This window comes from Apium graveolens, chromosome 6 (genome assembly GCF_009905375.1).
Source record: "Apium graveolens cultivar Ventura chromosome 6, ASM990537v1, whole genome shotgun sequence".
NCBI lineage: Eukaryota > Viridiplantae > Streptophyta > Magnoliopsida > Apiales > Apiaceae > Apium > Apium graveolens.
The window spans coordinates 266,513,873-266,585,961 of record NC_133652.1 but is presented as its reverse complement, the minus strand read 5'-3'; the positions used below and the strand labels follow the sequence as shown (position 1 = coordinate 266,585,961).

At 35.3% G+C, this 72,089-nt stretch overlaps 4 protein-coding genes and 1 pseudogene across 4 annotated transcripts; 3 read left to right on the top strand and 2 right to left on the bottom strand.

Annotated features, from left to right (window-relative positions):
- Window positions 1–19,534: 19,534 nt before the first annotated feature.
- Window positions 19,535–22,327, top strand: LOC141667392 (putative polyol transporter 1). The gene is made up of 3 exons (XM_074473872.1): window positions 19,535–19,739; window positions 20,068–20,430; window positions 21,047–22,327. Exons 1-3 carry the CDS (start codon window positions 19,604–19,606, stop codon window positions 22,102–22,104), a joined length of 1,557 nt encoding a protein of 518 aa, XP_074329973.1. The 5' UTR covers window positions 19,535–19,603; the 3' UTR covers window positions 22,105–22,327.
- A 204-nt stretch (window positions 22,328–22,531) lies between these two features.
- Window positions 22,532–24,965, top strand: LOC141664119 (putative polyol transporter 2; annotated as a pseudogene).
- A 787-nt stretch (window positions 24,966–25,752) lies between these two features.
- LOC141667650 (proline-rich receptor-like protein kinase PERK4) lies at window positions 25,753–29,685 on the top strand. Its single transcript, XM_074474218.1, has 8 exons — window positions 25,753–26,377; window positions 26,756–27,289; window positions 27,412–27,498; window positions 27,576–27,646; window positions 27,889–27,965; window positions 28,073–28,214; window positions 28,480–28,641; window positions 28,800–29,685. The coding sequence occupies exons 1-8, from the start codon at window positions 25,951–25,953 to the stop codon at window positions 28,923–28,925; spliced, it is 1,626 nt and encodes a 541-aa protein (XP_074330319.1). The 5' UTR covers window positions 25,753–25,950; the 3' UTR covers window positions 28,926–29,685.
- A 760-nt stretch (window positions 29,686–30,445) lies between these two features.
- LOC141667763 (guanine nucleotide-binding protein subunit beta) lies at window positions 30,446–36,099 on the bottom strand. The gene is made up of 6 exons (XM_074474375.1): window positions 35,779–36,099; window positions 35,551–35,645; window positions 34,564–34,988; window positions 33,593–33,950; window positions 31,234–31,347; window positions 30,446–30,658 (listed from the first exon to the last, which is right to left on the bottom strand). Exons 1-6 carry the CDS (start codon window positions 35,882–35,884, stop codon window positions 30,623–30,625), a joined length of 1,134 nt encoding a protein of 377 aa, XP_074330476.1. The 5' UTR covers window positions 35,885–36,099; the 3' UTR covers window positions 30,446–30,622.
- Window positions 36,100–37,250: 1,151 nt separating this feature from the next.
- Window positions 37,251–41,668, bottom strand: LOC141667387 (glucan endo-1,3-beta-D-glucosidase-like). Its single transcript, XM_074473862.1, has 6 exons — window positions 41,327–41,668; window positions 40,507–40,881; window positions 39,738–40,027; window positions 38,159–38,482; window positions 37,558–37,858; window positions 37,251–37,456 (listed from the first exon to the last, which is right to left on the bottom strand). The coding sequence occupies exons 1-6, from the start codon at window positions 41,400–41,402 to the stop codon at window positions 37,422–37,424; spliced, it is 1,401 nt and encodes a 466-aa protein (XP_074329963.1). The 5' UTR covers window positions 41,403–41,668; the 3' UTR covers window positions 37,251–37,421.
- Between the last annotated feature and the right edge of the window lie 30,421 nt (window positions 41,669–72,089).

The following is a 72,089-nucleotide window of genomic DNA, read 5'->3' as shown; positions in this document are numbered from 1 at the left end:
TTTTTATTTTTAAAAGAACTTGCCTATTTTAATTGATGAGCCTTCAACGGATGCTCCTTTTCTTCCTTCAACGGATAACTTTCATCATCCGTTGATACCACATCCGTTGACAATCCATCAATTAATTCTAACTCCTTTTTGTTTTTCTTTCAGGCATCCTCACAGAATGATTCAATTCCCTGAACCTTTGCAATCTGAACACTAACATCCCTAGATGTTTTCCAGGCCTTGATTACCTCTTGATAACTTTTTAAGTGTGTAGAAAGAATTTCTACTTTCTTAACAGCTTCTGCTAGTTCACTCTCAACAGTCAAGCATTTAAGTTTTATCTTTTCAAGCTCAATAACCTGATCCTCTAACACATCATTCCTGTCACTTAAAAACACATTATTCTCCTTGATCATAGTGTTTTCTTTTGCTAGTGATTTAAGGGAAACACGCAAATGATATAATTCATTGGTCATATCATTTATGGCTTCATTGCATTCATGTTTAGAAAGCTGAGAGAGATTAGTAGTAATTACCTGGTTGCTTGATGAACTAGTTTCATTTTCATCAGAATTAGCCATCAGGGCTAGGTTGACATATTCCACATCATCATCTTCATTTACCTCATCTGCTGCCCAATCATCTTGAGTGAGAAAAGCTCTTTCCTTTTGTTTGAGCAAATCAAAATACTTCTTTTTGTAATCAACTTGCTCAAATTTCTTTTTCTCAGAATTTGGCTTCCTACACTCACTTGCAAAGTGTCCACTAATGCCACAGTTGTAACATTTGAACTTTGATTTGTCCACCATGTTTTTGTTTAGCTTAGTGAACTTTGTGTTTTTCCTGAACTTCATTTTTGCAAACCTCCTGGACAGAAAGGCCAAATGTTCTTCAATATCATTAGATTCATCCTGACTGGAATTGTCTTCATCCTCAGCAACTTGCTCTTTACCCTTGCTTGATTCTGATTTGCTTGTGCCAATTTTGAGACTTGGCATTGTCTTCTCCTCATTCCTGGCTTCCATCTTCTCACTGTCAGCTACAAGAGCAACTGTTCCTCCTTTTCTCTTTCCCTTTTCCAACAGCTCATCCTGCTCCATTTCAAGTTCATAAGTCTTCAGAATTCCATATAATCTTTCAAGTGTGAAGTTCTTATAATCTTGAGAATTTCTCAAAGAGACAGTCATGGGCTTCCATTCCTTTGGCAGAGACCTAAGAAATTTTAAGTTTGAATCCTTGACTTGGTACACTCTACCATACAGCTTCAATCCATTCAACAGTTTCTGAAACCTGTTGAAGGTATCATTTAATGATTCACCTTCTTCAAAGTGAAAATATTCATACTGTTGAATAAGAAGCTGCATCTTGTTCTCTCTGACCTGCTCAGTACCTTCACAGATGATTTGTACAGTATCCCAAACTTCCTTTGCAGTTTGGCTATTGATGACATTGTCAAACATATCGTGATCTAAGCCATTAAACAAAATGTTCATGGCTCTCTTATCCTTGCGGATTTCTTCCATGTCTTCAATAGTCCATTCTGCTTTTGGCTTGGGAATGGATTGTCCAACAGCAACTGTTGCAGTAGCAGCTGTGGCTACTTTGTGAGGGATGTGAGGACCATTTTCAATACAGTTGATGTAGCTTTCATCTTGAGAATGAAGATGTAAATGCATCTTCACTTTCCAGTGATGATAATTATCTTTTTCCAGGACTGGGATCTTTACACCAATATCCTTCCTACTCATGATGGTAGTAGGAGGATTCTTCTGTGCACTCATGATGTTAGCAGGAGGATTCTTCTTCATCATTTACAGATTTACTATATACGTTATGTCTTCTGCACTATCACTCCGGAGTATACTAGATGCTCACAAGTTGACTGGTCCTAATTTTGCTGACTGGCTTCGAAATTTGAGAATTGTTCTCAGGGTTGAGAAGCTGGAATATGTGCTTGACTCACCTAAGCCTACTGAACCTGATAACGATGCACATAATGATGAACATGTTGTGTATCGTAAGTGGATAGATGATGCAAATGTTGCTCAATGCATCATGCTAGCTTCCATGAACATTGAGATACAGAAGTAGCATGAGCATATGGATGCTCACACTATCCTTATGATCTACAAGAGTTGTATGATGTGGCAGGGAGGACAACTCGATATGAGATATCAAAGGAGTTGTTCGGTTGTAGAATGTCTGAGGGATCATCTGTGAATGACCATGTACTTAAGATGATCAATTTGATTGAACGTCTTGGACAACTTGGTTTTGCCATGGATGGGGAGCTGAGCCAAGACTTGGTCTTGCAATCACTTCCGGGTTCGTTTTCGCAGTTTGTTGTGAACTTTCACATGAATAAGCTGGATGTCAGCCTGGCTGAACTCCGCAACATGTTGAAGACTGCAGAATTGAATTTTCCCCCTAAGAAGAGCTCTGTTCTTCTAATTGGTGAAGGTTCCAATCCTAAGAAAAGGAAGAAGAACCCTTCCAAGAAGAAGAAAGTAGGTGAGAAAAAGCCTGTTCCGCCAAAAGCTGAAGACCCCAAAAGCAAAGCTGTTTGCTTCCACTGCAATAAGGTGGGACACTAGAAGAGGAACTGCAAGGTTTACCTTGCAGAATTGAAGAAGAAGAAGGGTAGTGAGACTACCGCTTATGTTTTAGGTATGTTCATGATTGAAGTGAATATGTCATTACATCAAATTTCTACTTGGGTATTAGATACCGCCCGTGGTTCTTATATTTGTAATTCATTGCAGGGACTAAGGAGAAATAGGACTCTTGAGGAAGAGGAGGTGATTCTACGGATGGGAAATAGAGCAAGAGTTGTTGCTGAAGCTGTAGGATCATTTCATTTACATATGCCTACGGGCAAGACTATTGTTTTAAATAATTGTTATTTTGTTCCCTCGATTGTGAGGAATATTATTTCTATTTCCATGTTAGACTTGGCTGGATTTTCGTTTGTTATTCTGAATAATAAATGTTCAATTCGTAGAGATAACGTTCTTTATGGAAGTGGTATTTTAAATAACGGTCTTTATGTATGTGACGTAGAGCATAATTTACTACAAATTGAACATACTAATAAAAGAAAAAGGGATGATGAAAATCTCACTTTTTTGTGGCACTGCAGACTTGGTCATATTAGTGAAAATAGACTGCGGACATTGCATAAGGAAGGGTTACTTGACCCCTTTGATTTTGAATCATATCCTATATGCGAGTCTTGTCTATTGGGTAAAATGACCAAATCTCCATTTAGTGGACATGGAGAGAGGGCTGCAGATTTGCTAGGATTGGTACACACAGATGTATGTGGACCAATGTCTATGCAAGCTATGGGTGGATTTTCATACTTCATTACTTTAATAGATAATAGATCTAGATTCAGATATGTGTATTTGATGAAACACAAGTCTGAAGCCTTTGAAAAGTTCAAAGAATATAAGCATGAAGTGGAGAAACAAACCAAACATAGTATTATAACTCTTCGATCAGATCGAGGTAGTGAATACTTGAATGGAGAGTTTCTAGATTATCTCAAAGAAAATGGTATAGTCTCCCAGTGGACTCCTCCATATACTCCACAGTTGAATGGGGTATCTGAAAGGAGAAATCGAACTTTGTTAGATATGGTTCGGTCCATGATGAGCTATGTGAATCTTCCAGTATTCCTGTGGGGTTATGCATTGGAAACCTCAGCATATTTACTGAATAAGGTGCCTTCCAAATCTATTCCTCAAACTCTATATGAGATATGGAAAGAAAGGAAACCGAGTCTTAAACACGTTAAGATTTGGGGATGTCCAACTTATGTCAAGAAAGTTAACCCAGATAAGCTGGAATCTCGATCCATAAAATATAGTTTTGTGGGATATCCTAAAGAGACTTTATGGTATTACTTTTACACCGATCATAGGGTGTTTGTCTCCAGACTTCTTGGAAAAGCAATTTATCCTTGAAGGAAACAATGAGAGCAAAATTGAACTTGATGAAGTTCAAGAAGCACAAACTACCACGAATCAAGTGGAAACACCTGTTCAGACTGAACAACCTTCTGTGGAAGAGCCCATTTGTAGGTCAGGGAGAGTGTCTCGCCAACCTGAGAGGTATTATGGCCTTGTCATTGAGAATGACAATGAGTTGTCAATCATTGATGATGACGACCCTATGACCTATAATGAGGCTATGAGTAGTGTTGACTCAGAGAAATGACAAAGTGCCATGAAATCCGAAATGAAATCTATGTATACCAACCAAGTATGGACTTTGGTTGAAGCACCTGAGGGTGTGAATCCTACTAATTGCAAATGGGTATACAAAAGAAAGATTGGAGCATATGGCCAAGTGGAGACCTATAAGGCCAGGCTCGTGGCAAAAGGATTCAGACAAAGGCAAGGAATTGACTTTGATGAAACTTTTTCGCCTGTAGCCCTGTTAAAATCAATTCGGATTTTTCTTGCGATTGCTGCTTACTACGACTATGAGATCTGGAAAATGGACGTGAAAACGGCCTTCCTCAATGGGAAACTTGAAGAGGAAGTGTATATGACACAGCCAGAGGGTTTTCTTTCCAAGGGAAATGAACACCTAGTGTGTAAGCTGCTGCGAACCATATATGGTTTAAAGCAAGCTTCTCCTAGATGGAACATCCGTTTTGATGATACAATCAAAGAGTTTGGTTTTATCAAAAACATAGATGAACCATGTGTCTACAAGAAGGTTAGTGGGAGCACGGTAGCATTTCTTGTATTGTATGTGGATGACATACTTCTTATAGGAAATGATATACCGATGCTACAATCAGTCAAAGTGTGGCTATCGAAGAACTTCACTATGAAGGACTTGGGAGAAGCATCCTACATTCTCGGTATGAAGATCTATAGAGATAGATCTAGAAGAATAATAGGTCTTACCCAGGGTACATACATCCAGAAAGTGCTAAAAGGTTTAGCATGGAAAACTCCAAAAGAGGTCTCATACCGATCAGCCATGGAGTGTCCCTTTCTGAAAAGATGTCTCCTAATACACCTGAGGAAAGGGAGCGTATGAGTAAGATTCCTTATGCTTCAGCAATAGGATCTATCATGTACGCGATGTTATGTACTAGGCCTGATGTTGCTTATTCAATTAGTGTAACGAGCAGATATCAGTCCAATCCAGGTGAAGACCACTGGAAAGCAGTGAAGAACATCCTTAAGGACTAAGGATATTTTTCTTATTTTTGGTGGTGGATCTGAGTTAAAAATAGAGGGTTATACTGACTCTAGTTTTCAATCAGAAAGTGATGATAGCAAATCCATGTCAGGGTACGTGTTTACTCTGAATGGTTGTGCTATTAGTTAGAAGAGTTCCAAACAGTCTACAACGGCTGACTCCACAGCGGAAGCAGAATATATAGCTGCAAGTGAGGCTGCAAAAGAAGCCGTTTGGATGAGGAAATTTGTTTCTGAGTTGGGAGTTGTTCCTAGCATTGAGGAGCCTATTGTGTTGTATTGTGATAACAACGTAGCAATAGCACAAGCCAAGGAACCTAGGTCTCATAAAAATTCCAAACATGTTTTGCGACGCTTTCATTTTATTAGGGAAATTATTGAAAGAGGAGATGTCAAGATTGAGAGAGTTAACACACATAACAACGTAGCAGACCCACTCACAAAGTCATTGTCTCAGATTCACTTTGATCGTCATAAAGAGAAGATGGGTATTAGATACCAGGGTGACTGGCTTTAGTTCAAGTGGGAGATTGAAAGTGTTTGTCCCCAATCATGTATGATGAGTTAGGAAGAACTTTCTTGTATTCCTATTTGATTTCATTTGAATTAATAAAAGACTTGTTATGTTTTTATTATGGGCTTTATCTATTTAAAGTGTTTTAAATAAGATGCTCCATAGTTTAGAGTAAAACTTCTAGAATTATAATGAGATTATAATAGTGAGATCTTGAAGATGACAACTCTAGACTTAAATAGTTCCCGATCATAGGATAACTAATCGGATGTTAGTGGATCTGCAAAGATTGGTACATACTATGCTTGCTCCCTTCAGGAGGATGTCTGTTCTCATAAGCATTTATGTGGTGACACTATAGCTAGTACGTAGGTGCTTATTAGGGAATAAGTTCACTGAACATGACTCGATAAGTTGAACTACTAATGGAGATTACTCACGTGTCAATAGTGGTTCACTGAGTGATAGTTGTACAAGTGTCCTTAGACTTGAGATCGTTAAAGTTATCTTGTATATAATGAACTGTGCTTTGGTTTAGTCCTTTGTCTCAAGGACATCCATTAGGTCTATTATGGGCATATGGGTTTTTGTACAGAGATAATTAACGTCAATAGAGGATCTACCCCTTCCAGTATAGGAAGAGAATATCCTATGTTATTCTTATTATGCGAGTTCTGGAATCTCTGGCCAGAGTGTATGAAATTAGAAAGGAGTTTCTAATTTGCATTAATATGAACTTTGCATTATGAATATGAAATCATATGATTAAATTTGATAGGTCTGACACGAGATCCATGCCTTGTATTTAATCGGGATATTATAAGGGTAGAAGGAATTCATTGTACGGTAACTAGTCACTGACAGGTTCTTGGTATTCTAAGCAGTGAATTCATATTATCCGGATAGTTGCGATATATTGAGAAGCATCACTCACGATGTAGAATAAATATAATTAATCAGTTAATTATATTTAGTGAATTTTAGTATTCATATAAATAATTAATAAAGTTTGTTATTATTTATTTCTACTACCGGAATAATATTGAACCACAGGGTCACACCATAAAAGAATATTTTCTTTGATGAAATAATGAGAGAGAGAATTATTTTCTAAATAGTTTAGAAAAAAAAATAATGATTAAAATAGTTTTTATTATTATTAAAGCATTTTATAAAGATAAAATGTGGGGGGTTAATATATATATATATATAAAGCTATATTTTTTTTAACCCTAGGAGAGCCCTATAAATAGAATGAGATGGCTCATTCTATTCACACAATTTTGGTTTTGTGAAAACCCTAGCCTCCATCTTCTTCCTCTCTCTCTCTCCCAAAAACTCCATTTTTATAAAAGCTCGGTTTTATAAAAAGGTTCATCGAAGAGGATCATTCAAGGTGGATACCGGTAGAGTGCTTCACACGCTGAGGAGCAACTGCTAGCACTCCATTTTTATAAAACTTTGATTCACAAGGTATGGTTACGATTCCTCAGTTTTTCTTTTTATACGTTTTTCTATATGTGCGGTATATGGTTTTTACGGAATAAATGTTATATCACGCTTCTGCTCATCCGTAAATTCCTTTCACATCATATATTGGTGAGTAAGTGTTAATTAAATATAATTAATCAGAGTCTCTGTGAGAACGAACTAGAAATCATTCTATATTACTTGCGGACGCGTATACTTGCATGATTTATTTAGCGCATGCTTTATGCCTAACAAGAAGCTTAGAGTGTATTTTCTGTTTATTAACATATTATTCACTTAATTAAATAATGTGCAAGAGAAGCGGTCTTTGGATCCACCACATGTGTGTTACGTGTGAGCGGAGGTCATACTTGAAAATATAAAAAGCATGATGCATAGACATAAAATAGCCGCATTTGACACATTTGACAAGGAAGCTTAAATTTGTGCATCATCAAATGCACATTACATGTTTTGAGTTATTGTCATTTGCTTTCTGCTTCCTTTCTTTTCTGATCATGTTTATTAACATATGCGGATTTATAGTCTAACTTTTTCGAAGGGCAATTTATTTAGGTACATAATTGCCCTTCGAAAAAGTTACACTATAAATCCACAACTCTTAATAAGCATGATCAGTAGATGGCAAATGACAATAACTCAAAGCACGTAATGTGCATTTGATGACACACAATTTTAAGCTTCCTTGTCAAATGCGGCTATTTAATGTCTATGCATCATGCTTTTTATATTTTCAGATATGACCTCCGCTCACACGTAACACACACACATGTGGTGGATCCAAATACCGCTTCTCTAGCACAATATATAATTAAGTGAATAATATGTTAATAAACAGAAAATACACTCTAAACTTCTCCCGAATAGTAGGTAGTGAATCAGTAATGAATGAATACGTGTGTAAGTCAAGATTTATTCATTGATGAATATGTCATTAAGTCAGAGTTTGAATTTCCCAAAATTTGTTTTGCGATTTTCATAGTCTTTTCTAATTTTTTTTTGTGATATTTAAATACGTAAAAATTATTTCTTCTATCCTACTCTTTTTTTACAATTTTTTACATGCTTCACAAATATTTTCAAATTAATATAAAATATAATTTCATAATTATTTTTGAAATTATATTTTTATAAAAATTGAACTTAATAAGAATCTTAAAATCGTGCCTAGCCTCGTTCGCTCGGATAAAAAATTAAGTGTAACGAAGGGAGTAGTTTTTGAATATCTTAATCCCCAACTTATATAAAAGTGAAATAAAATATTAATAACTTATTATCATTATAACATACCTAACTTTTCGCACTTAATATATATATACAGAGAGAGACAAAACTATACTATATTATAATAATTATAATAATTAGAATGATATATATTTTGTTTCAACAGTTATCCTCTAATTCTAGTTAATTAAATAAATAAACAAGTACTGGTATATATTCGTTAAACTACTACACGCAGTCTACTTATCCCTGCTAAATTACGAACACAACTTATCCAATTATTAAAATGTAATTAAATAGCGTTATATATCCGCTAAACTACTAAATTATTAAATTACTAGACATAATATACTTATCGTACTAAATTACGACCCTATATTATCATATTATTATTATTATTATTATAAATCTATAATTATTTTATATTTATATAAATATTTTAAAATTATAATATGACGAGAATTTAAATATTAACGAGAACTCGTTCATTACACAGGACATAAACTAGTGATCAAATGGAAACCAAACCTAAAATAGAACTAGAAACTAATTTAACTCATTCAATCGATTTAATCTAATCCCCCGAAAATACCAGCAACTAATTTGCATCCCCCACACAGAATCTCAGTTTACTCCCTCTGTTTTTAATTTAATTTTTTTCATTAAATGATAAGTTTTTTAAAAAAAACCGACTTTACTGTATTTTTTTAAATTTAGCAATGATCAATTTACATATCATTTATGTTATATTTCAACGTAATTGAGAAAATATTTTATTTTAATTTATAATTTTCCTTGTAAGGGAGTTTCCATTGAACATGTATCCTAAAATTTTGATAAAAAATTGTTAATGTTGCTGGCTCAGGAACGCGTGTCCAGTGGTAGCCTAAACACGGTATTGAACGTAGTTATATAAAAATGAATTTTTCTTTTTTTACCGGATAAATAAATAGTGGTATATATATGCTAAACTATCAAATTGTTAAATTATTAGATCTATTTTACTTATTCTACTAAATTATGAACTCAACTTATTCTATTATTAAAATGTAATTAAATAGCGTTATATATCCGCTAAAATACTAAATTGTTAAACTACCAGACATAATATACTTATCATACTAAATTACGATCACATGTTATCCTATTATTATAATTTTTATTATTATTATTAGAAACTTATAATTATTTTATATTTATATAAATATTTTAAAATTATAAAATGACGGTAATTTAAATATTAACGAGAACTCTTGCATTGCACGGGACTTAAATCAGTGATCAAATAAAAACCAAACTTAAAATAAAAACTATAAACTAATTTAACGCATTTGATCGATCTAATCTAGTGTCCGTCTAAAAATATCAGAGCCAACTAATTTGCACCCTCCTCAATTTTTTTCCTCTGTTTTTAATTTAATTTTTCCCGTCAAATGATAAGTGTTTTTAAAAACCGACTTAACTGTATTTTTCTATATTTTCCAACGATCAATTTAGATAACATATATGCTATTTAAACATGATTGAGAAAAATATTTTATTTTAATTTGTAATTTTCCTTATAAGGGAGTTTTTATTAAATATTTTTTCCGTCAAACGATAAGCTTTTTTAAAAACTGACTTTATTGTATTTTTTTTAAATTTCTAACGATCAATTTACATAATATATTATTATTATTATTATTATTATTATAAATTTATAATTATTTTATTTATATAAATATTTTAAAATTATAATATGACGGGAATTTAACTATTAACGAGAACCCATATATTGCACGGGACTTAAACTAGTGATCAAATAAAAATCAAATCTAAAATAGAAACTAGATACGAATTTAACCCATTTGATTGATCTAATCTAAAAGGCCTTCTAAAAATACCGGACCCAATTAATTTGCACCCTCGTAAACAGAATCTCAGTTTTTTTTCTCTATTTTTAATTTAATTTTTTCTGTCAAATGATAAGTTTTTTTAAAAAACCGACTCATTGTATTTTTCTAAATTTTCCAACGATCAATTTACATAACATATATGTTATATTTCGGCATGGTTGAGAAAATATTTTATTTTCATTTGCAATTTTCCTCGTAAAGGAGTTTCTATTGAACATATATCCTAAAATTTTGATAAAAATTGCTAATGTTTGCAGTTTGCTTGCTCATGAACGCGGGTCCCGTGGTAGCCTATAGAACGTAGTTATATAAAAATGGATTTTTCTTTTTTTACAGGATAAATAAATAGTAGCATATATTGTTAAACTACTAAATTATTATTAAATTACTAGGTGTAAGTCATATGTCATAGCCTATTTGTATATTCAAGGATTCAACTCAACTCAAATAAGAATGTAATAAGTAAATAGTGGATCGACCGTCAGAGAGATCTCGCAAAGTAATATCTGTCAAAGGATTCAGAAACAAGGTTCATCTACAGACTTGAGGAATTAATTCACTGGAAGAAGTTCAAGAAATTGATCATGCCTCAGTGATATAAATCAAGAGTGTGGATTTAATCAAGTGACAGAGATCTCGTCAGAGTATCATTAATTACAAGGATTTAATCTGAAGAAAATCAAAGTATCAAAGTCAAGACATGAAGAAATGTCACGGAAGTTAGTCACTCATGAACCAGACAGTACATCGAGTGTCAACATTGAAGTGGTGGAATTGATTCATAATTGACTGTGATTATCAGAAGATTTTCAGAAGAATGGTTGCTGCTCAAGATTAGTATTAATTCTCTATTAATTAATTAAGTCATATAATTTAATTAAGAAAATAAATTATATCTGCAAAGATTAATTTATTTATTAATTGAATTAATTGATTAATTAATTCTGAATTAATATTAAGATTTTTCAGAATTGCTTTTTGAATTAAAATCAGTTTAAATCAGCAAGACAATTGAAAATGAACTAGCATGACAATCTGGATTGTCATACCGATTATCATGCCAAGTCATTTCAATTGTCATACCGAAAGTTACACTGGGAGGAGGATTGTCTTGCCAGTTCATTTTGATTGTCTTGCTAGTTCAATCAATAGCCTCACCGAAAGTCTTGCTAGCTCAATGGATTGTCTTGCTGAGCTAAAAGGATTGTCTTGCCAACAAATCAGGTGGTTGTTTTATTATTTAAACAACAGAAGCAACAGAAGTCAATCATCCATCCGAAAACAGTTCAAGAACAAAGAAAAGCAGAAGCTGAAAAATATATCATCTCTTCTCTGCTAAAATCAAGATCACAATTTCTAGCTAGTAAAGTTAAATCCAAACCACTAGAAATCATTATCTTGTTCTTGTGTAACAATCTAGCGGATCAAAATCCCTAGAACTTAATCTCAAATCGTGTTTAGCATTTGATTCTAATTATTGCAAAAATAGAAAAAATTCATGTCGAATTTATTCTAAATTTGTGATAATTAATTTGAGATTAATTCCTTGTAATCGATACAGTTGTTGTAACACCTTTCAAGTTTAATAATATTTTTATTTAACTTGAATTTTGTTTCACATTTTTTATTCCGCATTTAATTCGATTATTCGGTACTGTTTGTATTCAACCCCCCTTCTACAAACACATTGGGACCTAACAATTGGTATCAGAGCCTTCTGATTAACGAACAAATCAAGATCCTAGACTTTTGTGATTTTTCAACTCCTTGAATTTTTTATTCATTCAAAAATTCATAATGACTTCACAAAAAGTTGGAACCGTTAAAATTCCACAATTTGATAAAGAGAATTATATTATGTGGAAGAAGAAGATGCTCTTGTTTTTACAAGTGGCAAATCCCAAATATACAAACTTGTTAAAGAAGGGGATAAGAACTCCGATGGTTATTGAACCGGAGGTGATAGTAGATGATGTTGTGATCACCAAAGCCAGAACCTATCCTAAAGATCCTGAGGATTTTTCTCCTGCTGAAAAAGATGAAGCCTCCTTGGATGCCAGCCTTCAGTTAATTTTAATTGATTCCCTTGATCCCTTGATGAACAGACATGTGATGAACTGTAAAAATTCCAAACACATGTGGAAAACTATTGAGGTGATCAATGAAGGCACAGAGGAAGTTAGGGAGAACAAGTTGGAGATCCTAACCTCTGAGTATGAATATTTTAAATCAAATCCAGGAGAAGGAATTACTGAAGTGTTTGAGAGGTACAATGCGTTGATCAACAACCTGAACATAAATGGGAAATATTATTCAATCAGGGAGGTCAACAAAAAGTTCCTTTTAACACTGCCAACTCATCTTGAACATAGAATCACTGCCATTAGAGAAGCTAGAGATCTGAGTGAGATTTCTTTGGACAGGCTCTATGGAGTGTTAAAAACCTATGAGTTGGAGCAGATTCAACAGAAGGAAGTCTACGGGAAGGATAGAATGGTCAGCACATCTACTGCACTTGTAGCTGAAGGTCAACAACAACAGCAATCTCAACAATTGGAGAGAATGGTACAGTGTTACAAGGCTGAGGAAAATATGTTAGTAGCAGAATATGATCCTCCTACTACAAATCAATCAAGTGTTGATTTTTATTCCTTGGAAGAGCTGGAGCAATTGGAAGACGATTCAATGGCCCAAATTGTCAAGAGATTCTCCCATGTCAGATTCAAGAGGAATCCCAAGCTTAAGTACAAGTCCAACTACAACAAATTCCAGAAAGGTGGATCTTCATCCTCTAACACCAGCAGTGGTGGATACAAAACAGGGATGGTTGATCGGAGCACCATTAGATGCTATAACTGCAATGAGTTGGGACACTTTGCCACAGAATGTAGGAAGCCAAAGCAAGTAAGAAAGAACTAGGAAAGGGCTTATCTGGCAAAGGGAAGAAGCTGGAATGATACTGATAGTGAAGATGAAGATGAAGGAAATCTTGCTCTTATGGCTATTGATGGAAAAGCTTCATCGTCAAGAATAGAGGTAAAACTTTCTGATGCTGAAATGGTTTATCATCTAAGAGGTAACTTAGATTGTGCACGTCGTGATAATGAACTGTTAAGTTTACAGATCACAAACCTTGAGAAAGAGGTCAATGAATTAAGACTTGTGCATATTAATCAAGACAAATTAAAAGAACAAGTATCTTTTATAGAGAATAGAGTTGACTGTTATAGAAAACTCGAAACTATTCTCAAAGACAAGATCACCGGTCTTGAGACTAAGGTTAGAGCCTACTTCAATTCTTGTTCGAAGGCTAAAGAGTTCTACAGTAAGCAATCTGTTAATCAAACATCTGGAATAGGTTATGATTACAATGTTGCTATTGGAGAATTAGGCATAAACTCCCCTCCTCGTGTCTGTGCTAAAGGGAGGGAAGTACCACATGTGCTTAAGGGTGTTGATGAACCCCTCTATAAACCATCAATTGATGAACCATTTGATGCGACCTCTTCTGTTATTCAGGAAGAAATACGTGCTGAAGATCATGCTAATGAGAAGGTTGTTTCCAAGTCAAGTGTGTCGAAAGTTCCAGTCAAAGTTGTGAAAGCAACTGAGACTAACTCAGACACACATGAGTTGGATAACAAAAATGCCATGTCTGCCATGCATAAATTGCCTACTATTAATCAATCTCATAAAGCATGTGGTATTTCTAATTGTATGTCTTGTACTTTTAATATGATGTATGCTTATTTTAATGGTAAGCATGTTTCTAATGATAAGACTACTCCTCGTCAGCATGTGAATAACAAGAAGCATGATAGGTCTAAGACTGCCAGTCCTTCTAAGGCTAGAAAGGAGACATTTGTGCCTAAGCTTAAACAGAAATTTGTTAAGGCTGTTTACAAGGTCAAATGTTCAGTCATTGAGAAAGTTGAGACAATTAAAATTAAAAATGTTGTTTTGCCTGACAAAGGACAGTTCTACAAGTATGTCGGGCCCAACCAAGTTTGGGTTCCGAAGAAGGTCTAATCCATTTGCAGTGCAGGGCATTAAACAGGTGTAACCGGTAGTGTGGATTCTTGATAGTGGATCATCAAGACATATGACCGGAGATAGAGCCCTGCTATCAAATGTGGATTGAGAAAGCTGGCCCGCTGGTTACCTTTGGAGATAACAGCAAAGGTTTATCCGAGGGATATGGCTGTTTGCAAGCTGGGAATGTTATCATTGAAAATTTTGTATAGTGTGCTAGGTTATTATCAGGAAGCATCATCTAACATATAGCACCAGTGACGAGACTTGAGAATATTACGACATATCAGGCACCTGCTGCACATTACACTTGGAATTGGACTCTAGTAAGATGTGTACAAGTGTACTCCTGGTTGGTGAGTCAAAAGAGGAAGTCAATGCACCACGGTTCATGGACTTTGCAGCTGCAGATCTATTGGACTATGCAATCTCTTCTTCACAATCTCACTTCAGGTTGGTATGAACTAGTGTACTACTCAAGCAATCGTCAAGAACATGGTATGACACTCTAACTGAAGTTATTGTTTAATATGAACTAGTAGAGTCGTCATATTTTTAACTCTCTTATCATTAGGCACAATCATATTGTTTTATATGTGCAGTGATATATTGGTAATGCAACATAACAATTAGTATCTAAAGTACTTGACAAGTATCGGTCAATGATATGTTGTTAACATAATGTTGCAGATATTTGTAAGCTTTTGACATGAATGAGAATTACTTAGACTTTACCCGAAGTGATCAATATTTTATCAAAAACTCATTCATATTGAAAAACAAAATCAAACTTCTTTCTACATTAGTGATTTCTTATTTCATGTAAAATCTTTTGAAATCACTATTGTAAATCATTTTCTCTCTATTACCATATGTTCTGTGTTACAGGTTCAGTCTCCAATGACTTTCTTTCATTGACAGTCATGAGGTTGAAAACCCACAACGTCTATCCCAGACTGTAAAGACACACACAAAAACAGAACCAACCAACACTCTCTTACCACTAAATGTAGTATGAATGAGCGTGAGGGAGATAGTGCCTTAGTGCACCACATAAGGAAGGTTCTGTAGTCAACCCAGTAGCTCTGTCTCCTAAATAGATGAGTAGTATTTAAACCGAGACAACTGCTAGCCCCCATACATCTTCTCAAAAAGATGTAATGGCTGAAAAGGCACATAAACAGTTACTAGATTCATTATCTCAACAGGGTGCGTCTATTGAAATTTGCCTGTCGGCCAGGGTATCCAATGTAGTGTCACCACTTCAAACATAAACAATTCTTGATGCACAAGGAGAGGTTACACACACAAAGGATGAGTTGACGGAAACAAGAGTTTCAACCATTTTAAGGTCAGATTCGATTGTTCAAGGTTCGTTAATGGACCAATTGCCTTTATAGGTGTTAGGAGAGGTTACTGATCCATAAGCCATATGTCAGTGGTCAGTGTCTACCTCCCCAGGCTTAAATCCCCTGGATGCATCTGCGGATAGTGGATCTGACATAGGTGCAGATCGGCAACTTGTTGACAATGATTCAGATATTACCTGATGAGTCACAAGGAAGTGTCTTCACAGGCATTAGAAGGGAACTTTGATCTTTATGCTAAATTCTTTGGATCATTGTTTACCTTCCCAGAATTCAAATCTGGAACCCTAAAAGGGAAACTAGCAACTTGTTGATTATGACTCAGATTCATCTGACGAGTTTAACAAGGATGGGGATTTGCGAACTCCCATTGCACCACCTATGACCTCCTTAAGGATGGCTAAGGTGATTTTCCTTGCAGGTACAGCTGGATTATGGAGCTATGAGAGAAGAGTGATACACTTGTGAGAATGAGTGTAAACACGAGTGGAGAGAAGAGTGAAACACATGTGAGGTACACTAAACAGAATCACACACTCACAGTGAGGAAGAAAGAGAAACTACTTGTTATTTCTTTTCCAACCAAGTGAAATATGAGAACTTCTTCAGACGACGGCATACATTCCTTCACTAAGGGGGAGATAAAAGCTTAAGTAATAGTTTGGAGGATTCCTCAACTAAGGGGGAGAAATAGCAGGGAGTAAGAAAAAGATCCTACATGTACACTACACCACACCATTGTTGTTTGTAACTACGGATCCTATTGTACGGGAGAGGTGGTAAACACAAGGTGATTTTCTAGTAAGGGAATAAGCTGTTTTCAAAAGGGGAGTACCATTGGTTTTTATCTGCGGATCCTATTGTACGGGAGAGGTGGTAAACGAAGGTGATCTTCTTTAATCAGTTGATTCTCATAGGGGGAGAAGCAAGAGAGATATGGGCTTCTCAACAGGAAATGTGGTTGTACAAATGAAGATGGAACTACTTGAAGATATGTTCAGTCTAGAGGAACATCTACTTGGAATCTGGAAAATGTTAAATCTAGTCCAGAACTTTTCTACTATTTACTTTGTATTTCTTTTTATATCTTTTTCTTATTTGTTAGTTGAGTTATCCTCTAGGTATTTGTGTGTTATTGTCTAACAAACAAATAGGGGGAGATTGTAAGTCATATGTTATAGCCTATTTGTATATTCGAGGATTCAACTCAACTCAAATAAGAATGTAATAAGTAAATAGTGGATCGACCGTCAGAGAGATCTCGCAAAGTAATATCTGTCAAAGGATTCAGAAACAAGGTTCATCTACAGACTTGAGGAATTAATTCACTGGAAGAAGTTCAAGAAATTGATCATGCCTCAGTGATATAAATCAAGAGTGTGGATTTAATCAAGTGACAGAGATCTCGTTAGAGTATCATTAATTACAAGGATTTAATCTGAAGAAAATCAAAGTATCAAAGTCAAGACATGAAGAAACGTCACGGAAGTTAGTCACTCATGAACCAGACAGTACATCGAGTGTCAACATTGAAGTGGTGGAATTGATTCATAATTGACTGTGATTATCAGAAGATTTTCAGAAGAATGGTTGCTGCTCAAGATTAATATTAATTCTCTATTAATTAATTAAGTCATATAATTTAATTAAGAAAATAAATTATATCTGCAAAGATTAATTTATTTATTAATTGAATTAATTGATTAATTAATTCTGAATTAATATTAAGATTTTTCAGAATTGCTTTTTGAATTAAAATCAGTTTAAATCAGCAAGACAATTGAAAATGAACTAGCATGACAATCTGGATTGTCATACCGATTATCATGCCAAGTCATTTCAATTGTCATACCGAAAATTACACTGGGAGGAGGATTGTCTTGCCAGTTCATTCTGATTGTCTTGCTAGTTCAATCAATAGTCTCACCGAAAGTCTTGCTAGCTCAATGGATTGTCTTGCTGAGCTAAAAGGATTGTCTTGCCAACAAATCAGGTGGTTGTTTTATTATTTAAACAACAGAAGCAACAGAAGTCAATCATCCATCCGAAAACAGTTCAAGAACAAAGAAAAGCAGAAGCTGAAAAATATATCATCTCTTCTCTGCTAAAATCAAGATCACAATTTCTAGCTAGTAAAGTTAAATCCAAACCACTAGAAATCATTATCTTGTTCTTGTGTAACAATCTAGCGGATCAAAATCCCTAGAACTTAATCTCAAATCGCGTTTAGCATTTGATTCTAATTATTGCAAAAATAGAAAAAGTTCATGTCGAATTTATTCTAAATTTGTGATAATTAATTTGAGATTAATTCCTTGTAATCGATACAGTTGTTGTAACACTTTTCAAGTTTAATAATATTTTTATTTAACTTGAATTTTGTTTCATATTTTTTATTCCGCATTTAATTCGATTATTCGGTACTGTTTGTATTCAACCCCGCTTCTACAAACACATTGGGACCTAACACTAGGGATAGTCATTACGAACACAACTTATTTTATTATTAGAATATAATTAAAGCGTTATATATCCGCTTAACTACTAAATTTTTAAACTACTAGACATTGTATACTTATCCTACTAAATTACGACCACATGTTATCCTATTATTATTATTATTATTATTATTATAAATTTATAATTATTTTATATTTATATAAATATTTTAAAATTATAATATAACGGAAATTTAAATATTAAGAAGAACCCATATAATACAAGAGACTTAAACTAGTGATCAAATAAAAATCAAATCTAAAATAAAAATTAGAAACTAATTTAACCCATTTCATCATCTCCCCTCAATGGAACTGAGTTAATTGAACTTACACTACCCTGGCTTTGTTAGTAATAACTTACTACGTTCTTAATTAGTTTTAAGTATACAAGTAGAAAACAATACTAATCGATCTTAATTTTAATTCAATCTTAAATAATCTATAATTTTATTATTAAAATATTACTAGTAATCGATGCTAATATTAATTTTACTATATTACACGTATTAAATTAGCATTACGAGATATCTCAAGTTATAACAATAACTTATTTTTAGGTTTTCAATTCAAGTTGTCACTTAAGATTTTTCGAGAATATATACTCACTTCTAAAATATATAAAAATATATAAAGATGATTATTCAAAGATTATATAATACCCGTATAACTATTATTTTAAATTCTAATTGTTTTCATAAACGTAAAATAAAACATTGTAATCTGAATAAATAAGTCAAATTAATTTAGGAAAAATAAATATATCATATATTTAAAAAAAAGGTCATAAAATGCAACTTTTCCCACTACCAGTAGTGAGAGACTGACAGTTAAAAGAAGAGTTGAAAAAGTGTTTTTGGATCCTAATTTAATGGATCAATTTATCTTGTATTCCTCAGCATTGCAACTGTCTGTTTTTACTGTGACTGTTTAGATAAAGATTCTAGGTAAATTAAAGCAACTGAAGTAATCTCATAGTCCTAACCAAATCTGCTTTGATTTACTTATATCCAATTATTTATTATTTTCTAATCGTAAATTTATAAAAAGGGGAAAAAGATCATTTTTTTATTAAATCAGTCAATAAAAATAAAATTCATAAACATGATTTGATCTTAAATGATATGATTACTATATCTCTAAGATTCCGAATATTTTTACATTTAATTAGAATCATAACAGAATTAAACCTTCATCACCAATTTTATCGTTAAACAAGATGAGTCCGTGTCAACTCGGGATAAAATTTTATCAGTCGGTGTAGTATAGGTTCTCTATATAAGGAGTGCAATGTAGGATATTATTAGCCTCATCTGCAACAAACTCTTTACTAGTATTGCTCTCACTCTCCTTTATTTTCTCTCTTCTAAATATGACCGGAGCTTCTATGATTACCGGCGAAGTTTCCGTCGATTCATATGATACTAACAAGCCTAAACCTAAAAGGAATAAGTATGCTTTTGCTTGTGCTCTTTTAGCTTCCATGAATTCCATCTTACTCGGCTATGGTACGTATCATCTTTTTCTTGTTGATCTTTCTAATCACGTAATGTTTTTTAAAGTTGTATTATTCCGGATCTTTTAGAGTTATGATTTCGTCCATGTATTTTTTTTGTATGGTACTCAGTTTGTTTGATTATCGTTTGTAAATATTGTATTATTCGAAATTTTTTAGAGTTATGATTTCTTCGTAAACTCACATGTACGTCCCTGTAAGGTACTCGTTTTAATTATCGTCTCTAATTTTAAATATTAAATTGAATATTTTAGAATTCTGATTCCGTCTCACTGCCATCTATGTTGTTAGTAATAATTTGTGTTTTATTTTGTTTGAAGACACCGGAGTGTTGAGTGGAGCATCAATATACATAAAGGAAGATCTCCATTTCTCCGACGTTCAAATCGAAATAATCATCGGAATCATCAACATCTACTCTCTTCTTGGTTCGGCCATAGCCGGAAGGACCTCGGACTGGATAGGCAGACGTTACACCATGGTACTAGCTGGTATCATATTTTTTCTAGGAGCCATTTTCATGGGGCTTGCTACAAACTTTGCCTTTCTCATGTTTGGTCGCTTTGTTGCTGGAATTGGTGTCGGTTATGCCATGATGATCGCTCCCGTCTACACTGCCGAGGTTGCTCCGTCGTCTTCCCGTGGTTTCCTCACTTCTTTTCCTGAGGTTTTCATTAATTCTGGTGCGTTTTAGTTACTTGTACCTTTTCTTTTTCCTCGTTCGTTTCCGATATATTAATTGTGAATAAACGGAAAAAATAAAGAGATAAGGATATAAACGGATACGGTTCTTAATGTTTAGCACAACTTTGTTATTGTACTGATCTATCTCACAATCTCTTTTGCCTCACTATATGGCATAGATTTACAATCACTATTCAAGTTTACTTGACATGGTGATACTGCTAGATCAAGAGGTTATCGGTCATATATACAAATTGTAGTGTTTAAGAGATATTTATGTGTGTTTTGATAGGAATTTTGTATGCATATGTGAATCATAGATATGGTGTAAATTCTTAGGACAATTAGAGATGTTTACAAATTTTTATCTCGTTTTTGTGGCCCTGTATCCCATGACTCATACCTTTAATAATGCAGCAGTATAATTGTTTTTTTGTACACGTTTAGAAAGAAGATAGCTATCAGTCCAACTGTTTTATAATATTGGTAAACTTACATATGTTTATATGTTTCATCATTACCTAAGATGAGGGTACCTAGTAAGTAATAATTCATGTATGATGATAATTTTTTATATGTAAACCAAATTTGCTTATGTGTGTGACACTTTATCAGGTGTGTTGCTCGGGTATGTATCCAACTTTGCATTTGCCAAGTGCCCACTTTGGTTAGGCTGGAGAATTATGCTGGGAATTGGAGCATTTCCTTCAGTTGCCTTGGCCATAATTGTGTTATATATGCCAGAGTCCCCACGTTGGCTCGTTATGCAGGGTCGACTTGGTGAAGCGAGGACTGTACTTGAGAAAACTTCTACTTCCAAAGAAGAAGCTCACCAAAGACTGTCTGATATTAAGGAAGCTGCTGGGATTGATAAAGATTGTAATGACGATGTTGTTCAAGTTCCAAAACGTACCAAAGACGAAGCAGTGTGGAAAGAATTGATTCTTCACCCTACAAAACCTGTTCGCCACGCTGCAATTACGGGTATTGGTATTCATTTCTTCCAACAGGCTTGTGGTATTGATGCTGTTGTTTTATACAGCCCTCGAATTTTTGAAAAAGCTGGTATCAAAAGTAATAGTAAAAAGCTCCTTGCGACAATTGCTGTTGGAGTCTGCAAAACAGTCTTTATTCTGATATCAACGTTTCAGCTGGACAAAATTGGACGACGCCCCCTGATGCTAACAAGTATGGGGGGTATGGTTATTGCTCTATTTGTACTGGCAGGCTCATTGACGGTTATTAACAAATCACATCATACTGTTCATTGGGCTGTTGGTTTGGCAATATTTACAGTGTATGCTTTTGTGTCGATATTTTCAAGTGGCATGGGTCCAATTGCTTGGGTCTATAGCTCCGAGGTGTTCCCTTTGAGGCTAAGAGCTCAAGGTTGTAGTATCGGAGTGGCAGTTAACCGTGGCATGAGTGGCATAATTGGAATGACATTTATATCGATGTACAAAGCCATGACTATTGGTGGTGCATTCCTTTTATTTGCTGTGGTTGCATCTATCGGATGGGTCTTTATGTACACAATGTTCCCCGAGACACAAGGTAGAAATCTCGAAGAAATTGAGTTATTGTTTGGCAGCTACTTTGGCTGGAGGAAGACATTGAAGGATTTGAAGGCAAAAGAAGCTGCTGAAGCAAAGAGTCGCGAGAGTGAAGTTTAGCAGTCAGATGAATTTAGGGTTCAAAGATGTTATATTAGCTCTGTGTAGAGGGTAGTTTTAGAGAAGCCCTTAGTATGTGTTGGAGTATGTGTGATTATTAACCATCACACGATAATTTAGAATAAGGGTGTCAAAGAACAATTACCCATTTCTTATGTGGTAATCTATTGAAAAGAATTTGCCCAATGGTATCAATATTTAAATGGTATTTTGCTTTTGCTAATTAATTTTTAGCATATTGTTAAAATTATTGTGGTTTTTATTGATCTATATCCCTCCTACATTTGTGCCTTGAATGATATAATTGTATGTTTGGATGGTAAAAGTATCTTGTTAATTTTGTGGTTCAGAAAAGATGAGATTTTGAAATCTGACAGTTGTATATTTCATAGATTGCATATCTCTAAAATAATGGAGGGGATAAACCTCCATTTTACACCATCGTTACAGATTTTAAGAACCAGAAAACAGATTTCTTGCAAGTGTTTTCTTGAGTTTTATGCATGCCTACTTCTAAATATCGAGCATTGGACTCTTTCTCGAATTCTGATTTTCAATCGAATATGGATGAAAATTCTGGTGGCCGGAAAACAAACAAGTATGCTTTTGCTTGTGCCATTTTAGCTTCCATGAGTTCTGTCTTACTTGGTTATGGTATGTTTTTTTTCTCTTAGCTTATTTCCAATGTGATACTCATAATATTTTTTATGTGAATAATTTTTTTGTTTGATTTGGTTTTCTATTGGAAGATACTGGAGTAATGAGCGGAGCAGCTATGTATATCAGAGAGGATCTGCATTTCACCGACGTACAAGTTGAAGTTATTGTCGGAATAATCAACATTTATTCTCTATTTGGTTCTGCAGCTGCTGGTAAAACATCTGATCTAATTGGCAGGCGTTATACTATGGTATTAGCAGGCCTCATATTCTTTGCGGGTGCTTTACTAATGGGATTTGCTACAAACTTTGCTTTTCTGATGGTTGGGCGGTTTGTCGCTGGAATTGGAGTAGGTTATGCCATGATGATTGCTCCGGTCTACACCACCGAGGTTGCTCCACCATCATACCGTGGTTTTCTCACCTCATTCCCACAAGTTTTCACAAATAGCGGTATGTTAATCCTCACATTTTAAGATAATTTTTGTTGTGATATTTTTCATTGATTATGCATTTTAATGTTGGTGCTAGAGGGCGGCACCTCAACTGTGGATTGAACCTTCAACCTCTTATTACCAAATATGGGAGGGAAGGGGTATCCGCTAAGGGTAAGCCGATGTAATAAATTTGTAATAAATATGACATCATTTATGTTTTTACCAGGTGTGTTACTTGGGTACGTATCAAATTATGTATTTGCCAAGCTACCACTGTGGTTAGGTTGGCGACTGATGCTTGGAATCGGAGCAATTCCTTCTCTTGCATTAGCTGCTGGTGTTCTATACATGCCCGAGTCACCACGTTGGCTCTTCCTGAGAGGTCGGCTTGGGGACGCTAGATGTGTTCTGAAAAAACTTCAGACAGCAAAGAAGAAGGTCTTGAAAGATTACTCGTTATCAAAGCAGCTGCAGGCATCCCTGAAGATTGCAATGAAGATGTTGTCCCTATGTCAAAACAACATTCGCCTGAAGGGATATGGAAAGAATTTCTCATTAATCCTACACCAGCTGTTCGTCACGCTTCTATTACTGGAATTGGTATTCATTTTTTCCAGCAAGCAAGTGGCATAGACGCTGTTGTTTTATATAGTCCGCGAATCTTTGAACAAGCTGGAATAACAAGTTCTGATCAGCAACTACTTTGCACTGTTGCTGTTGGATTTTGCAAAACCATATTTGTTTTGCTTTCAACATTTTTGTTAGACAAGATTGGACGACGCCCATTAATGCTAACAAGTATGGGAGGAATGGTTATTTTTCTAGTGATGTTAGCAACGTCGTTAACTGTCATCAACAACGAGGATCATACCGTTGATTGGGCTGTTGCCTTGGCAATAACAGGGCTGTTAGGTTTCGTATCAATATTTTCTAGTGGAATGGGGCCAATTGCCTGGGTCTATAGCTCGGAGGTGTTCCCACTGAGGTTCAGGGCCATAGGTTGTAGTATCGGAGTGGCTGTTAATCGCGGCATAAGTGGCACAATTGGAATGACATTTATTTCTATGTACAAGGCCATGACAATTGGTGGTACATTCTTTTTATTCGCGGTGATTGCAGCTATTGGGTGGGTGTTTATGTTCACATTATTTCCGGAAACACATGGGAGAAATCTTGAGGACATTGAACAATTGTTTGGGACTTATTTTAATTGGAGACAAACATTGGGGGAAATAAAGCAGAAGGAAGCTCAGGACAAGGAGGCTAGTGAGGGTAGTGAGGCCAGTGATGCTTAACACCGGGTTCCAGGGTGATTTTTTGAAAGAAACAGAAAAGTAAAGGGGAGACGAAAAATTCTGAACTATTCTAACCAACGCGTGTTCTCTGCAATTTTTGCCAGAATATGGAGAGAAAAGTGAAGAAAGTCGGAAAACAAGGCCTCCAACATTTGGCGATGCACAAAGGGGAAAACACACGGGACTCGGGGGTAGACAAGAGAGTAACATCATACTTCCACTTCCCTTTCTTCCTTTCACATTCTTTAAAAGGCTTTTCTTTAGCTTCTTTCAAGTTTCTGGAAAACTATGTAAAGCTTGTTATACTAGACCTGAAAATGTTAATTATTTGTATGTAGAAGGGTAGGTTTAGGAAAAACAGTTTGTCCATAGTTATTAACCATACCATTTGTACGTATAGGAGAAGTAATCTTATGGTTGTGTGAATTTTTGAACATGATCTGTTGTGGTAATGTACAATATGAAGTAAATAGATTTGAGTTATTTGACGTTCGTGGCATTTTCTTAATTGCATTTGATTTTATGTTCGAGTTTAGGTAATGAAATTATACAGTAACTGTAAGATTGTAACATTTGAAGGGTTGAAGCTATCATGATTGCTGGATGAATATCAACATCATGGCGGGAAACAAGGATAAAAGTTACTCATTACTGAATCAGGCTTCCATATCCCCCTTCTTTATTTGGAGGCAATCTCAGTTGTTGGATGTCAAAATTGTCAGATGTTCTCTGTAAGAGGATCAAAAGCCAAACAAAAGAGGGATAACAAGAATGGTATTAGGATATAATGGTTGATACGTATGTTGAAAGAGATAGAATATCAATGGGACATGTTTGCCTTGGGGAAAAGGTCCGGCCTGATTAGCGATTACAAGTAGCGATGGAAGCAGGATCTTTTGTAATATGCGTACCTACATTTTCTAATGAGCGCAGGATCCATTGCAAGCTAATGCTTATCCTGGCTTGGATTTTGAGGCAAATTCTAGAAGTTGATGTTTCACCAAATACAAAGTAGTTGCTTTGGAGAGCTAGTTTAGGTTGTCTTCCTATGTCAGTTCAACTAAAAGAATTGCTAGTGTTAGCGACATGTCCCATGTCAAAAACATGACCAATATTGGCTGTCTACTCCAACATTGTTCCTCATTGCAATAAAGCTACTTCAGAGCATTAAAAGTGCAAAGACTGACATTTGTCTGGTCCTAAACATTTGGCTTGTATTTTGGTGTAAAACTAAATACTGACCATCAATAAGTATGTTTCAAAACAATGAACAAGTTTCACTAACGGATAAGCTTATGAATTTTGAATACCAGTGCTTACTGTTTGGAAGAGAGGCAGGGTCTGCTGCAGACATTTTTTGTGAAGATCATATCCAGACCTCCGTTAGAATGTCTTCAAAATCTTTCCATTGCCATCATATTTGTCAGCATAGGTATTATCCAAACCTTTTCTAAAATGTCTTCAAATTCTCCCCCATCATCATCAGATTCATCAAATCAATCACCACCAACGCCAAGCTCGTCATCAGGATCTCCACCACCCCCACAAGACAGCTCGCCACCTCCCCCTGACAAGGACAACAACAAGAAGTCCCCACCACCACCTTCACCATCCAGTGAAAATTCACATGGTCCACAACCACCTCACAATGGTAGACAACTTCCTCCCCAACATAAGTCAAAGTCGTCCTCCTCAGGTGATTCACAATCAGATGGAGGCACATCTAACGTTCAAAAGAAAGCCATCATAGGTGGAGTTGTTGGAGGGACAGCATTGTTGATCCTTTTTGTGCTAGCATGCTATTGGTCATTCTGTAGAAAGAAGAAGAACAGAAAGCCACATGAACAGATGATCTACTATAGGGAAAATTCTCGTGGAAAGAGTATGAACTTGAGTATTTCCAAAATATTATGAATATAGATGTTGTTTAACCTTCTATGCACACCCAAAAGCATACTACATTACTACCTCAATGTTTTAAATTGTAGTCTTGGTTATACTCATGGAACACTTAATTATGATATTAGCAATATTGAAAATTGCAGTCAGACTGTAATGCACAATATCAATAGAGGAGTTATTTTTAGTCATAAGTGTCTTATCAACATGATTCTTAATGTAAAATAATATTGGTTCAAAGGTTTTCGATAATTAGGTATACCTAAATAATGGCCAGACATGATAACGGATGAAACTACTGAAGTACATTATCCCCCTTTTCCCCCATGTTTCACTTCTGATTTCTACTTGTTGCATGAAGGTAATGCAAACTACAGTAGTGGACAGCCCACAGGTGGAATCGATCCTCCAGCTGAACATCGTGTTAATATACCACAATCAGGGAATACAGGAGTGAGCTCTAAATATGGCTGGGAAGGGCAACCTCCTCCACCACCAATGGCATTTAGTAACAGTGAGGTGAGCTCATCCGGACGCCATCAACCTGCCATGCCACCTCCACATCCAGCCTTAGCCCTTGGCTTCAACAAAAGCAATTTTAGTTATGATGAGCTAGCAGATGCTACCGGAGGATTTGGAAAGGCCAATCTTTTGGGAGAAGGTGGTTTTGGTTTTGTTTATAAAGGATTGTTATCTAATGACAAGGAGATAGCTGTGAAAAGTCTCAAACCTGGTAGTTTCCAGGGTGAACGAGAATTCCAAGCTGAGGTTGACATCATTAGCCGTGTTCATCACCGACACCTAGTGTCTCTGGTTGGTTACTGCATTGCAGATGATAAAAGGATGTTGGTTTATGAATTCGTAAAAAATGATACCCTTGATCATCATCTTCATGGTATGCCTCGTCTTTTATAATTTTCAAACTATTATACTGATTACTGCTGGCTTCATAATCATTTCAATTCTCTAAAGTTTGCTTATAACAATCATTTTATAAATCTAAATTTAACCCTTCAGGAAAAGGTGTTGCAGTGATGGATTGGTCTTTAAGGATTCAAACTGCAGTCGGGGCAGCCAAAGGTTTTGCTTACCTTCATGAAGATTGTAAGTTAATAATTTTCTCCATAACTTTGTCTCCCTCTGTTTAATTTATCTGGAGAACTTATTGTTGTCTTGCACAGGTCATCCTCGCATCATCCACAGGGATATCAAAACTTCAAACATTTTACTTGATGAGAAACATGTAGCCAAGGTATTTTCTTACTTCAGTTAAGATAGATAATTATATGTTGCAACATACGTTTCACACTTATTCTTCACATAAAGGTGAAAATGAGGGGCATGGTTCCCCAGGTAATAAGCATAGAAAGACACACTGCGACAATTTTATGCCAGGAAGCATTGCAGAAATTCTCTGCCAGGATCCGAACCTTTTATATATTATCATAGTGCTTCCGTTAATCATTAAGGTCTCTATATAATCTTGTTTAACAGGTGGCAGATTTTGGATTGGCCAAGCTTTGCTCTGACGACTATACTCATGTGTCAACGCGTATTATGGGAACATTTGGGTGATTCTAACTAAGACCTACATTAAATTGCAAAAGTTAATGATGAACTCAATTAGTAAGCTTATCTGCATTCAAAGGATATAAGCTCTATATGTATGATAATGCAGATATCTAGCACCTGAGTATGCATCAACCGGAAAGCTAACTGAGAAATCTGATGTTTATTCTTTTGGTGTCGTGCTCTTGGAGCTGATATCTGGAAAGCGTCCTATTAATGTGAACTCGCAGGGTGATTCTCTTGCTGACTGGGTATGTAAGATGAATCTCCTACTCTATTCAGTGCTTTCTATGGTTGTTCTTTTGTCAATGGGCATGGTTTCATTATGTTTCTGCAATGCATATACTATCTGGTTCTTTCGTCCAACGCCTTCATTAATCTTTGAAAGTTTCTATTGATGCAATATCTTGTTATAAACAAACATCAAATTGAACAGAAACCAAGATGAAATCAGATTTTTCTAGTTTAAATGTGTGTGATATACCTGTGTGTCCATTTTTTATGATGGATGTGCAGGCTAGGCCTATCCTAATGCGTTCAGTAGAGGGCGAAAGCTACGAGCAGCTAGTCGATCCCAGGTTGGAGGACAACTATGATCCTGAGGAGATGCTACGCATGGTAGCATGTTCTGCTGCCTGTATCAACCGTTCTGCTAGGAGACGCCCAAAAATGAGCCAGGTATGATGAGTTCATTAATTTCATTCTACCCTAATATACATCTATTCTATGAACCAAAATCGAATGTTTAAGGATTGTCTGATTACTACTTATTTCTGAGATGCATATATTACATGTATTGAATGAATAATTTTAGAGTATGTTCCTGTGTAAAACAGCTTGTTAATGCATTGGAAGGCCATGTCACACTTGACCACTTGAGTGACAGACTAGTGCCTGTACAGAGTTCACCGTTTATAAATGACATCTCTGAGGGAGAGAGTTCATACAGTGCAGATATGTAGAAGCTTAATAAACATGTTCAAGGCAGCAATTCAGTAGCAGCAGTAAGCACGGTCACACTCGTAAATTCAGCCATTTAAGTGGTTATGCTCATATTCTTAATCTTCAAAATTTGAGTAGCGCTTATGCTCATTTTCTGAATCCTTAAAATTTGAAAAGGATTGATTATCAGAGACATGTTTTCACAACCATAGTAACATTGTAGCAGCTCTATGTATATGACAATGTTAATGCTACGGACAGGAATTGTCTAATCCTCGACTCTCTAGAGCAACACACGCTCTACGCACTTATGCTACGGGCTAATTCAAACAGATTGAGGTGTCTCAGAGGCGTTTTCTGGGTGAAAGCGAATTAGCTAATCATGCAGGTTACTTGTAACATTTTACAGTGGAAAACCTGTATGGGATCTCTGCGAATATGCTTTCCATGCAGTGGCTTATATATATGTTCCTTTGTTTCCTCAAAGATGTTTTGTTCCTTTAGTCTTGCAGTTGGCAACAATTTGTAAGGAAAGGCAGAACACCAAGAAGATTGGAATATATTGCCTATATGTTTCTAGGTTACATCTGTTGTTGTTGATTCTAGTTACAGATACGTTAAAGTTACACTGTTGTAATATCTAACTTCAATTATTATTCCATTTAACTAGGGGAAAATGTGGATTTCGAGTCTCACATTAACATCTCATTTGAGTATCGAAATGAATAGGTCTTGTTGTGCGAAAGTAAGAAGTTATGCTCAGAGTAAGTTCTCTCGGAGGAGGAGACGTCGTCGTGTATTCAATTACTCAAAAGAACTAAGAGATGGATAAGATGCAATGATCCAAATTTATCGCATGAAATGGAAAATTGCAATATAAAAAAAATGTCCTATAGTACTGAAATGCTAAAGAGGCTTTCAGTTTTCATGGTTTTATAGAGCAACACGCTCGTTTTATATTCAATTTCTCTCTAGTGTTTCATCACATACGTGCGTGCTGGCTGAATAAATTAAGACCGGTTTTGCAAAATGGGGTATAGAGTAGTGCACATGATACACTTCTTTCCGGTAATCCTTCAATAAAACACTATCAGAAGTAATTGGATACACTTCTTCTTTCTGGTGTTCATTTCATAAAGCTCTATCAGTTATAATTCCAAACTGGGCGAGACTGCATTCTTTTCGCAACATCATGGAAGTCGTTTTATCCTAAAGGTGATCGACTGGCACATATGAGAGCACAAATACGCTTCAATGAGACAGTTCTATAGTTGATGCAAATCTATATCCTTTCTCATTTATTTGTTTCTTCTCCTTCACATAGTATACCCCAATTCTGTTGCTTAAACATTATCATTATTGGTTGTTGGTTTATCACAGACTGTTCCACATTAACTTCTACGAGACCATTACTTCTCATTGCAAAATGAATAGTGCTCACTGCTCAGGGCTCAGGAGTTCTCAGAATCTAAACTATTCTCAGAATCACACCTATAATAAATTTAATAGTTGATACTTGATGATAATAATAACAATAATATACTCCAACAAATGGCCTTTATATTTCTAAAACACCATGTTATTCTTATTACACAATACACAAAAATTACATGATGGAAAAGTAAAGGTTAATGGCATTTTACCACAATGGTACTGTGGAGATCTGTTTGGTTCCTGAAGAGTCAAGAGACTAGAAATACAATGTATAACCGGGATTTCATATCACTGTCCTGTGCCCTCCAAAAGCCCAAATCTGCCAGCATAAAATATAATTTTAAAATCTGTAATTGTGTATAAGATCACGCTCTGTAGTAAGCTAGATGAATATCATAATTAGCACACAACTTCAACACGCTAATAAACTGATGCTACACAAGTCACTGTAACCTAAAATTCTGTCAGTTGACTGTTATTTGCTTGCTTGGAGATTTTTTCGAAAAGAATACTTAATACAAATTATATTTAGAAGCAGTGTGCAGGTTATACATGTAGAAAGCAAATAAATTTTCAATTTTTGGGCCGACTGGCTGTGATAATGCAAGCTATAGTATGTATAATTTTGAAATATGGGCTTCAATTAAAATAATCAGTTACCAATACATACCGAAATTTCGAACCAAAAAAGATTTTTTGGAAAACCAAAACAAGTATACATAAGAACTGGTGCAAGGTAACAAGTAGTTCTAAACTTATGTATCCATACTCATACAACAAAAGTAATACTAATACTCTATTATCCAAACTAGTGGTATCGAAGTGACAATGGAAACAACCACGGGGATGTGAAATGCAATTAACCCTACTAATATTCAGAAAAACTTTACTAACCTTTAGGTTTGTATCCCAACTACCTGTACATAGGGCGCTGCCATCAGCTGACAACCCTAGGCAACTAATTCGACCTTCATGTGAATTATGGAGAGACCCCAGGTTCAAAACCATCTATCATGCAAAAAATGAGTAGTGAGAAAGCATCGTAAATCCAGTTCAGTTTCTAACATAGCATATGTGACATGTGTATCGATCTATTTCGAACAATGAGATAAACTGAAAAGGTTTGGGAATTGTAAAATAAAAGGTAAAGTTTGTACGTAGGCTTGTAGGCATATATACTCCATAAAACTTTACGAAGTGTTCCAAAATGCAGATATTCCAAATATGCTACTTAATAATGTAATTGTACTTCGAGTCGTGTGTTTTCCTTTTCCTTCTCAAGTACATATTATTCAACCACTCGAGTGTCAAGGATGAGGATATATTTTGGTGTCTATTGATAATGTTTGAATATTGCCTCGGTAATTGCAAAAGCTGATCTCATGGCATAAATCATTCCAAGAATATATTTCAGCACTGATATTATGCTGAACGCTATCTTTTTTATTTAAATTTGTAGTTCAACTTTGATTTGTAACCTATATAAAGGCCAAATTCTGGAAGAAATTATCAATCTTCAGCTCAGAACTTCTAACTGTTTTTATATGATGCTGTTCTTATAATCTTCAAACCAACAAATTGGTATCAGAGCCACTCTTCTGACTTGTGACTAAGTCAAGAGAACCCTCATACACCTTTCTTCTATATTTTTCTATGGATCTTGAAACAATTCACATCTCTAGCACCACCATCGTTTAGGTGAAAATTACCAACTCTGGGCAGCGAGAATGGAGGCACATCTAGAGGCAAATGATCTCTGGCAACCTGTTGAAGAGGAGTACGAAGTTCCTCGGCAGAAAATCCTCCCACGGCTCAGATTAGGAATCAAAAAGAGAAGATATCAAAGAATTCAAGGGTAAGATGTACGCTACTTGTAGCTGTCTCTGCAGAAATCTTTACAAGGATCATGACAAAAAAAATCCGCAGTCGAGATCTGGAATTTTCTCAAAACTCAATATAAAGGAGATGAATGAATTAAAGGAATGCAAGTTCTGAATTTGGTCAGAGGATTCGAGATTCAGTGAGTGAGTCAAAAACAATAAAGGAGTTTAGTAAAAATTTTAGCTTAGCAAATAAGATAAGGCTCTGATGTTTCTGATTCTACTATAGTACAAAAAATACTTGGTACTCTTCCCGAAAGGTTTGATGCTACTATTTCATCCGCAGGGAGTACTTAAGATCTGTCAACAGTCACATGGGCAGAGCTAAGTAAGGGATGAAGGCTCCTTGGAAGGAGCACTTCAAGTCAAATTACATATCAAACACGGAGAGAACGATAAAAAGAATAAGTTCTAGAAAAAGTATTCAATTTACAAGATTCTACTTCAAATGCAAGCAGCAGCAGCAAAGGGGAAAGAATGAAAGATACAAAAAAATTCCGCCATCCAAACATGGCCGAAGAACAGTCATCCTCCTTTCAAATGTTGGAAAGGTTTGATGTGAAATGTGAGAAGTGCAATAAGATGGCAAGATAAAAAATATGTAGATTCGAGTACTACCTTAAAGAAATGCTCATTTGGAAAACGAGCAGATCAGGAGGAAGAGTAATTGTTCGTTGCATCTTGTTTTGCAAGCAGCAACTCTAGTGACTGTTGGCTAATAGATAGTGGTTGTACTAATCACATGACCAGAGATGAAGAGAACTTTTCAAAGAGTTGGACAGATCACAAGTATCGGAGGTCAAAATTGGCAATGGTGCACATATTGTGGGACAAGTAATTAAAATAAAAGGAAAAAGTTTTTTGCTTGATACGATGGAGGAGCAAGCTGCATATTCAGCTATAACAACTTCTGCAGAATTGTGGCCCATAAGGATGAGCCAGCGCCGGCCCTTGGGTAAGGTGACCAAGGCGAACGCCTAGGTCACCACTCACCAATTTTTTTATATATTATATATGAAGCTTAAAAGGCACCAGAAATATAACATATGATTAATTCAATTTTTTAGTTTTTGCAAAAGCCGATCTCATGGCATAAATCATTCCGAGAAGACTTCAGCACTGATTTTATGCTGAGCATTATTTTTTTCAATTTAATTTTGTATTTCAGTTTTTGATTTGCACCCTATATCTTGCCTGATTCTGGAAGAATTATAGATCAATCTTCAGTCTCATTTTCTTCTGAACTTTTATGTTTTTCTATATGTTGCTAATTGCAGAAAGATATATTATATATCACGTGTATAGGCATTAATTACCAGGCAAGAGTTACTAGATGCACATAAATAGTTTTACATAAATAATTAAATTCGTACCTTTGCCAATAAAGTATCCCAAACATAACAATCACCATTGGCATAGCCTGCAAAAAGGAGCCGACCTGATATGGAAAATGCAATCGAAGTCACAGGAGGTATATCATTATCAGCATGTCGCTGATTATATACTTGGAGCTGATGCCCAGTTCTGATGTCAAATAATCTACTTGATCCATCATCAGAACCAGTTCCAAATCTATTTCCATCTGGGAAGAACTTCACTGAATTGACATCTCCCTCGTGGCCATGAAAGGTCCGAACTGCTCGACTGGCAACACGAGAGTCCCATAGACGCGCAGTTGTATCACAAGATCCAGAGATGAACATTCTTGAGTTTGATCCGTTAATTGAGACACTGAATGAATGACGGTGTATATTTGTGAGATAAGCATGAGACACTGGATGAAAAAAACTGTTAATATTTTGGAAAGGAAATATAATAACTTCAGTAACTATCCATCCCACCTCTCACTAAGCAGTAATGTACAAAGTATAGTTAGACATGTTTGTAGTGCAGTGAGCTTTAGGTATTCAACTAATGTGCTCTCCAGAAAATTTAAGAGGCCATTCACGGCTAGAACAGTGCTCTTCAAGATTGCTCTCCTAAATTTTCTTTTTTTAACCAACTATACAAGAAGTTTCTAAGCATAATGTATTATCGCATAATACTAACAAAGATAGTAATCTATAGCCCTTTTACCACAAACATATCCAACATCAAGAGCAGTAGTGATAGACTGCAACAAGTCTGTACAGCACACAGATCCATGTAACTAAGTTCTAGAGCTCCCAGAAGTACAACCTATGGAGATCAGTTTAGGCTATTAATCAACAAGATCAAAAGTTTAGGCTTAAATCTATTACTCAGAAAGCTAATTCTTTTCACCTTCTCTGCTTTAGAAGAAAAATCACATGACAGAATTCCTTAAAATGAAATGTATTAAATCAACGAAAATCATGCAACTGACCTTAGCACATCACCTGTGTGCCCCGATTGAAATTCACCCCCAAACACTGAAGTCCTCAGACCTGTAGTTACATCCCACAATATACATGTTTGATCCCCAGAACTGGTTATTAGGTGAGTGTCTTCATCTGGAACGTACTGACACGAAGAGACATATCCCTTATGGCCACTTAGCATCTTCGACACTGGTACATTTCCATCTTTGTCAGTGGGAGTATTTAAATTAAAGATGGAGCACACACTATCAAGGCCACCACAGGCAACGGATTGCCCACTTGGAGAGAACGCACATGTCATTACCCATGCACATGGAAGCTTAATTGCATGAGTTTTCTGGCTTGTGAGTGAATTCCACACTATTAACCTCCCATCTTGGGATGCACTAACAATACGATTCTTTTCGGGAGTCCAGTCTAATGAGTATACCTGAAGGATATTCAAGGTTGTTATTTATTTGTCCAGAATTAAAAAGAGATGTCCGTTACTCATCAAAATTTTAAACAACATAAAATAGAAAGTGATGGCTGTGTTGATCAGGAGTTGCTTATAGGAACTAAAAATAGGCATCGGAGAAGGTAAGGGGGTGCAACTCTTCAGAACAGTTTTCTGAATAAATACTAAGAAATAATTACAGTACTAACGAAGGCTTCCCACAATACTATTTATTAAAAAAATACTCTAGATCACCTAGGGCTCACATAGCCATATGGTCTTAAATACTCAATTGATATACTGAAGTGAGGAATTATTTAGTTATAACTTCAAGTAAAACCTTGGCCTTACCCTATTAAATGTCAAGAAGCCGGAAACTAAAGTCTATACACATACAAAGCCGTTATAGTTGCAAATAAAGCATGATCACAGTAGCATTATCCAAAATTATAATCGACATTATAAATCTGCATATCCTCGAACAACACACGCGTATTAAGCAATCGACATAGTAAATAAAGAGACATTTAAAAGACGGAAAGGGGGCGGAGGCAACCTTTCCGCAATGACCTTGCAAAGTCCTGCAACAAACGAGATCCGTAGGTCCGAAAGTAACAGCAGTCTTGCCTTGTGACTTTGCGTAGTCAGCAACTACAAATAATAACAATAATAATATCAAAATTTACAGATCCAAATCACAATAATTAAACACATGATTGCTTATTTCTTGCAATAATTAGACTAAAATGTGAAGAGAGGATTAAGAATAAGAAAAAGATGGAACCATCGGTGTCGAGAAGAAGAAGGCGTTTCTGGTGCAATTGTTGTCTGAGTGAATTGAGTGTGTCTGTAGCTTCCATGTGTCTCTCTTTTAGCTCATTTACTGACATTATCTTGTTTCTTATATAATAGTTGGGGGTATATTTATGTTTATATTAGATGATTGTAATTAGTAAAGTCAGCAAATGATGATGAGGGATTTAAACTAATTGTAGTTTTGATCTATTTTACAAATAGTTGAAATGTGTAATTAGGGTTTAGTTTTAGTGTTGATGGAGGGAGATAACTATAACTCAACTGGAAACTGTCCTAAACCCATATGTATGTATGTATGTATGTATCTGTGTGTAAGTATAGTTGAGCATGTAATCAACGGAACAGTGGGGAGAAAAGTAAACGTTATCGTTACTGTTGTCGGATTTGAGGGAATCTATTATGCACACTAATTTCCGAATTCCTGATTTTTTTAAAAAAAATGATTTTTTTTTAAATTATTCTTCAAAAATTTTAGTAAATTTGAATATGTTATATATAAATAAAATTAATATATTATATAACTAAAACATATCAAATATTGTTTAATTAATCTTCATTTTATCGATTAATCCATCGTCAATATCTCGTTTAATTAATTCAGATTCTCAATTTTTACATATATGGTAGATATGACTTTAAGTTTTATCATTTCAATTTCTATTTGAATATTTATTATAAATTTTGGAAAATGTCACCATTTTATAGTGGGGACTAGAATTTTAATAGCCTTTTTAATATAATATAATTTATTGTTTTAATATTATTTTATACTAATTTGTTTGTAAATGTTCATAACATTCACCCAAAGTGAAAACAAAATGGCCACCAATACATGGTGAATTGGTGATCATGAATAATTTCATGTCTCCTTTTGCCCGGAATTACTAAAAACTTGGATCAACTACCTGCTTTTACACAAAATTTAAACATGTTTTTATCAGCCACACACCATTGAAGGCAACCATGGTTTTATCTTGAAGAGTCTCAGGTACTTGGTGATTTATTATGCTCAACTATTTCTGCAAATGAATAATTAAATATTGTATTGGCATTTGTGCTGGGGTTAAGGTAAACGATGTAGTAACATATCATACAGCCCATAAATTATCTCAGTGCTGTGTATAATGAGATTTAGCATGTGCATGTTCGGTACCCATTTTTATAAGTATTGTGAATATAATCCCTATCTTCATTTCTTTAAAGTTCGGGACACACCTACTGCAAATGCTTAACCATAGGTATGGTGGGAACTTGAAATAATGAACAAATAAAGATTGTATATAAAAAAACTATATTAAAATGTTTAAATACATATTTGCTGGTAGATTTTTCTAAATCTTCGGTATCTTGGGAACCCTAAACACAGATGACAAATTTTGGAATTCTGATTACAAATTGATTATTATTATGCAACTCAATGCAAAGTAATTCTATAACAAATTGACAGACTTAACTAATATTACATAATTGAATTCTGAATGCCAAATCTAGTATTAAACTTCATTATTAATATGATAATTACACCAAAGCTACATAATCTATTTATTGTTCATATTTAATTCACAAAAAAATATCATCATGACCAATACTATGTTCATGATCATTTTAGCCTCAGTTTCCACCTGGGTAGTTACAACCAGTATAACCTACAAACAAGTAAAGTTGAGCAAATCAAACCTCAGAAATATACTTACAAATTTATTTTCTTTTCTTTTTTCCCGACTGAATAATTTGGAAGAGAACTTACTTGGATTAGTAGAAGAGAGAACTGCAGTTTGCACAAAATCACAGTCCCCTGGACTTTTTCCAGAATTCTGATAGTAAATATTCATTGCGTATGCAGCATGAGCTTGTACAGTTGCTGGTTCATAACAGGCGCCACCTGGTTGAATAGGGCTACAATCAAGACCATGACCGCAAACATAGTCAAGATTTGATTGCAGCTGAGCATCGGAAACGCCAGGCTTCGGGACGCACCAGGCTGCAGTCTTTGGTGATGGATTAGCCGGAGTTGTTGGTGATTTAGGAGTTGCTGGAGCTGTCGGAGTCTGCAGAAAAGACAAGAATATAAATAAGCAATATAATCATCGCGAGTTGATATGACATGCTCTGAACTGTGATTATTCTAGGTCAAAAAATCTTAAGGAGACTGGAATAATTGATTAAAAAAAGTGAAACGGAAGAAAAATAATGAAATTTCAGTAGTGCTAATCGTTTGAAATTATTGCATATCTTAGGTTGTTTGGGGCTTATGAATTTAGAAATCACAAACCAAAACAGAATCCACAAGAACTTGTTAAAGTCCAGTAATTAATTAACTAACGTTAGTTGAAGAAAGAATGACTCACCTGGCTATTCTTCGAGAGACCAACATCATACACCATAGAAAGATCCTGCTTATAAAGTCCAAATGCACGCTCTGAACCAGGCCCGGGTTTCAAATTCTCATCATAGAGTGCAAAAATGTAGGTGTCAACTGATTTTCCAGGCATCAGTGGAGTTCCTACATTTGACCTAAGATGGTTGATTAAATTCCCATTATAGGCTTTTGCATTATCCACACTAGGGCCAACCTCATTGGGGTCACCCTTGTAAGCCCAGCCTGTCTCCGCAACTACAATCTCCATCTCCTTAAATCCCATCGAATTCAAGGCTGATTTTACAGCATCAACCTACACTAACATAATGGTAACCATTTACTATATTTTATGTCAAAATTATACACAGTTCATCTTAAATTGTTTGACAAATTGAAGAATCCTAACACAGGCCTATTTCCAGTACTTGCAAAGCATGGGAGGATACATATGTTAAATACAGGTAAATATTTTGCTCTAATCAGGATTTGTTACTGTCAAGACCGAAGCCGTCCACGGACTTGCAAAAATCTTAGCACTTAAGCCTGGAATCTACATACAAATCATATCCATGTGAATTGATGTGGGACAGGCTGATAAAGTGTGAGCCACTAGCTTAGTGAAGGGGTGACATTAAAATCAAACCAACAGTTCTTACATAATGTACTAAAGTAGATACCACATGAATCACATTAAGTGGTCCCAGTTTGAACTACTATTAACCCAACATTACCATATACAATGAATTTTGAGAGAGATGATGTTTTAACCACTTTTCGTAGATATAGACATGTCAACAACCACAAAACACATGTTCTTAGATGCTCTAAACATACTATGATTCTACAAAAGGCATTTGCTGGAGACAAATGCTAAATTTCAAATATTAACCTAGATAATGTAGACATCAAGGATAAGAAAGAAACCCATTTTAAAATGTGGTTGAAAAAATTGACAAAGTTGTCTGTACAAAAAAGTATGCAAGCTGCGACTGGACATGATAAAGAAATACACTGCAAGATTTTTCTTACGATCTGGTACAAGAAATAAATTGAAATTGTCGTAATCAAGTAATTTTGAGACTGGATTAGGCTATGTCATAATCGTCGTATGTTTAACAAAGTATGCAACCTAGTAGGTAGGACAGTGATGACTGCTGACAATGTTTTCGTAGATCCACTTTCTCTCGTGCAAGCCAATTTAGATAATCTCTATCAGTTGTGTCAAATAGATAACATTAAAACAGAAGTTATATGTCATAATCTGAGGAAATTATTTATATCTAACAATGGAATCACAATGTCTAAGGAAAGCTTCTTTCCATGACTTTCAACACCTAATTAAATGTTTATACAATTGATACTTGGCTGGACCAAACACTACCAACATTCTTACTAAGCAGATGTAGGAGCTAGGACTATCAAGGAACCCTTCATCCATCTTAGCTGAAATTTGGAATTCATTTGAAATTTGAAAACAATAACTAAAAACCATAGATTCAAAGTTCTATGTAAAAGTTTGCATTGAGAAGTGATATATTTCACGAGCAGGTTGGTTCCATTGTACTTACCTGAGCATCAAACATGTTCATGTACTTAATACCGCTTGCAGAGTCCACCCTCCCTGCATTGGGTTGAAATAAACAAAATGCAAGTGTTTCTGGCCTTGGATCACTTTGGTATGCGAAAAAAGGATATGGATTAATCATAAAAGGTGAACCAGTGGCTTTTTGAAACTGCAACAATGCTTTCATTGTGTCACTAAATCCAGAATTGAAGCTCCCTGACGATGGTGGATCTGAATTTGCCAACACAGCCATTGAATGTACAGTTGAAACTTTGACCTTCCCACCCAAGGAAGCTGCAACAAGTCATCATGTTAGTAGAAACAGATATCAATTTTAAGACAAAGCAAAAGATAAAAGAAATGTCTATTTCTTTGGCAATTACACACCAAAGAGTGAAATGAACAAAATTTAGCATAAACCAACAAAATCATCATGCCAGCCATACTTTTTTTCAATATAGGTAGAGAAAAAGTTCAGTACCTTTGTTAAAGTTACATTTTAATTTTAGGAATATGCTCCTACTTTTTTTTTTTTTTTGCTAAATAATATGCTCCTACTTTATACTATTAAAAGTAAAATTAAGCAACTAGCCTAAGAAAAATCAATCATCCACAAATTGATCCTTTTTTCTTTAAAAGTGTTCTAAAAACAATCACCCCTCCCCCGCCCAGTGGAAGAATTACGGGCCACTGCTCACACACCGACAAACCGCCACTACTCACACACCGATAAACCACACACACAAACTTGAAAAGATAGAGCAGAAATTGACCTGAATTAAGGGCATTTTCAATATTTTGCATGGCAGGCAAGAGCTGAGACATAAGTCCTTGATCACCAGAAGTCATAACCTCATTTCCAACAGTTATTACCTCAATGTTACTAGCCGGGTAAAACTGCAACACATTTGCCCCGACCCACTGCCCCGCCACATTCGGGTCAGACGCAATCCCTGGAATCTCTCCATTTGCCAATCCAATCACCATCGTAATTCCGGTATTCGCCAATGCCTTAACAATCGCCGGATCGGCATTGTAAAGCCTAACTTTCCCAATTGCCGTTGATTCAAGAAGCTTAGCCGTCACCGCCGGTGACGGTAAATTGTCGGCAAGTTGACCATAATTCACGCCAATAAAAGATTGTGAACCTATCACATATCAACATAATAATCTCAAAAATTTCATGTAAATTACAATTAATTACTCAAGATTATTAACTTTAGTGAACTTAAAAGGTTCGATTCTTTTCATCAACCACTTCAAAGGCTTAAGCTTTATTGATTACAAGCATCAAACTTTAATCAAATAGAAAAAGATTCAACTTTTACATGTTAAATTACAATTAATTACTCAATATTATTAATTCTAGTGAACTTAAGATTAAAAAGTTCAATTCTTTTCATTACCCACTTTCAAAGATTTGATCTTTATAGACTACAAGTATCAAAAGGTAAAAAAGATTCAATCTTATAGAAAAAGTTTACATGGGTAAAGATTTATATTTTTTCGACTTATAAGTTGCTTGTAAGGAATGACAAACATGCAGTAAACGATAGCAGAGAAGTTAAAAGGAGCTTAATAAGGGATGCTTACTTGCAAAGAGTGAAGATTGGAGGAGCACAAGTAGAGAAAGGGAGAGGATGATCAAGACTTGAGAATTTATTGTCATGTTAATAACTTTACAACTTGAATGTAATAAGTTCAGTTGCTATTTGCTATATGTTTATTATGTGTGTGTGTGTGAACATGTGCACTTAAGTGAGTAGTTTGTGTCACTGTGTGTATGGTGAGAGAAGGGAGGATGGAGATGTGAAGACGACAAAGGAAGTAGTAAATTGTGGAAAATTCAATCACTGCAGATTTGAAATCTAACGTTACTTAGGCCCCATCCAGCTTGCCTCCTTGTATGTTGATTATTACAAAGTTTACGACCGAAGTTGTTGAGTAAATACTCTTAACTATTGGACGGAATCTTACTTGTAACTGCTAAAACAAAGAAAGAAACCTCCTTGGAACTGAATAAATAAAATTGTTTCAATTTAACTTTCTTCTTTTCTCTAACTTTATGATTAAGGTGACAATTTTCTTGACGTATTAATTTAGATTTCGGCGTATTTATTAGCCCGGCGGACACATGATTTTTTTTAGGGGGTCCCGAATATATAATAAAAAAATAATTATAAAATAATAATATTAATATTTTATTTTTAATTCTACTCGTATCATTAAATTACTTACAAGCTGAACATGGAAGTTTTAGAGAAGTCAGCATTGCAAATAATATCACTCCAATCACGTATTTAAAATTTACGGAATTTTTATGGAGGATAAAGTGAAGAACGATTTAGAATATTTTGCATGTCTTTCATGTCCTCACCGGTCTAAAAATTAATTTTTTTAATAGCAAACTCTACTCAATAGGTTAAGGGCGGAACTGATCCAACAAGACTCGGGGATTCTTGGTTGCTCTACTGGAGAGTGGTAAATGTCCTATTGAGGTGTCACAATAGATTTGTCTCCTTGAAGAAAGTTGTATTGAGATTTATTGGTTAGCAAAGTTAAAAACAAGTTGGTACACCGGAAAGAAGACAACTGAATATGACAGGTAGATGCATACTTCTTAAATCAGTAATTGATAGTATTCCTAGCTATTGATTAACATTTTCAGCATTCCCCGATCTAACATCTCCAAATCCGGGGTCAAGATTGGGTGTCACCAAATAATTTTAAAAATATAAACCTGTATATTAAAACAAATATACAAATAACCCCTCAATTACAGATCGTTTACAGGTTATGGTATAAAACAAGAATATAACTGTAACACCCCCAAATCTGGGGTCGGGGATTCGGGTTGTCACGAGTTCCATTTCCCTTATCAATACTTAATCTTAACAGTCAACCAACTACTGAGTACTGTGAACCCACAATATACACACACACACCACAAGTTACAGTTTCAGAGATGAATACCAAAAATAACACAAGTCATTTTATTCCACAATTATAAACCGTTACACCTTAAAAGGGTTTCTGAATAAATTTATATTTCTTTGCCATTATTACAATTCATATAGATACATAAGTCTGGTACATCAGAAGTTGAAAGCCTAGCCTATTGGTAATTTCTACCTCAGCTACAGCGGTATCAACGCTTCCAGAAAACTGCGGAACGTTTCCTAACCGCTTGCGAATTGGAAGCTTGGTCATGTTCATCTTTTCTATCTGTTGTTGTGTGATGAAAGAAGAAAGCAAGGGTGAGCAACAAGCCCACCGAAATAATATGTATAATAATTAACAATATATGAGCATTCTCATAGTATTCATGAAAGTCTTGGTCAAGAAGAAATGAACCAAGCTGATATCTTAACGCGAGCAAGTCGCAAAATATTCAGTATATATATATATACATATATACTTTTCACAATCTTTGAAATCCTCTGACATGTAAATATACACAGAGTTCCAGTTTATAACTGTATAAAAATATCGTTGCAAGGTGATCTCATATATCTAACCTTGTCTCAACGTTTTTCTGAAAATCTTTGACATGCACAAGATAATCATTTACTAGATATAAGTTTAAAAGATGAAGTTACAAGATACTCCAATATACTTATATCTTTTCCGAATACTACTTGAACTACCACCGTTCAACGTATAATCCGTTTCAAAAGTTTATCACATAGATGAGACTACAAGATAAGATTTGAATAGATTCAATCCTTGAAATATTATTATAAATAATGAAGTTACGAGATACTTCATTAAGTCCCGATATATATATACACCTATATATATATACATTTCATACACTCCTTGAAAACCTCTGTTATGAAAATTATAAACAGAGTTGTAATATCCAATGAATTTGGAAAGGAGAAAACCTTGGCATAAACCTGATATCTTGCTGATCAGGCAAAGATACCAATAAGTAACCTTTTCTACTAGTAGATGGACGAATTCCCCACCGGTCATCACCCTGGCCGCATTAGGACCTTATGCTGGACTGCCACTCAGCCACTTACGCATTTGATGGACTCCCACTGAGCCACTTACACTTTCATGGACGCCCACTGAGCCCATGTTGCTTATGCCGACTCAATAGATGGACTTACTTCCCGAACGTTGGGTAAGTAATCAATTCATTTATCAAAACAGCAACCTTGTTGCGAATATAAATACACCACAGAGCCGGATCCCTCAGGTTTTGAGCAAGTATTTAAATCCCCTTTGAAAGGAAGATCTTAAATATAAAAATGAGTTTTGGGATCCGCTCTAACTTTTAAAATCATTTTGAAGACTCGAAAACACTTTTAAGAATGTTTGGAGTAATGCTGATTTAATAAAATAAATCAGTCCCAATATATTAGAAAATATCTGAATATTATTATTTAAATAATATTTCCATAAGGATAATCTCTATATAAATAATTTGAAGTAGAAGTTTTAAAACTCATACTTGAAATGAATATTAAATAACCAAATATATACTTATACGAAAGTACTATCTTTATTTGAATAATCAGAAATAAGTTTGATTATCGAAACATTATTTTTTAATAAAATAAAGAATATTATTTAGTAAATAATCGGAGTCATAAGTCCTCGAATGAATATTCAAAATAATATTCACTAAATAAATATTCATTAAATAAAATAAACAGAGTCATAAGTCCTCGAATGAATATTCAAAGTAATATTCATTAATAAAAATAAAGTTATCGAATAAACCTTATTCGATTAATAGTTTTGAAAACTATATCTATATATATAAATATATATATATAATATACTCGGGAACATCGACTCCCGGTTTAGAAAATATTCACCTTTGGGACCCCTATACTAAGGGTATACGCAACTACTGCTTATCTCTAGCATAGGTATTATGCAACTTATAAGCAATTGAATCAACAATTAGATATCAAGATCACGAAACAGACATGCATATATACCATATCACATGCTCCAATATATCGCAAGATTTGCTAATAACAATCATGCACTTATCACAAGATAATGCATATACATATATTTACATCACAACAACAGTATAACGGGTAGAAAACTTGTCTGAGTGCTCCCGGATAGACTTAAGCTTAGAGTGGGTCCGATAACCTATGAACAACAACATAAGTCGGAATTAAACCCCGGTCGCTTAAGAAACTAGACTTTAACCAATTGAACCATAACGTTCACTTTTGCACTTAATGATTCACTTAAGTCGCTCGAGTACCCTCGGCTCCGCCATTTTTAATAATTTAACCATTAAGAATTTTAAGGCGAATCTTTCGCGAGTACCCTACCAACTGCCTAATACACTTTACATAATTGTTTCATACTCCAATTAGTCATTCAAGGGCCTTAACCAAGGTTTCAAAGTAAGGCGAGGGGTAATGGTTCGGTCGCGAAACACCGTTACTTAAAAGGGTCGTTTCTCCTAAACCGTACGTCGGATTCAAGCGAACCACATATCAAAACGAAGCTCGTAACATGAACTATCTAATCATGGCAATGGTAAAAACCTAACAGGGAGTACACGGGTCTTAATGTTAAGAACAAAACAGTCTAAAGTAAATCGGACATTATGACGGCTATGTTTACGCGATTACCAATTTTTATCCTACTCCAAATCAACCACCAATCAACCACAATTCAACCATACAACCAAACTCCATACATAAAATGCTACAACAGCCCCAACAACTCAATATTTCCAATTTACACTACTTCCCAATCATGAACTAAAAGCTTACATAAGTTTTTTTAACTAATCAACAAGATTTACAACTCCAAACACATCCCAAAACCAACACATCTCTAAATACACAATAATCACGCTTCTCATGAACCATTCTAAACATAAAAACTCTAAATATACAAAAGTAGTGCTAGGGTATGAGATTATACCTTCCTTGGTGAGTAAAAGTAACTAAGGAGCTTGGAATCACCCTTGAAAGTCCTTACCAAAGCTTAATCTAAACATAAACTCAAGAACACAATTTTAAGTTCTTGAAAAACACTATTCATCCTCTTCTTCCATGAATTTTAGGAAGAGATTGTGAAGGAATTTGAAGCTTAAACTTATAGGATAGCTATATCTATGCATAAGGAACCTTAGATAATTACCTCACTAATTAATGAAGCTTGGAACTTGGATTTGGGTTTTTTTTTCTTGAAAATGGAAAAGGGCCGAGAGCTTCTCTTGGAAAAATGAAGTCAAGATGTGTTTTTGTGCTTGTGATTTGTTTTTCTTGGTTGCTAGGTTTTTGTTTTATTTAATTACCCTTTTAACCATGTAAAATTGCGTGGTTAATAATCAACCACACTTCCTTCCTTTTTGGTCATGCTTAGGTCATCAATCTTATGTCATCTTCCCATGCTTGTCCTCTTCTTATTTGTTTGATGACATCATCCTCACTAACCTCTTTGATTAGCTCCTAATTACTTGGCTAATGACCGCTGATCTGTTATACGATTCGCTTAACTTTCGTTTTCGTTTATCATTTGAGGGATCATACCCGGGATCTTATTACTTGGGTTCCCTTAACCTTTCTCAATACATTATATTCCTTTTATGATCCTCTCTTATAATCCTTGAATTTAAATCCTTTTTATCCTGTTCCCTTATACTCAATTCTTTCGGTATCTGGTGGATTTTCGGGAAAAATCAAAGTGTTCGAATTTGGATTCTGACGATCTTTACATACACTTATATCCCATATAAAGTACTAATAAGATCTCAGAATAACAATAGAAGAACCCCTACATAGTGTGACATGGAAAGTTTTCTTATTCAGCATAATCGGCAAAACTCTATTCATAAGGGTTACTAAAAGTTCAAAAATTTTGGGGTTATTACAGTTTCCCCTCCTTAAAAGGATTCCGTCCCGGAATCAGGAAAAAAATGAATAGGGATACTTTCTTAGCATTGCACTTTCTAACTCTCAAGCCAATCTTCCCACATTGTGGTTCTACCATCAAGCTCTGACTAGTTTGATAGCCCTTCTCCCAAACATTTGTTCCTTTTCAATCTATAATCTTTCCTGGTTGCTCCATATAGGTTACGTCTGGTTGCATGTCTATGCGCTCATATGCCCCTATTTGTCTGGCATCCGAATTATACTTCCTTAACATTGATACGTGGAACACGTTATGAATTTGCTACAAGTTCGGGGGTAGGGCTAGCTCATATGCTAACTTCCCAATACGTCTTAATACCTCAAAGGGTCCAACAATTCGAGGGCTTAGCTTTCCTTTCTTTTGAAACCTCATCCATCCTTTCCCAGAGAATACCTATAACAACACTAGGTCCTCTACTTCCTATCCTTTGTCCTTCTGTGTCGAATTAACATACTTCTTATATCCATCTCGGGCTACTACCAGCCGTCCTCTGATTAGATCTATTATATCCTTGGTCCTTTGGACCACTGCTGGTCTGAGCAACTTGCGCTCTGCAATCTTCATCCTAACATAAGGGAGATCGACATTGTCTTCCCTCAAGGATCTCATAAGGCGATACCTCGATACTGACATACGATCAATTATCGTGAGAAAACTTAATCCGCGTTAAGTGATCATTCCAAATTCTTTCAAGTCTATTGAACCGACTCTCATCATAGCTTCTAGCATTATAGCTTTTGCTTCTCAATACCCATTCTTTTCCAGTTCGTAGTCGTTACTATCTTCCGTACATAATACTATACTGGTTACACTTTTGCTTGTTAGTGTTCTATAACCTTTTAATAACCACGTCAACCTTAGTATCACGAACGTGTTAGAATCAGAATACCACCTAACTGATACTACTTCCTTTCTAGCTGCTTCTATCTTCGAAAGCTTGATCCATCATATAGAAGTAAAGGAATTTGTTGAGAGATCACTATGATCATGAACACTTGTTCTATTACATAGTTAGTACAGAAGGTGGCCAGCCTTTAGTACTTGACAAGCAATTAAATAACATGTGGTATCCTACTAGGCTTCTATCACACAGATAGATAGTCATTCGGCAATACCTCCCCTTCTGGAAGGGTTGTTCTTCTCAGCTTATATGAAATGAAAAGAAGAGAAAAGAACAAATTGAAGAGAATTGTATATATATAAAATATACTGCCACAAAATATCTGGCTTGGAATCTACATCTGGCTTGGAATCTACCTCTGAACTACAGAGGTTTATCATAGGAGAACAAAACATATATGTATATATATCAACATCAGGTATTATAGCATCGTATTTCACATGCTTAAATATTTTTGATATTCTGTCCATCATTCTATAGACCCATGCTCTTGCTCGAGCTTATACACAATCACCTTTGAAACTCCCTCGACATCGAAAATCGAATCCGGGATCTCATTCTACACATCATCGTTACTAGAATTCTATGCTTGCACCGCAACCTTCCTCGTATAGTAATACGACTCTCTATTCATAAGAGGGAATAAATATATAATATATAAATACTCCACTAGGTAGTCTATCAATGATAGCTTATATATCAACACGACCCCATTAGGGGTACTCAATCTCAACATCCATTCCAATACAACTCTCACGGTTGTAATCAGCTCATTACTTGCAGAATCATTGTTGCATTACTATGGTCCACCACTGACCTACTGTAGTCATTCATTTTCTATGAAATCTTAATAGCTAACCATACGGAGTCCATACATATCGTATCGGATTCTTCTAAGGAGGCAACATAATCACCATTCCATGATTCATGAAGAACACTCCTGATCCTGACGTACATACATGACATGAAGCAGATAAAATTGCAGAAGAGTTTCAATGAAAGCAACGATTGCAGGCTAATACCATTATTAACCATATGTCTTTATTAGGAGACATGAAGCTCAAAGGTTCATTTAGTCCTTTCGTAACATAGTCCTGGCTTATCTCAAGATAGGACTTTCTAAGATAGGAAGCTCGTTCATAGCGCTACATGAATTAAATCTTTACCAAACTACTATTACGGTTAAGTATCGCACAATCATCAGAAGGGATGTCAATCTTTCACACCATAATACAACCTTCACGGCTTTAACCATCATCACTGTATTCCTCTGACACGAGCGCCTATAATTGCTCTCTTACACTTAGAGTGTCGGCCACCTCATTAGCCTTTCCTGATAGTAATAGTTCCTTATAATCAATGTCTTTTGAACGATCTCCAACTAAATTTTCTACCTCATTTCAAATCACTGCTAATATGAAAATGCTTTTCTTAAGTCCTTGTGATAAAATAAGTAAAAAAAAAATTACCATTTTTTTCCCATAAGTCACCGCCTTAGTCTTTAAATGTAAACATTATCATGGCTGACTCTTGATCATACTTATGACGTCTCTTATTTTGGTTCCTTCTTGATTTCACCAATCTCGACCCTTATTGGGTCAATCTATACTTTCTTATGGTTCAACATGTGCCCCACCTGGCATTATTATAATTACATCACATTTCCTTTATCAAAATTTCTATTCTTGAGAACTTTGAATATTACCTTTCTCCTTGTAAAACCTCTAAGGTTATCCTTAAATCCTTCATCAGGTACACCCTAGGCACAAGGCATATCAAGATACCATTTACTAATACCAGAATCATTGTCTATATACTTCTGAAAATTTCTCTACTGATCTTTAAAGGTTGTTGTTGCCTTAATCCTTTTCAATTCATACTGTCAAAACTCATGCTGTCCCTATTAAGGGCGAAATGCCATCCTTTATGTATTCCCCTAGGATTCATCTCAAGTTATCGAGGTTCTATCATTAATTCCACCTTTAAAAAGATACATGCATCCTTCCATGGATAAATCAAGTCATATATCCCTGATAAGGGTGTCTTATTCAATCATTCCCACCCAGATAGTCTATACCAATTTCATAATAGCATCCTTATTCAAACTGAGGTCAACACATATGGCCTTTAAAAGATAACAATGGTTACCCGCTTTTCTTTCCTAATTTGGTAATGACAACAGGGATGTCCTGGAAGATATTGGTCGTGTTCAACGTGAACTTCTTCTTAATAATTTCTCATTTACTTTTGTTGTTTATCTCAACAGTCATCTCAATGTTGGGATGTCTTTCATACCTGGCGTCTCCCTTTCTGGGTATTATGCCACCGGTCTTACACTTCACATTCTTGAAGGTCACTTCCTTTATCCAATTTTCCCAATTTCCTACTTTCTTGTCTCCTCAGTCTATCCGCGTCTCATTATTTATCCTTCGAACTATCTCAAGGTTTCCTCGAATTCTCCCAACTTAAAGGGGGTACAATATGTATATCTCTTATGCCTTCAACCATCAACTTTAACTCATAGTGAATCATCCCCATCCTGACGATCACATACTTTTCTATTTCTATTACTATGATTATTTAGGGTTTCCTCATACCCAACTCCCTTATCATTCCTCAAACTCTATTGCCTTTATATTCCTTTCCACTTCAGTTTCTTTTTATTTTCCTTTCTCTTACAATCATTTCATGAACCCACTAATTATTTACTTCAAACATCACGTCATTCTGGGATTCTTGTCCTCAGAACAAATCTTTACAACTTTTACAACTTAGATTCATAATTCATCATACTCGTCCGCCTTTGTTCTGGCTCTAAAGCTTTTACAAAATCTCTCTATCTTCCTTAGCCTTCCACCAGCGGGTGGCCTCTCTTTTAGGAAGGTAAGTGACAAAACAGTCTTTTGTGCTTCATCAATTATTTAGAATCTCAAATGATTCCCATATTTCCTTTAGCCAGGCTCTCGCCTCTACTGGGTTCGCTTGTTCCTTGGAATTCTGAGAGCTTAGCGACTTAAAGGTCCTGAAAGAATTTTCCACCGCATTGCTTCCTCAGGGTGGTGGTTAGGGATAAAAGTATAAGTTTTGTTTAGGCAGGTCCATGAATTGCCGTATAGGAGTACCGTCTCGGGTCTCCCTTCCTTACTCGACTTTCTATTTCCTTATATCTTAATTGCGACCTCCCTGATTATTACATTCAAGGTTTGCCCCTAATCTTATTCCTCGTGGGGGCATAATGCTTGGAATTTTTTTGAAAATCTCTGGATATTTGTCTTACTTTGCTTAAATCCTTCCCTCGTTCAGTCCTTGCATGATTGCAAATTATGAATTCTCAAGTTCTATAAACTTCATGACACTTTCTTAAGTGTTCACAGCGCAATTAACAATATGAACTTATCACAAACAAACTGATATGAACTGAAATTAACGAATATATACTTAACCATTTGTTCGAGGGTACAACAACTAAACACATTAAAGAGAATTACATCATTTGAGCTGATCGCTTCTATCCCAAAAGTACTACCATAGATAATCATCTAGTCATTAAAACTAATCATTCATAACTTAGGCTAATCCTCCAAAAGCGGTGCTGCATGAAATCCTTGTCAGATTGCTCAGACTCTGCACACTAATATGGATCAAGAAATGCGGGCATGCACGACATCCCTAACCTGCTCCATTAAAGCGGTGATGAGGTCTAAGATAGTTGCAAGTAGAGCTGGATCAATCTAACCCTCAAGATGGCCTCTAGCTGCAATTCGGGTGGTAGCCTCAATCCTTTCCATGCTATAAGCTAATCCTGCCGGAAGTACCCCACCCCCAATCCTTGGTGCAGTAAGTCGATCCAACAGATCACTCCTAACATTATGGGCCTCAGACATGCCACCCAAAGTCATATAATAATCGGCGATAAGAGAAGCCTGAGTGGTAGCATCTAGCAGTCCATGGGGTGCAGGTGGTGCAGACCCAGGATATCCAAATGGATAACCAAGCACGGTATCAAGTGACAATGGTGCAGGAGATAAAGGTGGCATTTCCTCAGTAGGTGCTGGGCTCTGTACAGGGGAGGGAACAGGAATTGGTGGAACCTCATGGATGTCTACAGGAACCTCTGGAAGAGGGTCTGATACTGGTATAATTGGTGCCGTGGAAGGCCCCACTCCTTCTGCCCTCATCATCCCTTGTGCCCTTGGTAACTCTTCATCCTCTAGTGCCACCTGAAAGGAATATATCCTAAGTCCAATCATGTATTAGGATTTAGGAATGACTTCCTGTGTAATCTATTTTGATTTCATTGATATTAATAAAAGACTTGTTTTGTTTTTATTACGGGCTTTATCTATTTAAGTGTTTAAATAAGATATACCATAGTTTAGAGTAAAGCTTTTTATGGATTATGATGAGATCATAATAGTGAGACCTAAAAGATGATAACTCTAAACTTAAATAGTTCCTGGTCGTAGGATTACTAACTGGTAATTAATAATCCACAGAGATCGGTACATACTATGCTTGCTTCATTATGAAGAATGTCTGTTCTCATAGACATTTGTATGGTGACACTATAGCTAGTATGTAGGTGCTTATTATAGAATAAGTTCATTGAACATGACTCGCCCAGCTGAACAACTGATGGAGTTCACTCACGTGTCAGCAGTTGTTCACATAGTGATAGTTGTACAAGTATCCTTAGACTTGAGGCCATCATAGTCATCTTGTGTACACTGAACTATGCTTTGGTTTAGTTCTTAGTCTCAAGGGACAATTATTAGGGCTCTACTGGGTATAGGAATTTGTACACGAAGATAGTGTATGATCAATAAAGGATCTACCCCTTCCAGTGAAGGAAGCGAATGTTCAAAGCTGATCCACTTATGCTAGTTCAGGATTCTCTGGCCAGAGTGAATGAAATTAGAAAGGAGTTTCTAATTTGCATAAAACTAAGCATAGTAAATGGTAAGCAAGTGATTAGATTAGATAGGCTTGACACGAGATCCATGCCTTGTATTTAATCGGGACATTGTAGGGTAGAAGGAGTTTATTGTACGGTAACTATTCACTGAATAGGTTCTTGGTATTCTAAGCAGTGAATTCATATTATCCGGATAGTCGCGATATGCTGAGAAGTATCCCTCACGATGTAGAATAAATGTGATTAATTAATTAATCATATTTAATAAATTAGAGAATTTATATAAATAATGATAAAATAGTTTTATTATTATTTATTTCTACTACTGGCTTAATATTGAACCTACAGGGTCACACCATAAAAAGAGAATGATTTAATGGTGGAGGAATTAATTAATAATGGCTAATAATTATTTATTTATGAAATAAATAATTAATTGGAAAATTTTATAATTGATTAAATGAGATTTAATTGATTATAAATTAATTAAGAAAAGTTCTTAATATTATTAATTAAGAATTTAATTTTTGGAAATTAAATCAAGAGAGAGAATTATTTCTAAAGTGTTTAGAAAAAGGATTAATAATTAAAAGGTGTTTTAATTATTAATGAGAATAATAAATGTGTTAATAATAATAATATTTTATGGGAAAATTTCAGCTAAAAATTTTGCCTATAAATATACTATTATAAACCCTATTTTTTATTCTAACCCGAACCCAAAAGTTTTTAGAAAACCAAAATTCTCTCCACCTCCTCCTCCTCCTTAGCATCGTTTTCTTGGTGGATACCGGTGGAGTGCTTCACGTTTGAGGAGCAGCTGTTAAGGATCTCCGATCGTTGCTTTTGGATCGCTATTAAAGGTTAGTAATCGATCCATATGTTTTTACCACGATTTATATGCTTTTATTTGGATTTTGTATGTGTAAAAGTGTTGTACCATGCCTCCGCTGTGATTAAAATCCAACAATGGTATCAGAGCTTAGGTTGTATGCATATAGATCTGTGGTAAAAATTTCAGAATTTTATGTGCTTGTATGAATTAATTATGATTTTACAAGTTATATCATGGATTAATTTTGTCTGATGAGAAATCGTTTCTCAGAATAATTTTGAATGTTGATCTGGGTTCTACAAGTGTTGTAGATCGTCTGGGTATTTTTTTCATAATTTTATGATGTATAGATTTTTTATTATGAATTTTTGAAGTTGTTGTAATTAAATTCATAATTAAATAATCATATATATATAAATTGTAAGTATATATATATTACACACCTGCTGCTGTTCTGTTACTGTTTGTTGAATGCACGGAAAGAAAGAACAGATGTCAGACACGGCGTTCGAGAATTGTCAGGCGGCTGTTCTGACAGGCGAAGAAACGCAGAAGAAAGGGTATCGCGCATTCCGGGAATGCGTTACACCCTGTGGCGCATTCATGGAATGCGTTACACCTTTTAATGGCTTAAAAGGCTTGTAACGCATCACCGGAATGCGTTACAGGGCTTGTAACGCGTTCCTGTAATGCGGTACAGCCCGTCTGTTATTTTTAAATTTGATTTCTGGGAGTTTCGTAACTCCGTTTTGGGCGTGCAATATATCGTTGGATTCGTTTTTCTGAGACGGATCTAATGGAGTGATCAAATTTTAGTTTATATAAAAGTTTTGAACTGTTTATATTTCCGAAAGTGTTTTATAGATGTTTTTAACTGTTTTAACTGCTTTTAAATGCTTCATGTGATACATAGAGATGTATAATGCTTAGACCAGTATGCTAGATGATGTAACATGCCTACCTTGACATTTATTCATGTTTATATATGTGATATATGCTTAGTTTATCATGCGATGATAGATTTAGGTGAACTTAAATGAACATAAGGCGTTTGTTAGACAACCTAGTATAGTGAAATTGTTTCATAACCTTAATGATAATATTATGAATACAATCATGAGATTCTTGTGTTTATGAAACACGTAATTGAATATGAATTTTCGATATGAGAGAAAGGATGATTCTGTCAACAACAGATTTCTATCTGTAAGAAAGGGTTATTAAGTGACGCCTCTTGACAATGCTCTACCCGATCTGGGAATCATCTGATTATTGATTATTGATTTGAAATATTTAATTTAAAAGGAAGAATCTCTTTATAATATGATTATGATTGTAACGTAATATAATCCCTCTAAAATTAAATAATATCAAGTAGTAATTGGCCAATGACACAACGGGCTTGTGTCGGTCATAGCCTTCCAACATGATAGAAAGTAGTTCTTATTTTTGAATCATTGTCGGTTCGTGCTACAGCCGAGGGCTTTGATTTCGAAATAAGAAATACTTGTATATTACATAGAGATGTGTACGTTGAATTAGAATCTAAAGGTCGGTACGTGCCACAGCCGTGGGCCGTTGGAGACTGATTCAATTATACGGAATGTTGGGTTAGACTTGACTTAGAATATTGAGTTTGTCGTGCCACAGCCGTGACTCAATTATTCAAGAGGCTAAAGTTTGATTAGGGAATAACATAAGATGTAATTGACAAGAGTTGTCTGCCTATTGAACATTACATGGCGGTTCGTGCTACAGCCGGGGTTGTGTAATGGAATGTAGGATCCCTATTCCCACTAGCATTATGAATGCTTAATTTTTCACGTAGGGGGTTGAATAAATTAGATAAACTAGTGGGAGCCACTTATGAATAAAGACCCGATTCATATAGTGTTTTAAAATGAAATCGAATATTTCCTAAGTGTTGTTATGTGTTTATCATTTACAGATTTACTTTGTACGTTATGTCTTCTGCACTATCACTCAGGAGCATACTAGATGCTCACAAGTTGACTGGTCCTAATTATGCTGACTGGCTTCGAAACCTGAGAATTGTTCTCAGGATTGAGAAGCTGGAATACGTGATTGACTCACCTAAGCCTACTGAACCTGCTAGCGATGCGCATAATGATGAACATGTTGTGTATCGTAAGTGGATAGATGATGCAAATATTGCTCAATGCATCATGCTAGCCTCCATGAACATTGAGCTACAGAAGCAACATGAGCATATGGATGCTCACACTATCCTCATGCATCTACAAGAGTTGTATGATGTGGCAGGGAGGACAGCTCGATATGAGATATTGAAGGAGCTGTTCGGTTGTAGGATGTCTGAGGGATCATCTGTGAATGACCATGTACTTAAGATGATCAAATTTTGATTAAACGTCTTGGACAACTTGGTTTTGCCATGGATGGGGAGCTGAGCCAAGACTTGGTCTTGCAATCGCTTCCGAGTTCGTTCTCGCAGTTTGTTGTGAACTTTCACATGAATAAGTTGGATGTCAGCCTGCCTGAACTCCACAACATGTTGAAGACTGCGGAATCGAATTTCCCCCATAAGAAGAGTTCTGTTCTTCTAATTGGTAAAGGTTCCAATCCTAAGAAAAGGAAGAGGAACCCTTCCAAGAAGAAGAAAGTAGGTGAGAAAACGCCGGTTTCACCAAAAGCTGAAGACCCCAAGAGCAAAGTTGTTTGCTTTCACTGTAACAAGGTGGGGCACTGGAAGAGGAACTGCAAGGTTTACCTTGCAGAATTGAAGAAGAAGAAGGGTAGTGAGACTACCGCTTCTGATTCAGGTATGTTCATGATAGAAGTGAATATGTCATTAAATCAAATTTCTACTTGGGTATTAGATACCGCCTGTGGTTCCCATATCTGCAATTTGTTGCAGGAACTAAGGAGAAGTAGGACTCTTGAGGAAGAGGAGGTGATTCTACTGATAGGAAATGGAGCAAGAGTAGCTGCTGAAGATGTAGAATCATTTCATTTATATATGCCTACGGGCAAGACTATTGTTTTAAATTGTTATTTTGTTCCTTCGATTGTGAGGAATATTATTTCTATTCCCATGTTAGACTTGGCTGGATTTTCATTTATTATTGAGAATAATGAATGTTCTATTCTTAGAGATAATATTCTTTATGGACGTGGTACTTTAAATAATGGTCTGTATAAATGTGACATAATTTACTTTAGATTGAACAAACTAATAAAAGAAAAGGGATGATGAAAATCTCACTTCATTGTGGCACTGCAGTCTCCATTTAGTAGACATGGAGAGAGGGCTGCAAATTTGCTAGGAATGGTACACACAGATGTATGTGGACAATGTCTACGCAAGCCATGGGTGGATTTTCATACTTCATTACTTTCATGGATAATAGATCTAGATTCGGATATGTGTTTGATGAAACACAAGTCTGAAGCCTTTGAAAAGTTCAAAGAGTATAAGTATGAAGTGGAGAAACAAACCAAACATAGTATTATAATTCTTCGATTAGATCGAGGTGGTGAATACTTGAATGGAGAGTTTCTGGATTATCTCAAAGTAAATGGTATAGTCTCCCAGTGGACGCCTCCAGATTGGTATCTGAAAGGAGAAATCGAACTTTGTTAGACATAGTTCGGTCCATGATGAGCTATGCAAATCTTCCAGTATTCCTATGGGGTTATGCATTGGAAACCTCAGCATATTTACTGAATAAGGTGCCTTCCAAATATGTCCCTCAAACTCCGTATGAGATATGGAAAGAAACGAAACCGAGTCTTAAACACGTTAAGATTTGGGGATGTCCAGCTTATGTCAAATAAGTTGACCCAGATAAGCTGGAATATCGATCCCTAAAATGTAGTTTTGTGGGATATCCTAAAGAGACTTTAGGGTATTACTTTTACACCGATCATCGGGTGTTTATCTCCAGACATGCTACCTTCTTGGAAAAGGAGTTTATCCTTGAAGGAAACAGTGGGAGCAAAATTGAACTTGATGAAGTTCAAGAAGCACAAACTACTACGGATCAAGTGGAAACACCTGTTCTGACTGAACAACCTTCTGTGGAACAGCCCATTCGTAGGTCAGGGAGAATGTCTCGCCAACCTGAGAGGTAATATGGCCTTGTCATTGAGAATGATAATGAGTTGTCGATCATTGATGATGACGACCCTGTGACCTATAATGAGGCTATGAGTAATATCGACTCAGAGAAATGGCATAGTGCCATGAAATCCAGAATGAAATCTATATATACGGGATACAAAAGAATGATTAGAGCAGATGTCCAGGTGGAGACCTTTAAGGCCAGGCTTTTAGGAAAAGGATTCAAACAAAGGCAATGGATTGACTTTGATGAAACCTTTTACCTGTAGCCCTGTTAAAATCAGTTCAGATTTTACTTGCGAATGCTGCTTACTACGACTATGATATCTGGCAAATAGCCAGATGGTTTTCTTTCCAAGAGAAATGAAAACCTAGTGTGTAAGCTGCTGTGAACCATATGTGGTTTAAAGCAAGCTTCTCGTAGATGGAACATCCGTTTTGTTGAGACAATCAAAGAGTTTGGTTTTATGAAAAACGTAGATGAACCATGTGTCTACAAAAGGGTTAGGGGGAGCGCGATAACATTTCTTGTGTTGTATTGAAATAGAGTTGACACACATAACAACATAGCAGACCCACTCACAAAGCTACTTTCTGAAAGTCACTTTGATCGTCATAAAGACTAGATGGGTATTAGATACCAGAGTTATTGGCTTTAGTACAAGTGGGAGATTGAAAGGAATATGTCCTAAGTCCAATCATGTATTAGGATTTAGGAATAACTTTCTGTGTAATCTGTTTTGATTTCATTGATATTAATAAAAGACTTGTTTTGTTTTTATTACGGGCTTTATCTATTTAAGTGTTTAAATAAGATATACCATAGTTTAGAGTAAAGCGTTTTATGGATTATGATGAGATCATAATAGTGAGACCTAAAAGATGATAACTCTAAACTTAAATAGTTCCTGGTCGTAGGATTACTAACTGGTAATTAATAATCCGCAGAGATCGGTACATACTATGCTTGCTTCATTATGAAGGATGTCTGTTCTCATAGACATTTGTGTGGTGACACTATAGCTAGTATGTTGGTGCTTATTATAGAATAAGTTCACTGAACATGACTCGCCCAGCTGAACAACTGATGGAGTTCACTCACGTGTCAGCAATTGTTCATATAGTGATAGTTGTACAAGTATCCTTAGACTTGAGGTCATCATAGTCATCTTGTGTACACTAAACTATGCTTTGGTTTAGTTCTTAGTCTCAGGGGACAATTATTAGGGCTCTACTGGGTATAGGAATTTGTACACGAAGATAGTGTATGATCAATAAAGGATCTACCCCTTCCAGTGAAGGAAGCGAATGTTCAAGGCTGATCCACTTATGCTAGTTCAGGAATCTCTGGCTAGAGTGAATGAAATTAGAAAGGAGTTTCTAATTTGCATAGAACTAAGCATAGTAAATGGTAAGCAAGTGATTAGATTAGATAGGCTTGACACGAGATCCATGCCTTGTATTTAATCGAGACATTGTAGGGTAGAAGGAGTTTATTGTACGGTAACTATTCACTGAATAGGTTCTTGTTATTCTAAGCAGTGAATTCATATTATCCGGATAGTCGCGATATGCTGAGAAGTATCCCTCACGATGTAGAATAAATGTGATTAATTAATTAATCATATTTAATAAATTAGAGAATTTATATAAATAATGATAAAATAGTTTTATTATTATTTATTTCTACTACCGGCTTAATATTGAACCTACAGGGTCACACCATAAAAAGAGAATGATTTAATGGTGGAGGAATTAATTAATAATGGCTAATAGTTATTTATTTATGAAATAAATAATTAATTGGCAAAATTTATAATTGATTAAATGAGATTTAATTGATTATAAATTAATTAAGAAAAGTTCTTAATATTATTAATTAAGAATTTAATTTTTGGAAATTAAATCAAGAGAGAGAATTATTTCTAAAGTGTTTAGAAAAAGGATTAATAACTAAAAGGTGTTTTAATTATTAATGAGAATAATAAATGGGTTAATAATAATAATATTTTATGGGAAAATTTTAGCTGAAAATTTTGCCTATAAATATACTATTATAAACCCTATTTTTTATTCTAACCCGAACCCAAAAGTTTTTAGAAAACCAAAATTCTCTCCACCTCCTCCTCCTCCTTAGCATCGTTTTCTTGGTGAATACCGGTGGAGTGCTTCACGTTTGAGGAGCAGCTGCTAAGGATCTCCGATCGTTGCTTTTGGATCGCTATTAAAGGTTAGTAATCGATCCATATGTTTTTACCACGATTTATGCTTTTATTTGGATTTTGTATATGTAAAAGTGTTTTACCATGCCTCCGCTACGATTAAAATCCAACACCACCCTCGCGGCCATTCTAGCTCTGGTAGTCGCCCTGACTACGGTCATCAATTCCTCAGCGGTCCTCTCTTCATTCTCGTCAGGATCCTCCACAAGATCCTCCTCAGCAACAATCCCTTCTGGGATAACATCCTCAACCGCAACATTCTCAATATAAATCTCATCCGGTCCCTCGTTAGGGTACTCTATTGGATTCACAATTTGATCTCCAACATGTAATAAAACATCCTCAGGCTGATGCTCCTGAACCTCAGGGTTCGGTGCCCCGCTGCCCTATACGAGAACGAACTATGTTACTACCATGATATTTATAAGGGTTCCCATAAGGGTTTTAATTGTCAGTACTACGCTAGGTAGTCCGACTATGAACTTGGCAAGAGGAGTTATTATCTTAGTGAGCTTATTATCTTAACACCACATCATCTCTGAGGTTTATAACGCTTGGCTCTGATACCATTTCTGTAGCACCCCCAAATCCGGGGTCGGGAATTCGGGTTGTCACGAGTTCCATTTTCCTTATCAATACTTAATCTTAACAGTCAACCAATTACTGAGTACTGTGACCCCACAATATACACACACACACACCACAAGTTACAGTTTCAGAGATGAATACCAAAAATAACACAAGTCATTTTATTCCACAATTATAAACCGTTACACCTTAAAAGGGTTTCTGAATAAATTTATATTTCTTTGCCATTATTACAATTCATATAGATACATAAGTCTGGTACATCAGAAGTTGAAAGCCTAGCCTATTGGTAATTTCTACCTCAGCTACAGCGGTATCAACGCTTCCAGAAAACTACGGAACGTTTCCTAAGCGCTTGCGAATTGGAAGCTTGGTCCTGTTCATCTTTTCTATCTGTTGTTGTGTGATGAAAGAAGAAAGCAAGGGTGAGCAACAAGCCCATCGAAATAATATGTATAATAATTAACAATATATGAGCATTCTCATAGTACTCATGAAAGTCTTGGTCAAGAAGAAATGAACCAAGCTGATATCTTAACGCGACCAAGTCGCAAAATATTTAATATATATATATACATATATACTTTTCACAATCTTTGAAATCCTCTGACATGTATAATATACACAGAGTTCCAGTTTATAACTGTATAAAAATATCGTTGCAAGGTGATCTCATATATCTAACCTTGTCTCAACATTTTTCTGAAAATCTTTGACATGCACAAGATAATCATTTACTAGATATAAGTTTAAAAGATGAAGTTACAAGATACTCCAATATACTTATATCTTTTCCGAATACTACTTGAACTACCATCGTTCAAGGTATAATCCGTTTCAAAAGTTCATCACATAGATGAGACTACAAGATAAGATTTGAATAGATTCAATCATTGAAATATCATTATAAATAATGAAGTTACGAGATACATCATTAAGTCCCGATATATATACACCTATATATATATACATTTCATACACTCCTTGAAAACCTCTGTTATGAAAATTATAAACAGAGTTGTAATATCCAATGAATTTGGAAAGGAGAAGACCTTGGCATAAACCTGATATCTTGCTGATTAGGCAAAGATACCAATAAGTAACCTTTTCTACTAGTAGATGGACGAATTCCCCACCGGTCATCACCCTGGCCGCATTAGGACCTTATGCTGGACTGCCACTCAACCACTTACGTATTTGATGGACTCCCACTGAGCCACTTACACTTTCATGGACGCCCACTGAGCCCATGTTGCTTATGCCGACTCAATAGATGGACTTACTTCCCGAACGTTGGGTAAGTAATCAATTCATTTATCAAAACAGCAACCTTGTTGCGAATATATAAATACACCACAGAGCCGGATCCCTCAGGTTTTGAGCGAGTATTTAAATCCCCTTTGAAAGGAAGATCTTAAATATAAAAATGAGTTTTGGGATCCGCTCTAACTTTTAAAATCATTTTGAAGACTCGAAAACACATTTAAGAATGTTTGGAGTAATGCTGATTTAATAAAATAAATCAGTCCCAATATATTAGAAAATATCTGAACATTATTATTTAAATAATATTTCAATAAGGATAATCTCTATATAAATAATTTGAAGTAGAAGTTTTAAAACTCATACTTGAAATGAATATTAAATAACCAACGATATACTTATACGAAAGTACTATCTTTATTTGAATAATCAGAAATAAGTTTGATTATCGAAACATTATTCTTTAATAAAATAAAGAATATTATTTAGTAAATAATCGGAGTCATAAGTCCTCGAATGAATATTCAAAATAATATTCATTAAATAAATATTCATTAAATAAAATAAACAGAGTCATAAGTCCTCGAATGAATATTCAAAGTAATATTCATTAATAAAAATAAAGTTATCGAATAAACCTTATTCGATTAATAGTTTTGAAAACTATATCTATATATATATATAAATATATATATAATATACTCGGAAACATCGACTCCCGGTTTAGAAAATATTCACCTTTGGGACCCCTATACTAAGGGTATACACAACTACTGCTTATCTCTAGCATAGGTATTATGCAACTTATAAGCAATTGAATCAACAATTAGATATCAAGATCACGAAACAGACATGCATATATACCATATCACATGCTCCAATATATCGTAAGATTTGCTAATAACAATCATGCACTTATCACAAGATAATGCATATACATATATTTACATCACAACAACAGTATAACGGGTAGAAAACTTGCCTGAGTGCTCCCGGATAGACTTAAGCATAGAGTGGGTTCGATAACCTATGAACAACAACATAAGTCGGAATTAAACCCCGGTTGCTTAAGAAACTAGACTTTAACCAATTGAACCCTCATGTTCGCTTTTGCACTTAATGATTCACTTAAGTCGCTCGAGTACCATCGACTCCACCATTTTTAATAATTTAACCATTAAGAATTTTAAGGCGAATCTTTCGCGAGTACCCTACCAACTGCCTAATCCACTTTACATAATTGTTTCATACTCCAATTAGTCATTTAAGGGCCTTAACCAAGGTTTCAAAATAAGGCGAGGGGTAATGGTTTGGTCGTGAAACGCCGTTACTTAAAATAGTCGTTTCTCCTAAACCGTACGTCGGATTCAAGAGAACCACATATAAAAACGAAGCTCGTAACATGAACTATGTAACATCTGGGAAATATCGTATAATTATTTATATCAATATATGATTATTATGTGAATATTATATGAATTTTTGGTGAATTATCTGGTGTTTGATAATAATATTTGGATGTTTGTATGTAATAAAATGTGAGTATGTTAATTTTAATATGTCCAGAATAAAATATAGATAATTAAGTTATTTTTCTGGTAATTTTTGGAGTGTTAGATGATTTTATAATAATTTATGAAATTATTAATTATTTTCTGAATAATTATAAAATTATTTTATAAAGCCGGGAATCGTCCGACTTCAATCGTTTTTACGTTTTTACAACCCGAAACTCTTCCGAAAACTCCTTCCTAACCTAATCTGGTAATTCCGGACATTTTCCGTGTTTTGACTTTTTCGATCCGGATTACGGTTTGACCCGTGCGCGGCCCGGCGCAAGTTTTTCGATACGATAATCATTTCGGTGAACCAACGAAACCCGTATTTTCAAAAGACGGGATATTATTACATTATTTTCGTATAAAGTATTTTATAAAAAAGCCCGGTTTGGATAATTATCCAATTTTGATATTAAAATCGTATCGTCCTTTCAGTTACTTAGCGGCTAAGTAACCTATTTTCGGAACCGATCTATAAAGGTAATTAGCAAATTATTAAGTAAATAAAATAAGTGATGGGTCTGTCAGCTACATGTGGCTGTATTGTTAATTGTTTGTGATTCGTTGGACGCGAAGATTAATTTCATAATTAATTACTGAGCTGTATACATTTAATTCATTTTAAAATGATTTTATTGAATATTTATTCTCATAAATGCTAAAATTGCTCCTAAAATTATTGTTGTTGTTTTATAATTCTATTTATTATTTTTAGGAGTTTATAAAATTTAGAAATCAATATTATATTTATTAATTATCTTTAAATAATTTTCTGACTCCATTTTATTGTAAAATCAATATCTAATTTCAAGATGTTTCAAAAATCATGAAAATTTTATTTTATTAACTTTTAAATATTTCGAGAATTTCAAAACTATTCCGACAATTTTCTGGTTTTTATTTAACAGCCCGCCTGTTCGTTAAATCATAAAATGCGGGTCGGATATGCGATCCAAAATTGGATTAAAAATTTTGAACATTTTATCTTATTAGTATTTATTTATCCTGAAATTTTAAAGGTATTTTCATAAAAATTTTGGGTTATCTTACCCGTAAATTGTTCGTTAAATTAGTAATTACGGTATCCAATTCGGGGTAAATGCGGAATAAAAAAATCAGGTAAGAATTGCCTTATTTTCCCTTATCTCTCCAATCTCAATTGCCACCGCCTATTCCTCCTTCTCGGTTATTCCCGAACAAGCCCTGTTCTTGGTCTCTCTCTCTCCATCGAAATCTCTCTTAATCTCTACTCTCAAAAATCTCTCTTTCTGCACTCTCTCTTCCCTCTTTCTTCTTCTCAATTCCCTCCTCCTCTTCCCTTCTTCCCAGTTTTCTTCCTTTTTGCTCCGGTGAGTTTTCGGCCGGTGGTTCCGGCGAGCTTCCTGGTTTCGTTCTTGTTTCAGTTGTGTGTATATGCGATGTGCTGTATATATGTGCATATATGTGTGGGTTGTGTTGTTTTATTTTGTCGCCGCCCCTCACCATTTTCCGGTGAGGATGGTGGCGCGTGCGTGTGTAATTCGTGTGTCTCTGTGCGCGTGTGTGAGTTGTGTGTGTGTGTTCATGATTGTGTGTGTGTGTTCGTGATTGTGTGTGTGTCGGTTGTGTTGGTGTGTAGGGGCGGCGTGTGGCCGCGCGTGTGGTAGCTGTACTAATCTGTTGTGCTTTTTCGGTTGAGCTTTTCTGTTGGGCTTGTGCTGGGCCTAGTTGGGCCAAGTTTGTGCAGTGGATTTAATTGTTATAATCTTAAACTTTTATTTTCTTTTCTGCAGGAAATTGTTTTGAATAATATCCGTGATATGAACTTATTCATACGGAAATAAGTAAATTAATCGGTGGGATTTTGTGTTGGAAACCCGAAAATTTATCGGGTACCCGCAAAATTTTACTGCCGTCGGCGATGAGCCTCGGCGAGCCGACGGTGGGCGATGATGATTTCTATCTGAGTCCTAAATCATAAATAAATTAAAATTAAAATTAGTTCGTGATAATGATTATGAAACGGAAATGAATAAAAATAGTTAATAGCTGAATTGTATTGATGATTGGGATTGGCGTATGGATTATGAATTGAATGATTGGTTGTTGGTATATTGTGACTGACGTCGAGATGTTCGACGGGTAGGCCGATAAATAAAGGAAACGCTGCCCGATTTTCGGGAAAATTAATTCTGAAAATACGGGAACGTAACCTGTAATTATCGGAATCGTCGAACAAGGATATAATTGAACTTTATGAAACTGACTTGTGTGATGTGACAAGATATTTTGTGAATAATCGATTACCCTATTTTTCAAAACGACAAACATACGTATTTTCCGAAATTAAATACCGAACCGATTTTCGAAGATGTGAACCGTAATTGCTATGTGTATTTCGATAATACATATAAATATGAATTTGGTTATGAAATCGTACGGGTAAAATAGAATAGTGACTTGATGTAAGCTTAAGCGATTATCTGAATTAGGGTATTTGAACCCTGTAGGTTTTAGACGGAGGACCGAGATGTGACATCGGACTAGGAACGATCTAGTGATTAGACGTCGAGATCAACAAAGTTCCAACCAAAGGGTCTGAATGTTGGGATCGTATCGAGAATAGGATAGTAGGTGCATGATAAAGCCGAATGATCTAAGTCAAACCAAAGTCAACTGATAATAGTGGTTAAAGCTTATTGAGGCAAGTATTCTGGATTTTTCCTTTTAAATACTGCAAGTATTCCTAACCTTTCTCCTTAAATACTGCAAATATTTATTCTCTCCTATTCTAAGTTCAGAATAGTTAACTGTTTTATATTTCGCTGCAATTACTCTTATTATGCCAGTTCTTTTAAATTCTTGTTCCTATAATTCGATTGCTCTCTTGAGCAAATACCCATTCGTTCGGGTTATTTGCGAACCCTAATTTGGGATGTTTTGAAATCAGAATGATTTGATATCAAAATACTCTACGGGCTGGACGATTATTATAAGGACCAGTGATGAACTGGATCCTATGGGCCGGAGATGGACCGGACCCTTTAGGCCATAGTTGCCTGGGTGCCCCATATGTTGGTTGGGTCTATGCAGTTGGGTATAGATCCGCACTATCTCCTGACTGATCAGCAGGTTATAGTGCATATGTTGGTTTCTAGTGTTCAGTCCAATTTATTGTTGTTCGCCATTAATGGCATTCCCTCTTGAAATAAAACGTGATTATGGTTTAAAGTTATTCTTTCTTAGCACTCAGTTTCGGGAAATTACAATGTTTCTAAATATATTCGAGGTTCAGATTGTTGCTGCAACATTAGTTGCTCAGTGATAGTTAGGATCTTGAATGAATTGAGATCTTCTTAATTATTCAACCCGTCCTTATCAGGCTGGTTTAACAGGCTAAGTCTATGGAAACTTAGTCGATAATGATGGATACTGAATAGTTAGGAATTTCTTGAACGTCGTTTTATGCATAGTTATTGCATCAATTGCTCAATTATGAAATGATACCAGAAGCTATTTTGAAAACACGTAATCTCTAAAGCTCTTACAAAAATGTCATTATGTCCTATGTGATTTATGGCAATGCAAATCAAATTGATTTTAAGTTGATAAAGTATATCCTTTAAATGATTTTGTGTTTCGCTCTTCAAAATATTTCAGAGATTTTGTCTGAAAGTTTTCTTTGAAATTAATGGTTGAGACTAAAATTATATACTTGCTGGGCATTTTTGGCTCACTCTTGCTTTGTCAATTCTTATTTCTGCCAGAAACAGATAAGGATACAAATGAATAGCTTAGATAGACAGCAGAAGATCGAGAAATCTCCGCCGCGAGAGGTTGAAGAAGTTAGAAGAATATGATTCAAGCATTAGTTCAGAGGTATTTACAATTATATGTTAGTTGTTGTAAGTTGTAGAAGATTAGATTCTTGTTTCATACCATAACCTGTAAACGATCCGGATTCAAGGGGTTATTTATTTATTTCTTTATTATATGTAAGGATTGTTTAGTGACACCAAATCTTGACCCCGGATTTGGGGTGTTACAGGTTGGTATCAGAGCTGCAGGTTATTGGTCACTGAAATAAGAATAGGTGAGAGTAGGATAGGAATGATAGGTCGTACAAGATAGGAAAGTCCCTAGGCATATTCAGGACAAATTGAGTTGAGTGCGAATTAGGGTTAGCAGATCCGATAAGGAGTTGGTAAGATAGGATTGATGAGAAAGTGTAAGGCGAATATCACAACATCATAGGTATATTGAAACCTCAGATCATACAATAATGAGAAATCGACGGATCGACGGAGACTGGGTATGTTACCCTACTTTTCATATGGTTTTGAAGACTATGCGATCGATTCTTGTGGGAATTTGTGTAAGAAAAGTTACGATTTAACTTAGAATTAGGTATTAGGACGAGTTCCACGTCGAGGGCAACCAGTTGATGGAAGCGGATGAAGAATCAACATTGCACGTTTTGAAGGCACCACCGTTGCGAGAAGGTTCTTACCACCCATCGGAAGCTGCGCACGGAACAATATTTACCTTACTAGGTATAGGTACAACTAGCAAGAAGATGCGCCCTTATCTGCAGACTGAACATCGAATCGCATGAGTGGTTGTGAGCATAACGTCAAGGACGATGACAGGAATGTCAAAGATAGTACTAAACGTCAGTGTTGCGATAGAATTGCGAATACAATGATTTACGATGGCGAATGAAGTTTCGGCGACTAATCAGTGTGAGCTGAATCCGAGGAAATATAGAAAAGGTACCAAAGTGAAGAGACCCTTATATGGACATTATTTTAATTAGACATGTCATTGGTAAACCATAAAAAAAAATAAAATAAAATAAAATAAAATAGCAAGTAATGTATATAGTAATGACGACCAAATATTTGATTTCCAAAACTTTAAAATGAGATTTCGGAAAAGATTTTCTTCATCAACTTTCAGAGGATTTTTGCATGAAATGAGTTTTACAAATTGGTTGTCAAATTACTACTTATGTTCTTGTTATTATAAAGAGAAAATGATCTAAAAAAAAACGAATGGAATTAGACTCAGTGTTGATATTCAAAGGGCCAAGTAGACCCATCAGCAGGAAGAGGGTTTAAGGTTTGCTGTGAAAAATGAAAGTAAACGTTGTTTAATAAAATCAATAATTAAATCAACATATTAAAAATATTATTTATCCCAATTCATGAAATTATTAAAATTTAACGAGATTCGTGATTCGAATGGACGGAGAATGATTGAAGGAAATGGCAGAATCTTCTAGACAGTAGGCAGAAGAATCATATTGACAAAACTGAGGCATTACGTGATCAATGGGTATTTTACACAACAGATGAAATCTGAAGCTGTGATTTTAACTTCGGAATGACGCGATTAAGATTAAATTATTGAAACATTTGTTGTGAAGACATTTCCAGGAAGCATTTCGAAGCAGTGATGTGACTTGAATCGTGAACCTGTATCCGCACGATCCTGAAGGCATACGTAAGTGAAGCGTGGAAAGCGATCGACATTGACATTCTTTCTTCTGATACAGTGGTATGTGTTTTTCTTGATTTTTGAATATGTATGAGCTTCTTCTGTTAATAAATCATATGAGGCGGAAACGAAAGAACATTCTTGTATTCCTTCTGAATTGTTACTCTCCTTAAATCACTAATTTCTGATGGAGACAAGCAGTGTTGTGATGTGACGCTTTGTTGAAATGATGAAGAGTCGGGTGGGACGCCACCTAATCATGTGCTGTATGCCATATAGTACGAAAGACTGGCCATCTTGAATACGAATATGGTTGTCTCATTCTTCACTCATTTTTCTTCTTTTAATTTTCTGATTTACAAATTCTTTCAATCGGTTGTTGCATGGTTATTCATTATTCCGAGTTTAATCAAAATCATATTCCCAGACTTTCCTTTTGTGTAAAGTCTGTTCTCTGACGATTTCATAAGAAATGAAATAGTATGATACGTGGAACCATACAACGAACATAGAGACGACTGCAAATCAATAAATGGTGGACATCTGCGAGCGAGGAAAAAAAAATGGACACACTGACAACGTGGTCATGACAAAGACATCAAATCTGAGAGTTGTTCGTGTTACCAGGATCTCGTTAGTATGGTATATTTTGACGCGAAATGAATGGTTAGCAAATCGTACAAAATAAGGAAATGAAGTGGTGTGCTCAAACGGAGCAAACGAGTATCGGGACGATGATCAAAGATCAAGGAAATTCTGAACAATGACTCCGACAGGCAATTACGACGTGAAACATCCCTTCGTCGCTGGAAGATACTTGTCGTGAAGATTCAAGATGGGAAAAAAAAATCTTAAATGTAATCAAACTTCAAACGTGTTCTTCAAGAAATTGTGAAGTTTTCTAATTTGCGTAAATAAGTGATTGTGAATTCAATGCTCATACCCGGGTCAGTAACGAAAGTTCGATGTGAAGCCGTAAGTAGAGATGAAGCAATGGTGACTCGACTGTGAAACTTTTCAAGAAATAATGATCTAACGATTGAGTTCTTACCAGATTGTGATGGTAATGATGGAGACCATGCGCAGTTATTAAAAGATAAACCGATTAATAATGATCAGAAATAAATTAACAGAATCATGAAATCAAACCTTAAATTCATTAAGGACAATTCGTAATATTCTAAAAAGAATTGAGAAAGGTATGGTTATATTAATCATTGTGGGTTTCAGATCCAATCCCAATTAAAAAGAGATATGTTATACTAGTTAGATGCTGATTAAAGGTGAATTGTGGGAATTGATGATTTGGTTGATTAATGGTGTCGGCTTGAGTCCGACTGGTAGTCAATGGTGTAGGGGAAATGCTGCCCAAATTTTCAGAAATTACCCTATAGTTAAGAACAAAGAAGTATATGGTCATTCTCGTCAGTATTCCAGATAATTGCAATCTCGGTTCTTGAGAAAGTTGTTATGACCAAACTGACTTTATGTAATTGGTCTTTGATTCCAGTTAGCTAGTTAGCACTTGGTTTAAGTGATCATTTAAAGGAATTGATTGATCCACTTTGCCAACTAATGGTTAGTTAAATGGAAATCGATTCCAATTAGATTGAGTCAAGCTCTAACATAATTTCCAGATCCGAAATGAAAGATATAGAAATTTGAGAAAAAGTAATGGCATTACCGTAAATTAAAAAGGCCTAGTTCAATTAGTGTGATGTTACTGTAATCAGGTGCAAGGTTTGATTCAAAAGAATATTTTAAGATCTGAAGATTCAAGATAAAGCAAAGGGATTATATCATCCGAAATAGCGTTCCAGGAAGAACTTGAATGTATACCCATATTGAAGGACGAATTAATAAAAGATTTGAATGTACACTTCTTTTGAACGGCGATTGAATGGAAGTGGCTGTAGAATAATGGAAAGCTCACAAATTCAAACATCCAATGAACGATGGAGATTGATGAAGTCCGCATGTGAACTCAGGAAAAGAGATGAGAATCAATGAAGAGAAGTCAAACACGTGATTTGTGACACGTCAAGTAAGGCTAAGAAAATAGCTACCGAGGAAATTCGATAATTTTGTTAGTAAGAATTTAAATAGTGTAAATAAAAGCCTTCATTCCAGTGTGAATTCCAGGAATGACCTATTCAATAATAAACAGAGTAATATTACTAAGAAAAAGAAATTCGTTATGTATAAAGAAGATAATGAATAATGAGAATAAATCAAGACAAGAAGTGGAATCAAAAGGATGATAAAGAAATGTTATAAAATAGTCCAAGATATATGTTGTGAACATCAGATATGCCAGAACTAATAGGGGAATGAAGTAAAACATAGGAAGTTGAAGACAAGAATTTCATTCAAAGAATGCGCGTAAGTAGGAAAAATTAAACAACAGTATTCGTGGAAAACTATTAGAGAAAAACGATACAATGAATCTCATATCGGAGTTCTCCATAATTAAAGTTAAGCCCTGAAGATTCTAACGAATGATTTACCAAGGTTACCTCGTGAAATGAGGTAATAATTTTCGGCGGTTGCTGTATGAGTCGAGCTGGTGTCAAAAGTCCTGTATCGTACAACCCAGTGGGAATGAGATATTGAGTGAAGGAAAACTTCAGAAATATGAAATGAAAAGAATAATGAAATAAAGGGGTACTTCGCGCTACACAGAAAAGCAATCATGGAGAAAAGAGAAAGGAGTTATGAAGTCACGCATCGATTATTAGAAATTGCAAGTTTGAAGATTAAGTAAACATAATGTACCAGGAGTAATTGGATAGTGTAATTGTATTTATTGATAACATCCTCGCCCATTCAAGAACTAAGGAAGACCAAGTTGAACACCTGAAGGTATGCATGCGAAAGGTAAGAGATTAGCAACTGCGTTCGAAGCATTAAACGCCATGAGTTTAGTATATCGGGTGGATACGGAGTGAAAGTACAAGAAACCAACTAAAGGTTCTTGAATACGATTAAAAACAATTATAGGCCAGATTAACCAAACAGAAGGAGACGCGAGAAGTAAAGTTGAACAGACAGGAAAATAGAAGGTGCATAATCGCAAATTGTTAAAATTAGAAAGAAAATCAGATTGGTATAACTCAAGTTAATCCATCAAGACAATGAGATAGATAGAACGGTTACGAATGAGCTGACCCTTTTGTTATAGGCATAACGAGTTCATAAGATATTTAAATGTATATGGCTGAGAAAGGTAATTTAGTTCCCTACGTATAAAAATGAAGGGTGATTCAGGTTATGTGAGTAACTGACAGATTTGATGTCAGTGAAAGACCGCTAAATTGTGATTAAAATAATGAGACCGAGGAATTATAGGAAATGTACTTGGGGAATATCATAGTTAACGTCAGAAAGCCAATGCGCCCCGGTTCCCGTGTATCATTTACAAATGAAGAAGAAGATTACAGGAACAGTTACCTCTAGTGTGATAGGAAGTGATTACAAATTAGATTATTTGAACGAAGAAACATATGAGGACGAGATTCAACACCGAGTAACAATGGGAAATGCACGTAAGCACGAGTTACTAGAATTAGAAAGAAAAAAGAGAATTA

What these genes read in the sequence shown, in the direction of transcription:
- LOC141667387 (XM_074473862.1), bottom strand. Translation starts at nt 41,402, where the DNA reads ATGACAATAAATTCTCAAGTCTTGATCATCCTCTCCCTTTCTCTACTT. An exon ending in CCAATCTTCACTCTTTGCAA is followed by an intron (nt 40,882 to 41,326) that starts GTAAGCATCCCT and finishes GATATGTGATAG; the next exon opens with GTTCACAATCTTTTATTGGC. An exon ending in TGAAAATGCCCTTAATTCAG is followed by an intron (nt 40,028 to 40,506) that starts GTCAATTTCTGC and finishes GACTTGTTGCAG; the next exon opens with CTTCCTTGGGTGGGAAGGTC.
- LOC141667650 (XM_074474218.1), top strand. Translation starts at nt 25,951, where the DNA reads ATGTCTTCAAATTCTCCCCCATCATCATCAGATTCATCAAATCAATCA. An exon ending in GGAAAATTCTCGTGGAAAGA is followed by an intron (nt 26,378 to 26,755) that starts GTATGAACTTGA and finishes TGTTGCATGAAG; the next exon opens with GTAATGCAAACTACAGTAGT. An exon ending in GACGCCCAAAAATGAGCCAG is followed by an intron (nt 28,642 to 28,799) that starts GTATGATGAGTT and finishes TGTGTAAAACAG; the next exon opens with CTTGTTAATGCATTGGAAGG.
- LOC141667392 (XM_074473872.1), top strand. Translation starts at nt 19,604, where the DNA reads ATGACCGGAGCTTCTATGATTACCGGCGAAGTTTCCGTCGATTCATAT. An exon ending in TTCCATCTTACTCGGCTATG is followed by an intron (nt 19,740 to 20,067) that starts GTACGTATCATC and finishes TTTTGTTTGAAG; the next exon opens with ACACCGGAGTGTTGAGTGGA. An exon ending in TGAGGTTTTCATTAATTCTG is followed by an intron (nt 20,431 to 21,046) that starts GTGCGTTTTAGT and finishes ACACTTTATCAG; the next exon opens with GTGTGTTGCTCGGGTATGTA.
- LOC141667763 (XM_074474375.1), bottom strand. Translation starts at nt 35,884, where the DNA reads ATGTCAGTAAATGAGCTAAAAGAGAGACACATGGAAGCTACAGACACA. An exon ending in TCTTCTTCTCGACACCGATG is followed by an intron (nt 35,646 to 35,778) that starts GTTCCATCTTTT and finishes TATTATTTGTAG; the next exon opens with TTGCTGACTACGCAAAGTCA. An exon ending in CACACAGGTGATGTGCTAAG is followed by an intron (nt 33,951 to 34,563) that starts GTCAGTTGCATG and finishes TCATTCATTCAG; the next exon opens with TGTCTCAATTAACGGATCAA.